This window comes from Brassica napus, chromosome C9 (assembly GCF_020379485.1).
Source record: "Brassica napus cultivar Da-Ae chromosome C9, Da-Ae, whole genome shotgun sequence".
NCBI lineage: Eukaryota > Viridiplantae > Streptophyta > Magnoliopsida > Brassicales > Brassicaceae > Brassica > Brassica napus.
In genome coordinates this window covers 22,396,645-22,457,592 of record NC_063452.1, presented here as the reverse complement: position 1 = coordinate 22,457,592, position 60,948 = coordinate 22,396,645, and the positions used below count along the sequence as shown (strand labels likewise).

The window sequence follows — 60,948 nt, the reverse complement described above, 5'->3', positions numbered from 1 at the left end:
ACCATAATTAATGTAGGTCTCTTAGGGAGGACTTTTTAGCGAATATAAGAGCCGTTTCTTAGTTTTTAACTAAAAAAAACTAAGAGATAAAAGCTAAGAGACGTCTCTTAAATAAGAGATATAAGACCATGATTAACCTTAGTCTCTTAACTGGGGTTCTTAGCTTCAGATAAGAGATAAAAGCTAAGAACCGTCTCTTAAATAAGAGATATAAAAGCCGTCTTTTAGCCTAAAAGTGTAAAAAAAAAAACAAAAAAATGTCAAATCATGAGTTAAGAGACCGGGGTTAATCATGCTCTAAGAGACGTTTCTTAGTTTATTTTAGTTAAAAGTTAAGAGATGTCTCTTATATTTGCTAAGAAACCCTCCTTAAGAGACATGCATTAATCATGCCCTAAAAAACCAAATAAGTACTACTGCATAGAAGTGGACACGGATCAAATACTACTATAATTTTTAGTATTTGTGATTTGTTTTATATTTAATGGATATTTTTTTATTTGCTTTGCTTCGGATATCAAAAAATTTTACAAATATCTCATCCATTTTGTTAAATACAAAAAAATCTTTTAAAAAACACTATACGAAACTGGTTTCAAAAAAATCTTTGTATATAATAAATAAAGGTAAAGATTATTAAAACTATATGTTCCATAATTATTTTAAACTACTTTGATTTTTTTATAAAACATAAAGTTCTTAGAAAATTTTTGTGTTATAAATATTTTATGTTCCTTTCTTAATTTTCTTTAAGTAACTTTTATACATAAAATTAATAATATTATATGTTAAAATAATAATTATATAAAATATATTTATAATTCTATATTTAATTGTAGACGTATATCTATTTTTATAAAAGTCAGAGAGGAACGGATATCTGAATCTAATTTTTTTAGTATTTGTGATTTGTTTCGTTAAAACATATGTTAATTTTTAATATTTTCTTTGTTTCTCAAATTTACGGATATCCGTATTTTTTAAATTGAATCGAATCGAATAATGAATTGTAAATTTTAATTTACAGATAAAATGCCCTGCCTTACCTCATATGTTAATATGGGACATCCATTGTAGAGGAAAACTTTTGTTGGTGAATATGTAAAGAGATTTAAAATTTAGTTGTCCAAAAATAATTATTCTTTTTCATATCTGTCATAAGACTTTAAGAAATTTAATTGTGAAAAAATGGTTTGGAGTTTATGTTCACATTAAGCATTTAAGAAACGAAGCCAAGTACTGTTTCCTTACTCGAGGACACTTCTGTAACTCTCTCCGTTTGGGAGGTAAAATACTTTTCGTCAACTCAAATTATAAAAGAAATTTCGTTTTGTTTTAATATTAAAAGTCATTCAAATCCCAAGCCTTTTAATCATTCACACTCAAACTATTCATTCAACCTTCGTTTTTTAAATTGTTTTGTTTATTATTAAATCATATTCTTTTTTTGTCAATATTAAATCATATTCTAAAACGCCATTTTTACTATATTTTATTTAGCAAAACATATTAAACAATATATAGTTTTCAAACTGTATAAATACAAGAAGACCCAAAAGTCTATACCAAATTTGGACCGACTGAAAAATCATAAACGTAAAAAGTTGGTCTTCTTTCTTTCTTTAAATTATCTTTCTTTCTTTTTTTGCTAAATCTCTTAGCTCTTCTCTTTGTTTTTTTTTTCTTCCAAACTTGTTTGGTGTGAAGTGAAGCTCTTTGTTCTTCATCATGTCTAATGAAACCAAAGATCTTAACAACCATCACTATACTTCATCGTATAATCATTACAACAACATCAACAGCCAAAATATGAGTCTCCCTTACGTTTCTGGTCCATGCACTTATAATGCAAACATGATCTCATCACAAATAGGTTCTGATCTACACTCGAGTTCTCAAGGAGCGTTCGGATTTGGTTTCGAGCCCTCGCCATCTTCCAGCGAGTTTTTTAATCCTTCGATCGATCAAGAAAATGGTTTTTATAATGCTTATAATTATAATACTAGTCTCAAGAGTCATGAAGTTGTCGGTGGTGGTGGTGCAATCGCTGAGAATGAAACTAGGGTTTCTGCATCTCCTTCTTCCGGTGAGGCCCATCATCATCACGGCGAAGATTCTGGCAAAAGCCTGTTGAAAAGAGAAGCTGACGATGGAGGAGATAAACAACGTTCTCAGAAAGTGTAAGTTTCTGTTTTTTGAAAAAGTTCATAATAGTTTTTAGTGGTTATTTTTGTTTTGTTCTTAGTAGTTAAACTCTTATATAGCCGAGCAAGATGGAAATATTTAGAGTTCATCATCACATGAATCATGATCAAACTTTTATTTTTTTTCTATCACTGAAAATGATTCGTTATTCTAATTAATCATCTTTTGCATACAAAAACAAAACTCTAGCTAATCAAACACCGAAGCTTTAATTCTTCGGAAATTTAAAATGCATTTCTTTTTTTTTCAGTTTGATGGCCAACCTTTTCTCGAACTTAAGTTTCTTTAACTAATAACTATAAATAAAATATATTTTAATTTACAATGTTTTATACGGAAAATACATATACAGAACAGAACTTGAATATCATAAATGAATATTTTGATTCCAAAATTGTTTATTCATTGATGAATTATCTTCCCCACTGCCCCCTAAAGAACCCTTTTAAACAGAAAGACGAGTACCATTTTTTGATAGACTACCACCTAATATTGTTGTAAAAACTTGTACGTCCAGCAATCATTTGGTGCTTAGCATTATTAACTATATATTGTTCAAAGTCAGTCGTATGGTACGATACAATACGGTCCATTATGACAAAGCATTAATTCAATTGCGTGATATTTATATGGTTCAGAGTTAAAACAAAGAAGAATCAAGAGAAGAAGATAAGAGAGCCACGAGTCTCGTTTATGACTAAGACCGAAGTTGATCATCTCGAAGACGGCTATCGTTGGAGGAAGTACGGCCAAAAGGCAGTCAAAAACAGTCCCTATCCGAGGTACTTTATTCAGCTGTTATATTTAATTATATAAATAACCAGGTACAATAAATTAATGAAAAAATGAATTTATTTTTTGAAACTTAAAAAAAAATGAAATGTTAATCTAGCTTTTAGTTCAGTTTTACCTTTTAAAATTCTTAAACCATAAATATTCGATCTAATATTCATGTTAAAAGAATTCTCATGTTTACTTTTTATTTAAAAAACAAAGACCAAATTTCATTTAAAATATTTTGAGTTTTTTTTTGTATCCATGTCCATTCAAGGTCTAAGAAAGATTTCATTGTGTGTTATGTTTAGTGGTTTTTTTTATTAATTTGCCTATCGTGTTTGCTTTTAGTTCTACAAATTTATTGTTGTTGTATTGTATTTTGTAAGAAAATTAATTTTTGTATTGTATTTTGTAACAAAATTAATTTTTCTTTTATATCTCTTAGAATATTGATACTGTTCACATTCACACACTTATTTCATAAATCATCTCAGGGGGTTATTGGTAAGTGAATTCTCACGAACTTTTAAAATAATTGAGATTCTATTGTTATTGGTTCTTGAATTTCAAAAATCTTAATAGAATTCATTGTTATTAGTTTAAAAAATTTCAAAATCCATTCAAATCTCTTGTTATTCAAAAAGTTTAGTTATTATTAATTCTCAAATTCTAACTAAATCTAGTGTTATTGGGAGATGAATTTTATTCATTTTTAATCATAAGATTCAACTTTCAAAATATTATATGTATCCATGTGATTTTCAAAATCCATATGACAAAAAAACTAGACAACAAAATAGTTATACTTACCAACTATCTATTGCACTTTAAATCCATATTATATGCCCAAAACTATAATTCATTATATTTTATATACTTTTACATTTTTGAATATATAATTATTTTTATATTGTTTTATCATTTTGAATATATAATTATATTTATAAATATAAAAAATAAAATAAATAGTTTACAAATCATTTTGAATTTTTTTAAAAAAAAATTGACAAAAAATGGAAAAATATTTGAAAACAAATTCGAAAAAATTATTTTAAGAATTATTAAAAATTTTGAATTTATAAAATAAGGTATAAAATAGTTTTTTGACTTTTTAATGAAACCTCTTTTGATCATTTTCCTCTTTAAGTGTTTTTCTGTGACAAAAACTTAAATATTTAAAAGAAACTATTTAAGAGAATTGCCCAATTTTGTATGTATCACTATTATTTTTTTTTTAATATGAAAGAAAAAATAAATAATCATGCAATATGATTTAGAAAAAAATAAAAATTATATATTTATTTTACAAAAATAATGATAGAAAATAGGTAATACAAATTCATGAAAATCTATACCAATCTAAAAAAGTTATGTTCAAATTCCTTAAGCCAATGTATATAAATTTTCACAATCCACATAATTTTTTTAAAATCTATGAACTCTTAAAATTTACTAACTCTATACAAATTCATCTCCCAATAATCTCCCTCATTTTTATTTTTAATCAAAATTTCAGGTTTTTTTAAATAAAACGATATTATGGTCAGCTCCAGTTCGTTGTGAAATTTTGCATGTATTTTTACCAGCCGCCAATGCTTTCTAGAATAATTATTTTCAATACCTTATAATATTTTCTTAAATTATAATAATGTACAGTATATGAGATATATATATATTCCATATAAAATGTTGACATTGTGTGAAAAGTCAGTCAATTTTGTTATAACAATATACAAAATATAACTTAATTTTGTAACCGACATTACAAGTCACATTCTAAAACAATTAGTATATGTCTTACGAAAACAGGAGTTACTATAGATGTACAACGCAGAAGTGCAACGTGAAGAAGAGAGTTGAGAGATCTTACCAAGATCCAACAGTCGTGATCACAACCTACGAGAGTCAACACGACCACCCGATCCCGACCACTCGCCGCACGGCAATGTTTTCTGGACCCGCCGCATCTGATTATAAATCTTCGTCTCTATCTCCAGGTTCCAATTTCATCAACACTCCAAGAAGCTTCTCACATGATGATCTCTTTCGTGTGCCATACTCAAGCATGAATGCAAACCCTAATTATCAGCAGCAACAAAACCATGAGTTTCAGCATGGTAGTGACTATGAGCTTCTGAAGGAGATGTTTCCTTCGGTTTTTTTCAAACAAGAACCTTGATGAAAAATTGTTTTGGGTGCAAATGTTAAAACTTTGAAGATGTAGTAGTACTATCATACTATCATACATAAACAATATCGGATGCATACTATAAGTGGTAGTTTTATTCTGCATGTATATTTTTCTGAGACTAGTATGATATAATGTAGAAATGTTATAGGCATGGATATATATGGAGTCTCTTTCGAGTTATTAAAATAAATTTCTTTGAGTGAATATATTAGTTATCCTTGAGGGGCATGTGAATCTCTATTTCTTTACTTGATACATATGCACTAATGAGGAAAGGGACATACTTATTTTCATATCTCTAAAGCAAACTAAACTTTTGATGATTTGAAATTAAACTAAACTTAGACAGAAAGATGTATATGTCGAACTTATCTATGCTTCATGTTTGACAACCTCACTTTATAATGTGAATTGCATTTCATACTTTTCAACATATATATCTCTAAACATATATAATATATATATATATATATATATATATTTATTTATATTTTTTTTTTATTTTTTTTTATTTTTTGCAACAATGACTATTCTATTATTCAGACTTGAGGTGTCCGGAATAACTATATCGGAATAGAACAAACAAAACAACAAAGCTCTCTACGAAAAGACCTCACAGTCCTAGATAAAGAGTCCGAAATTCCATTTTGCGCTCTTGGGATGTAAGAGATCTTGAAGTCCGGAAAACATATTTGCAGAGTCTTTATCGCCTCCAATTCTGTGACAAAACTTGGCCAAACATGAGGCTCCTTTATCGTCGCGATCAGATCTTTGCAATCCGTCCCAAAGTTCTGACATGTCGAGTGCTGAAGCATATTTTCCTTTCCCCTTGCAGTGCTTCCACTTTTGTATGTAAGGCAGTCTCCCGCCGACTATAGTTCCGCATCCCCATAAGTTGAATTTTTCCCAGGCTGTCGATCCAAACCTAGCCGCATCCGCTGAACGGAGCTGTGAAAGTCCATGAACCATCCATCATGCAGACATTGCTCAAGCTTAAGACTTGGGTTTCCTCATTACTATACTCTTGTGGACTTGGCGCTACCATTTCATTTGCATTAAATCAGACTTGACATTCACTTTCCGCGTATCGAACTCTCTAAAGGATCCATGTCTATCCTCCTAAAGAGTTTATCTTTCCGAACCTTCCAGATATATCAGATTATCCATGAATAAGGATCCATGTATAATTTAGGTTCAACAATGTTATTCTTTCTCCAAAAGAGTAATCCATATTGGCGTAAATACTTGGTAGCTAGCGAGAAGATACTAGGACTAGATGGTATCGCTGATAAAAACTATGCTTGTAGTGCTGAATAACATTCAAAAATCTCATAAGTAACAGTTTTTTCTGACCACATTTTAGACAATAATTATTGTATCTCATATATTGTACTCTTGTACATACCCATATGTATATGAATAATATGATGCCAAAGACATACGTATATAGACATGGTCGTGCCTGATAGGAAGCAGGTCAAGCATTGGCTTCGGGGCCGGTTATAGTAAATATTATTTTGGGGCCAATTTTTGCAAAGTTGTCTTTGGTCAAGTGGTTTAGTAAGATGTTTTAACTGACCAGGTCTTGCTTTCGAGCAAGCTTAGCACCGTTCTTGTATTTTCTTTGTTTTTATCAGTTATTTTAGGTTAAATTTTTATGTTAAAACAAATTAAGAGGCCAAAAAAAAATTCTATGCTTCTAACCTACAAAAAGTGAGGCACGGCTCTGTATATAGATTGATAATGGCACGGCTCTGTATATAGATTGATAATCCGGGTTAGTATACATGGCATAACCATATATTTGTTTTACATTTTTGGTCCTTTTTTTATAATATTGAAATTTGGTCCAACACTTTCTAATTGTGCAAAATATGGAGAGAGTGCAAAAAACATCTTAAAAGAATAATGTTCGAAAATTTGAAAACATAAAATGCAATTTTGACGCTAAAACTGTAATTCTTAAAATCAACAAATGCATAAATGTAAAGCTATTGAAATTTAATATAATTTACATCAGATGCTCATTTCACCACTAACAAGTACTACTACACACACAACAACATGTTATTGAAAAAACAAACACAAAATATATTAACATATCACCTACTACTACATAACACAATAAAAACACCAAATAATACTTTTAACAAATAAAGACGACCACATAATTACATCATCCAAAAAAATACGTGACAACAATAAAACAATATTTGGCGCGAAGCGCGAACACAACTCCTAGTGTATAATAAATCTTATCTTGACTATACCAAAAATACTTTTTTTCACTCAGTACACCACAGACGCACAAATCAAACTTTACATGTACATAGAGCCGGATTGGGAAATTTTAGACTTGAAGCCCATTTATTTATTTGGCCTCCAAAACATGAGAATTTAAAATTTCGTGAAGAGGAACTGAATAACACACTTTGTCTACTTCTAATATGAACATCGCCAACAGAATTACATAATCATTCCCGTTTAGAACTGCCCCCCAATACTAATATAATTTATTAAGGCCCAAACTTATGCTTGTCTATCTTATATAGTCAGGTACTGCCCTGGATGTACAACCGATATTTATTTCTATTGTACCAAATCACCCACTCAGCTCAACAAATAATTGAGTACTGCCCCTAGGGAATTCATTTAATTTCACGCGTCTCTTCATGTGACCGACTGGTTACATTGATATTAAACTAACCAATCTTCGGATACTCACAAGACAAGTGTTCTTTCAAGTTGTTAATTTTTTTTTGTTAAAATAAATAGTCAACAATTAAATAAGAATGAAGAATGAAGAATGAAGAATGAAGACTACTACAAAAACTTTATATAGACGAATACACTTATATTAGCCGGTTTAGATTGGTTTACTGTAAATGTAATTTAATCATGGTTTAGTCCGGTTTAGTACCTTACTTTATATACTTGTAAATGATACATTCTGTAACTAACGAGATTGAATAATATATCTTTTACATTTCTTTCTGATGATCTTCAACCTCTATTGGTATCAGAGCATTTTCTGCTTGTTTTCTCTGATTTCTATTCGATTCTCTAACAAATTCTTCATTATCGTCTCTGTTTCTTGAAAATCCAGCTGAATCTGAGCTTCGATTGAAGTTACGAATCAGAAAATCATCGCTATTGGTGATTCTTGATATCCGATCTCGATCTTCTGCAGTCTCTGATCTCGATCTCTACAATGACGATGCTTGGAAGGAGGATGAGGACTCGAAACACCGTTTCTGATACGGAAACTTCTGCGATGCGGAATTGATCGCATTTTTCCGCAAACGAAGACGATGATCTTGATGTCGAGATCAATCTGCCGCAGAATCTCGTAACTCGTCGTATGCAAACTCGTGGATCGAATAGCTCTAGTATGAAATCTATCGACAACACTCATAGTCCGTATTTTTTGCATTATGCCGATCATCCTGGATTGTGTATTGCGAATCAGAATTTAGATGGATTGAACTATAATAACTGGCATATCGCAATGAGGATGGTCTTGATGCTAAGAACAAGATAGGATTTGTCGATGGATCGTTAGTTAGACCAGCTGAGAGTGATCCATTGTTTAAGATCTGGAGTAGATGCAACATCATGGTTAAGTCGTGGTTACTTAATACAGTGAATCAGGAGATATATGATAACATCTTGTACTATGATGATGCTGTTGCGATGTGGAATGACTTGTACTCTAGGTTTCGAGTAAGTAATCTCCCAAGGAAGTATCGGTTAGAGCAGGCTACTGCGACCTTGAAGCAGGGATCCATGGATTTATCTGCCTACTATACTAAGAAGAAGACTCTTTGGGAGCAACTGTCTAACACAAGAATCACCACAGCAAGAAGATGCAACTGTGATCATGTTAAGGAGTTAATGGAGGAAGCCGAGACTAGTCGTATCATTCAGTTTCTCATGGGACTCAACGAGAATTTTGCCAATATTCGAGGGCCAATTCTGAACATGAAGCCTCGTCCCAGCCTTACTGAGATATACAGCATGCTTGACCAGGATGAAAGCCAGCGAATTGTAGGATCTGCTTAACGAGTGACAAATCATCATGTTGCTTTCCAAGTTCACGAGTCACTCAACCCGGAGAATAATCAAGTTCTTACTTTTCAAGGACCTTATCACAAGGTGAAGTGCTCTTTCTGCTCCAGACTTGGTCATACAGTTGACAAGTGTTACAAGAAGCATGGATATCCTCCTGGAATGTTCAAAGGAAAGAAACCTACTGCTATTGCCTCAACAAACATGGCACTTACATAGTCGGTTAATACGAATGAAGAAGTTTTCTGCGAACAACTCTCCAAAGACCAGCTCCAGTCTATGATCTCTTACTTGAGTTCTCAACTCCAATTTCCTAATGTCACATCCACAACTTAGAAAGATACTGCTTCGACTTCAGCTTATGCTCTTATAATTTCACAGATTACAGGAAGCCTTTCCGGTAACTTCATATCTCTTTACAACCATTCCTATCACGGCATGCTTATATCTTCCACTTCAAAAGAAACATATGTGTCTCTTAGAGCTTGGATTATATACTCAGGAGCTACGCAAATGTTATTCATGATAGGAACTTTTTTACTGATTACAAACCCTTAGACAAAACCTATGTCACCCTTCCTAATGGCTATACTGTTACTATAGTTGGGGTAAGATGCATTCATTTGACTGATTCTATTACGCTTTTCAATGTTCTTTTCATTCCGGATTTCAGATTTAATTTGTTAAGCGTGAGTGTTTTAACTAAACCATTGAATTCTGAAGTTTCTTTCACTACTAATGATTGCTTTATCCATGAACTTACTCAGGCATTGATGATTGGTCAAGGTAGTCAAGTTCACAACTTATATGTCTTGGATGTCAAAAATAGACATAGATCTTTATCTTTTCAAAGTATGTCGTCTGTTTCTGTTGTCGTGGATTCTCTTACTTGGCATAAGCATTTAGGTCATCCGTAAAAATCTAAAATTGATACATTGTCGAATGTTCTACATATTCCAAATTCAAAACTTAATAAAGATCATTCTGATTTGTGTCATGTTTGCCATTTATCGAAACAGAAACACTTACCTTTCAAATCTCGACAAAATATTAGCAAGAATGCTTTCGATTTGTTACATATAGATACTTGGGGTCCTTTTGCTGAACCTACTGTTGATAATTCGAAGTATTTCTTGACTATAGTTGATGATTTTAGTAGAGCCACTTGGGTTTTCTTGATGTGTGCAAAGTCTGATGCTATACAAATATTCCCTGATTTTGTTAAGATGGTAGCAAATCAATATAATGTGAATGTTAAGGCTGTTAGATCAGACAATGCAAATTAACTGAAATTCACTGAATTCTTTGCCGCTAGAGGAATCATTTCATATCATTCATGTCCTGAAACACCTGAACAAAATTCTGTAGTGGAAAGAATGCATCAACATATATTGAATGTTGCTAGAGCATTATTATTTTAGTCTAATGTACCTTTGCAATTTTAGGGTGATTGTGTTTTGACTGCGATTTTTCTTATAAATCGTTTACATTCTCCTGTTTTGGAACATAAATCACCTTTTGAAAAGCTAACTGGTAAACAACCCGATTATGAAAACCTAAAAACCTTTGGATGCTTAATTATGTTAGTACTTCAACTAAGAATAGGAATAAGTTTGATCCTAGAGCTAAGGCTTGTGTCTTCCTAGAATATCCTTTGGGGTACAAGGGTTATAAGCTTCTAGACATAGAGACACAATCTGTTTCTGTCTCTCGTCATGTGATTTTTCATGAGGATATCTTTCCCTTTGCATTATCATCTCTAAATGATAATGTCAAATCTTTCTTTCCTCATGCTTCCTCACCTGCTGTCCCTGATGATGTGTTCTCTAAACCAGCATCTTCCGATGCACATCTTCATAATGATGTGTCATCTTCTGACGTTCTTCCCTCTGGAAGTCGTTCAATTCGAAACAAGAAACAACCTTCTCATTTGCAGGACTACCTTTGTTCAAATGTTTCTTCTTCCTCTTCCACCCCTTATCCTATGGAAAACTACATTTCATATTCTGCTTTATCAGAATCGTTTCTTTCTTTTATAAATACCATCACAAAATCCAAAGATCCTCAAAAATATTCAGAAGCAATGCTAGATCAGTTATGGCGTGACACTATGAAGGAAGAGATTGACTCTCAAGAAAGGACCAAGACTTGGAGTGCTTGCATATTACCACCTGATAAGAAGCCCATTGGTTGTAAATGGCTTTATAAGACCAAATACCATGCAGATGGTACAGAAGAGAGGAAGAAGGGTCGTCTAGTTGGTAAAGGGTACACGCAAGAAGAAGGCGTAGACTATCAAGAAACCTTTTCCCATGTGGCTAAACTTAGCACTGTAAGGGTTCTCATTGATGTCGCAGCTAAGATGAATTGGTCTCTCACTCAGTTGGACATTTCCAATGCATTCTTGAATGGTGATCACGAGGAGGAGATTTACATGAAACTTCTCCATGGTTATGAAGAGCTAAAAAGTGTTTTAGTCCCTCCTAATGTTGTTTGTAGATTACATAAATCACTTTATGGTCTCAAGCAAGCATCTAGGCAGTGGTACTTGAAGTTATCTTCTACTATAATGAAGATGGGTTTCATGAAGTCTCGGGATGATCATACATTGTTTGTGAAGAATGTAGATGGAAGATATTTGGCAGTATTAGTGTATGTTGATGACATCTTAGTGGTGAGCAACAATGATGAAGCTGTAAAGGAGTATATTGGTGAATTGGAATCACATTTCAAACTCCGCAATCTTGGAGATGCAAAATATTTTCTTGGCTTGGAGATTGCTTGTTCTGCACGAGGCATTTCAGTTTGTCAAAGGAAATATATTCTTGAATGGCTTGATGATACATGCTTCCTTGGATGTAAACCATCATCTATTCCTCTTGACCCCACGGTTCGACTTTCAACATAAACTATTATACCAAAAGATGGGTCGAAGATCATACACGAGATGGGAGCTCTGTTATCTGAGCCTAAAGTCTACAGACGATTGATGGATATACTGATGTATCTTGCAATCACTCGAGCAGACATAGCTTATACTCTCACGAAGCTCTGTCAATATTCTGCTGCACCTAGAGATGCTCACTTGAAGGCTGCTCACAAGCTCCTTCGTTATCTGAAAGGTACTGCGGGACATGGTCTCTTTTATGATGTGTCTGGGTCATTTGATTTGCGTGGTTTTGCTAATGCGGATTGGGGATCGTGCCCTGACTCACGAAAATCTATTACTGGTTATGCTATGTTCCTTGGAGAGTCTTTGGTAACTTGGCGTTCGAAGAAGCAACGTACCATATCTTGAAGCACCGGGAAGCAGAGTTCAGAGCTTTGGCTGATGCATCTTGTGAGATTGAATGGCTTCTTCGGTCCAGGTACCTGTCTCGTTGCCTACACACTTATATGGTGACAACACAGCCTCTCTCCACATCGTAAACAACTCCGTATATCACGAGAGGACTAAACATGTTGATCATGATTGTTACACCATTCGTGATCGCATTGACAATGGCATGATCAAGACAATGCATGTACGTACACATAATCAAATTGCAGACGTGCTGACGAAGGCATTGTATCCAGCACCATTTCGGATTCTCATTTCCAAGATGGGTGTTTTGGACATCTACACACCTTCATCTTGAGGGGGAAAGGGGGGGGGGTATTAGCCGGTTTAGATTGGTTTACTGTAAATGTAATTTAATCATGGTTTAGTCCGGTTTAGTACCTTATTTTATATACTTGTAAATGATACATTATGTAACTAATGAGATCGAATAATATCATCTTTTACATTTCTTTCCGATGATATTCCACCTCTGTTAACTTACGATTAGATAAACACCAACTATTGAGAGATTAATTTTAAAACCTATTAAAGTATATTTAAATAACCAAAATAATTATACAAATAAATATTCTCTTATTATTAATGATTAGACAACCTCTCTCTGCTGACTTTTCCTGCATTTTTGCTCTGTTCTTCTTCTTCGTTTCTCCTCCCGATCACTCTTTTTTTCTTCCTGAAGTAAACTCTCTTGGGCATAACATAGTCCGTTCAACAAAGCCAAGACCAATGATGTCAGATTCGGAAAGCATACGACATTAAAGCGATAGTTTTCAATTTAGTTTTGTTTAATATACTCTCTATATTTTTGTTTTGTAAGCATTAAGCAAAAAATTTGTGTGGCCCGTTTATAAATGTATAGTGATGTTAAAGTATCAATCAAATATTTGGTTGGTATATATCATATGATTTCACAATTTTCATGGTACCATCGTTTATTCATTCCTTGTTGTTCTCTTCTGCAAGGTAACATCTACAACTGTCGGTAAATAATATTATAAAGATTGGACATATAAGTTTTGTTAATGTATTTTAAATATATTAATTAAAGATAAAAAGCATTTTTAGTAATTTTATTAATCTGTTGAAAAATGTTAAAAGTAAGATAACAATCTTGTGGAAGAGAAAATAGTAATCCAAACAGATGTGGGATACGGCTGATCAACTTCTCTACTTGGGAAAATTTGAATAAACTGTGAAGTGGCTTCCTTCCAATTAAATCAAGCGTCTAACACTTGCGCAAATGCAATCAACTCATCAGAGATTTTTACAATTTCATACAATAGTTGTTAGGCCCTTTATTCAAGCTCAATATATTAAGAGAAAAAAAGGAAAACATAAACATAGTACGACACTCGCACAACAAAGCTCGTCTTCGACTTTGATTAAACCATTACTGTTACACTTCTAAATCACCATTGCGATCTGGAACTGGGATCGTCTTCCCTCTGAGTTTCATCAAATGCGTAAGAACCTCATTCATATCGGGCCTATCCTCAGGTCTGGAGCTGGTACAGTACAAACAAAGCTTCAACAAATCTTCAACAGCCTCTTCCTGCTTCCTAGTAACAATAGATAACCCAATCTCCGAATCAAGAACCCTAATCATCCCTTCCACTCCATCTCCAATCGCTTCCTCCACCAATTGACGCAGACTCACCCCTTGTGATTCTTCATCGATCACCGAAGTCGGTCTCCGTTTCGTCATCAGCTCCATCATCACAATCCCGAAGCTGAACACGTCCGCTTTCGTCGTCACTTTCCTCATATAAGCAAACTCTGTTCATTGAAGAAAGAAAATAGTGAGTGAATCAATGGAACCGGCCCTGGCCCAATAAAGCATGGGCTTCCTATCTTCATTTGATTAACTTTTTACCGGTCGTTTTGAAATTTGTCTAGTCTAGTGGTTTACGGTTCTCTATATTGTTCAAGAGGAGCTAGGTTCGAAGCTTCCCTTAAGCCACGTATGTTTTGACTTATAAAATATTGTTTGGATATTGAATTTTACCTGGAGCTAAGTACCCAATCGTCCCCTCGAAGGCTAATGTAGAAGCTGTAACGCTTCCATCTTCACGTAACCCTAGAATCCTCGCAGTCCCGAAATCGCTGACGTGAGCGACTCGATCTCCGTCGAGGAGTATATTCGCCGGCTTCAGATCGCAGTGAACGATCGGGAATCCGAATCCAGAATGAAGGTAATCGATTCCGCTAGCGATATCAACGCACAGATCGATTCTCTCGGTGAAGCCTCTGATCTGTTCACCGGAGCCGTGAATCGCGTCCTCTAAGCTTCCTTTCTCCATGTACGGAAGCACCAATGCCTTCATCTTCCCGCTCTCCCAAGCGAACCCTAGGATCTTCACTAGGTTTCGATGCTTCAGCTGGCTTAGCGTTTTGGCTTCTGTGTAGAACCATTTATCTGATTCTGCGGAGAATTGCTTTAGGTTTAGGACTTTTACTGCGATCGCTGTGTTATCTTGGAGATGACCTTTGTAGACTGTGCTTAAGCTGCTTGAGCCGATGATGTTGGCGCTGTTGAATGAGTCTGTTGCTTGTTCAAGCTCTTTTGGGTTGAATCTCTTTAGCTTCAGAGCTGAATCCAAATCCGGCATTGGAGATTCTGATGAGGCTTCAGTCTTTTTCTCCTTTTTTCTGCAGCAGATGAGAATCAGGACAACGAGTATGAGAAGAAGAACTGCAGCTGATACAAGAACAATCACGATGATTGCAGTTCTTTCGGAGAAGTGGCTTGACTTCTTCTTGGTTATCATACATGGCTTGAGAGGCTTCTTGCTGCCGCAGAGCTCTTTGTTTCCCATCAGATCATCTGCGTTGATGTCTTTGAACACACCGGACTCAGGGACGTGGCCTTTGAGGTGGTTTGAAGCTAGTTTGAGATGTTTCAGCGTCGAAATATTGGCGAGGCTCTCTGGGATTTCGCCTGTGAGATTGTTATAAGAGAGATCCAGAGAGACTAAATGCGTCATGTTCCCGAAGCTTTGAGGGATTCCACCAGAGAGACTGTTCCTTGAAAGGTTCAAGCTTTTGATCATGTCCATGCCGCCTTGTTGGAAAACTTCATCTGGAATCTGACCTGAGAGATTGTTCCGTGAAAAATCCAAGAACAACACGTTTTTGCAGGCTGGTAAAGATCTTGGAATAGACCCAGAGAAGAGATTGTTTGAAAAGTCGATCTCTTGAACCATTTCTAGCTTTCCAAGCTCATTAGGGATGGTTCCTGACAATAAATTGTTTGAGAAGTTGAGGGTAAGCTGCAAGTTTCTCATCGACGATATCAGCTCTTCAGGGATGGTTCCGGTGAGAAGATTGTCGGAGATATCCAATGTGTTGAGATGCGAAAGTGTCTTAAGGCTTGCAGGGATAGACCCGCTGAACTTGTTTCCATGAAGACCCAAGTAGGTAAGAGATTCAAGATTTGCGAGCAAGATAGGAATTGGACCTGAGAACTTGTTGTTGGACAGATAGAGCTCTGAGAGTTGCTTCATACCAAATATTTCTTCAGGAATTGGACCTTCGAGGTCATTTGTATCCAGCTGAAGCCCCTGAAGTAGAGGCAGATTTGATATCTCACTTGGGATTCTTCCCGTGAAATGATTAGTGTTGAGTTGCAAGAGACTCAGTTCTCTCAGATTCCCTATCTCTCGAGGAATTGGTCCAGTGAGTGAGTTAGAAAATAGCTGCAAAATCCGTAGCTTCTGAAGCTTCCCGATGAATGGCTTGAGCGTTCCTGTGAGGTTGTTCCGTGCCAGATTAAGAGTTTCCATGTATGAACAATTAAATATATCATCTGGAATGTCGCCTGCAAACCGATTCGGCCCAAGAGAAAGAAATGTAAGATTCATACGTCCTAAACCCCTAGGAATCTCGCCAGTCATCTGGTTATGAGACAGGTCCAGGAGTTTAAGACTGGTGCAGTTACTTATGCTAGAAGGTATTGACCCGGTAAGAAGATTGTCGTGTGCAGAAAGGTTTCGAAGGTTTGTAAGAAGCCCCAGATTCGCCGGGAGCTCACCGGAAATCAAATTGAATCCCATTGTTATCACTGTCAAGTTCTTCATGTTTGTGATTGACTGTGGAAACTCTCCTGTTAATTTGTTGGAGTGAAGCGTAAGAACTTTAACTGACGTAAGGAAACCAATCTCTTCCGGTATTGGGCCAACCAACTGGTTTTCCGACAGTCCCAAATTGGTTAACCTCGTTAACCGAAACAATGAGGATGGAATTGACGAATTCAGCTTGTTCTTGTATAACCGGAGTGCCTCCAGCTGTACCAAATTCCCTAATTCAGCTGGTATTGCCCCGGTTAACTGGTTACTATACAGCTCAAGTTGGTTCAAGCTCGTGCAGTTTCCGATCTCAGCTGGTATCTCTCCTTCCAACAAGTTTTCAGCTAAAACTAGAGCTTGTAAGTTCGAGAGATTTCCTATCTCTCTCGGAATTTTACCGGTTAACTGGTTACTATCCAGGCTAAAATCCGTTAGATTAACCAAAGTACCAATTGATACTGGAATAGAACCACTAAACCGGTTCAAGCCTGCTATAAAGATTTGGAGATGAACCAAATCTCCTAAGCATTCTGGCATCGTTCCGGTTAAGTTGTTGTTTTCAAATCCTACTAATTCCAAAGATATAGTTTTGCAGATCGCTTCAGGAACATCACCGGTCAACAAGTTATCCCTCAGGTCAAGATACACAATATTCTTAAGCCTCCAAATCTCAGACGGAATTGAACCAGAGAAATAATTCAAGTAAAGAATGAGCTGGTTAAGCTCTGTTAAGTTTCCTATTTCTGACGGTATTTCGCCGGAGAAACTATTAGAAGTGAGATCAAGAACCTGGAGATAGGTGAGATTTGCTATGGCTGGAGACAGGACACCTTGAAGTTGCTTCTCCATCAAGGAAACAGAGACAACGTGACCGGTACGATCGCAGGTGATTCCGGTCCAATTGCAGTGTTGTACCAGACCGGTGGTGGTCCAGTCAGACAATATCCCTAAAGGGTCTTCGGAAATACCTTTCTTGAAGGATATTAAAGCTTCAGTCTCTGGTTTAAACTTCTGTTTCGCAAGTGATGAGCAAGAGAATACGAAGAAGAGAGTTAAGATCAAATTTGTCTTTGAGAGTGAAGTCATGGTTTAGATGAGTTGAAAATGGCGAGAAAATATTATGACTTATGATATGAGATAATAGTCTATATATAGTATATACACACTTAAAGTCGTGGGATTGTACATATGAACATACTGTCAAGACGATATTAAATTTAAGGATCATATCACGGATGTGAAAAGGCCAAAACGCAATATATATTCGGCCTAGTCGCATTATAATATATAGTTCATGATAATTCGGCCAAATTGCATATAAAGCCACTAAATGCATTCCCACTCTGCCAGTCATACACATTCTTAAAATGTACTATATCTTCATTCATTTAATCTCGCTAATAAATCAATATTCTTCTGTATACAAACGTTATATTCAACTTTATATATTTTACTGCTAAAATGAAAACAATTGTATTTTGCTTGGTCGTTTAACTAAACATACATACGAAAATATTCAGTATATATATATTTGAAACTTGACATAGCTTTTTATAATATGTAGTGTATTTTACTCAATTTATATAATAAGCGCGCGTCAACGCTTAGTCGCTTATATGAAAAAAGAATGTGAACTGAATTTGGCAACTGAGAAAGACCAGCCTTTTTGGTCTAAAGAGTAGCATCATTGAAACTTAAAACCATTGTGCGCAACATAGTGTTTGACTAGTGAGTACTTTAAAAACAAAACAATTATCGTCATTTTTGTTTCTACAGAAATATATATATCCGGTTTTTAAGTATATATATAATGTAATGCATTAACACGTCTTCTGAGTTCTGACTTGAAGAATCAAAAACCTAGTAGGCTGTATTAATAAGATATCTATATACAAGTAGTGTTTTTTTGGAATGATATTCAAGTTTTGTTTTCTTATGAGCAATTTAATATGTCAAGCATTTTAATTTATCTTTTTGCAACCCGGAAAAGAAAGGGAAAACAAAATTCTTCTCTCAAAGTTTTGTTATAATCTGAATTTTCTTATCGACATTTGTTTTCGGATAGATATGTACAACGATATTCTCTGATAATATACTTCTATTTATATATACATATTGAGTTATAAAAATAGCCAGTTACAATTGGTAACCATGTTTTAAAAAGAATTACGGTGAATTGTTCGTTTCTCCAATTTTACACCAGTTAGGTTGAATTTTTAGTCAAATTATTAGTAGGTAGGTAATTAGGCCTGAAATTTTTATCCGAGATCTGGATTCGATCCGAGATTCGATCCGGATCCGATCCGAAAATCTGGATATCCAGAGGGGCCGAATCCGGATCCGGATAGTAAAATGTTGGATCTGTCAAAGCTGGATCCGGATCCGGATATCTTGATTTTTTAGTCCGGATATTCGGATCCATAAGTTTTATTAATAACTATTTCAAAAATAGTAATATCTATATATAAAGACTAACTTTATGTAATATATTTTCATTTTTATGATAGTATATGTAAATTTTATGTAAATTTTGTAATATTATATATAGAAATAATTAAAAACATTAAATATTTTTTATTTTTAAATTATTGTTAATATTTTATATATATTAATATTATTTTATTTATTTATTTTAAGGATCCAAATCTAAATCCGGATATCCGCCGGATATTACAATTTTTTGAAAGATATCCGACACCCGGATATCCGAGATATCCGAGAACCCCGGATCCGGATAAGGATAGTAAAATTATGGATCTGCCGGATAAAGATCCGGATCCGGATACCTTAAAATTGCCCGGATATCCGATCCGTCCCAGGCCTAGGTAGTTTCCACTATATTCTTCTAAATTCTTTATGGAAGAATGAATTTATAAAGAAAAAAATCTTCTCCAATTTTGACGAAGAACAAAATTAACAGACATTTATATTTGTTGTTTATTCAATTCCTTGACTGGATTTTTGTTTATTTTTCCATTTATCTAAATACCACCAATTGCTTCAAGTTGTACTTCTTTCATATATACTTTCATCGCACAACTTTTTTTACCTATTCTTTCTTTCTTTTTTTGTTACATTTTAATATATCTTGCGTTGTTTAGTTATGGATAAAAATATAGTATTTTATTTTGTTTAGATATGTTATTGTTATTTTTGTCCCATGTAAAGGCCAAAATTATATATATATATATATATATATATATATATATATATATATATATATATATATCTTTCAGTTGACACATTCACAATATATATGTTATTTTAAAACGAATTCAATTAATGGTCTCATATGGATCAAGGATTCATTCAAATACAATATGATGATATAGTCGATTTGGACAACCTGTATCCGGATACTATGCTTACTTGACATTGACCCATTACCAATACCACGTCTACATTCTACCGGATACTATGTTAATACTTACTTGACTTGCGGCGAAGTCAACAACGTCCATTGGAAAAAAAAAGATAAACAAAGGAGTCAAGAAAAAATATGACAGCTGTGGGATTTGAACCCACGCCCTTTCGGACCAGAGCCTAAATCTGGCGCCTTAGACCACTCGGCCAAACTGTCATTTGCTGAACGTCTTCATAATATATTATATATTTCTTTGTTGTGGAAATGGAGTTATCTTCCCAATTTGTTAACATCTCTTTATGCAACTCTCTTCTGTGTCTGAAACTGAGAGTGATACATCTGAATACTATATCAACAAATACATAAGTATTCCGGAAGTTTGAATCATTTAATAGTATTGCGTTAAAGTGATATTTTGAGATAAATATTGTTACATAGATTAAAAAATGGATGTGGAAGCTGATCAAAAGCTGATCCCCGTCAAGGCCATCGTACCTTATTAAAAGCTGATTTAGAAGCTCTACTCTCTTATACAGAGCATGGTTTAGCTCTAAGGAATCTTGGAGACTAACTCGAACAGCCCAGCCAACGGTCGACTGGTACATAGGTATCAGGTTTCAATTCAACACCCCAAAATACTACCCCTTCATGGTTTGGAATAGTTATCAAGAATAGGCTTCCAACAGATAACAGAATCTCCCACTAGAACATTGCAACGGCAACAGAGGTATATGGAGAAACGTTACTCAAAAGTTATTGTATGTGCAATACACTAGTGAATGGGATGAGGTCACTCGTCTTATCAATGATCAATCAAGGCAAAAAGTACATTTGTTCCTCCTCAGATACATGTTTCAGGAACAATTTGGTATGAAAGGAATGGGAGGCGGCATGGTGAGAAACCGCATTCAGTGCTGGTTAAACAAATCGACAAGTTGGTCATAAATCGCATCTCCAGTATAAGAATGATGGATGATCGAAAGTATACTAAAGCGATGGCGTTATGGTTTTCCTTTCGATAATTTTCTTGTTGGAATCAAAGTCTTAAGTTTTAAATTCTAAAAACTCTCAAACAGAGTCACAAACCTTGTACAAAAGTTTTTGCCCAGAATAAGATGTCTATATTAATATTAAAATTATATATTATGATTCTGTATAACATAAGATATACTTTAAGCGATAGTTAGATAGAACTAAAGGTATGATTGTTCTCAGGGGCGAAGCCATAGACTTTTTATAATGGGTTCACTAATATTAAAATTTAATATATGGTGTTTGTAAGTTTAAGAAGAAGTTTTGGAAAATAATTTTTTTATATTTCGCCTATCACGTTGTAGTAGTTATGGACTTAGGAGTAACAAATAAAATCGAAAAAACGGTGGATCAATAACATATTATAAGCAAAACAATAATTGTGCGAAATAAAAAAAATATAGCTCCTTTAAATTCAGAAAACATAGTTGCATAATAAAAGAAATTGAAGGTTATTTGACCCTCTAAATTGTAAAGGTTGTTCCAGATCCGACCAACACGTGAGACTTGCTGGTGGTTCATTCTTGGAAGTTTCTTCTCATCTTCAAAGTCGTCTAATGCAGAGCTCTCATGGCGGCGAAGGTGGTGACACTCACATGCTTATATTGCTTGCTCGAAAAGACTAATACACTAAGCCGAGACGATTTACAGTGATTAAGTCTCCTTGAAACAGAGATCACCTCATCGAGCAGTAACAAAACCGAGTACGACATATTTATCTAGAAATAGATTTTCAACCTCCTCTTTCAGCAATGAGAGGCGGTTCTCAAGAATGTGAGTGCTCTTCTAAATGCATGAAAGCAGGTATGGAGAAAATGGTTCTTTCATTAACACTTGGCATGTACTAAAGTTTCATCGCTTTGTCGTCTCTACGGATCTGTCGACTTAGTGGCCATAGATCATATGGGTTACCGTTTTTAACAGAAACGTATAGATGAATAAAAAATCTTTATTGATGCTATGATTATATTGAGAGGATTGATAAATCAAGTAATCAAACTTAATAAGCTGAAGGTTTATCACGTAAAAATGTTCGTCGAGAAAAGTATAGATGGTATGAAGTTCTTTTAAAGGAATATTAGTGTGAACACATTAAATTCACAGTTTTGGTGAGAAACGTTCTCTGCGTGACACCTAAGCGTTTTACTAAATAAAAGCTTCTCGTAAAACCACGTCACCACATCACATTCATTGCCAATAAACTTTTAATATAAACTTTAAAAGTGCTTCTCCTTTAATATATAAGAGATTATTCATCTCCTTTTTTCATGCATTCTTCTATCAAACTTGTTTCATCTTTCCTTTGTATTAATTTTCCTGATAAATAGGATACGAATCTCGTTTGTCTCGACCCTTCCTCAGAAAGTTATGGCCCTTAAGTTAGGTGATGAACCATTTTCTTCGGTTTTCTATAATCCCAAAGTCTATTAGAAAATGGCAGATCTTTCTCCATAGAGTTTATTCGTTTTCTTAGCTTCGCGTTAAAGTAAAGATTCGATCATTTTCTTACCCCACCCTTTATATCAAGGAATTATCATACTTTTCACGAACTCTTAGCTTTTGCAATAAATAAGGATTTGATCATTTCATTTTCTTACTTATATGTATTAGCTTTTGCAATAAATAAGGATTTGATCATTTCATTTTCTTACTTATTTGTATTGGTGGATTCTAATTTGTTTTGCATAACATAAAGGGAAACTTCTGGATTTCTCCCGCGTGATCCTTCTCAGGGACGATGAAGTATTGTACAAAGAGTGGTCTTGTGAGGTTCTCTGTATTCCTTGTAGAGGATAACGAGTTGGAAGAGGAGCTTTTGAGTCCTCTAGAAATCAAATTGTACAGAGAGAATAATTAGGTTATGATTTCATTTAACCTAAATTTTGATCAATTAAATCTAAAAGCCTTTATTTAAGATATTTAAAATAAAATACATTTAAGTAAAAAATGAAATAAAAGTAGGATAGGATTATTTTCCAAGATAAAAAAAATTAGAAATATTACGAATCGAAAAACTAACTAATGCCCTAAATTTTCCTATAAAAATATATGAATAACTTAAATACCAATAAGAAATAGGATAATCATACGATATATAAATATATAGCTCAATAGATAAACATTATAGATAAACTCTATTATAGAGGTGAATTTGCTCTAATGTATGCCTCTATAATAGAGTTCTTCTATTTATAGGAGAAAATATAGAGATTTGCTATTTTCATCTCTAAATATAGAGGTAAAAATTTGGATTTCTCTATATTTTCTTTTAAAATAGAGGAACTTTATTATAAAAGCATACATTAGAGCAAATCCACCTCTATAATAGAGATCTGTATTTTAGAAAAAAATATAGATATATACATCGGAGATGCTCTTGTATCAACAAAACTTCTTTGGAAAGAGCCAGAGTGCCTCACGTCAGGACACCTAAGTTGATCATTCGAAACTGGAATCTGAAAACGCGCTTGGGATCAACGACTGTTAATTACCAAAACACCCTCTACTTCGACTTGTATAAAACTCCTTTCTTCGTCTCCGAAGACTTCTATAACAAGAAACCATAAACAAAACGTAATAACCTAATTTCTTCTGTCTTTACAATTCGATTTCGAGAATCTCAAAACTAAAAGATGATGGGAAAGGGGAGCTTTTCGATATTCAAGACGAGGAAAGAAAGGACGAGGTTGAAATTTTTAGGACTTGGAGGGCTAAAGTGGAAGAGATTGAATCTTTTTTGAATCTTAAGCTGTCGTTTCTCGACAGTTTGAGATTCAGAATCATGTCTATCATCGAAGCAATGGTTGTGGTTTCTAAGCTTGCTTTTTTCTTTCTTTGTTGCGGTTGCACATTCTAACATGTCAGTATATTTTTTTGGGTAAACTGTAATTCTTTTCTTTTGTATTCTTAGTTTATATAATGTAAATTTGATTCTAAGTATTTCAATTGAATACCGAAATTTTCTTCTACGTACGTTTCTGCTATTATGATTTTTACCCTGTTAATGACTCAAATTTTCACTTTTTCCATCTTGGTATCTACATAAGCATTGTGTAAAGGTAGGTAATAATCTGTTATGCTTAATGTTAGGGATGTTAACTACGGGGTTAGGGTCCAACCCTCTTTTGTTTATTATAAGCCTAACCCTATTTTAACCCAACCCTATTTTAACCTTATTATAATCAAGGGTTAGGGTTGGTACCAGGGTTAGGCCATTTAACTGAAAAAAATTATTTCATTTATTTTTGTTCTTAAATTTTAAAGATAAAATTAGAAAAATTAAGGTATGATATGATTCTTTCCTTCAATTTGTTGAGCTTCAAAATCAAGTTTTCCTGTCAAAATCGCAAAATTGAGTTTTTGTCCCACAACTAAGAATAAAGTTTTTCCGTCAAAAACAAAAATTGTGTTTTTTCCGCCAAAACCAAATTTGAGTTTTTCCACCAAAACCACAAAATCGAGTTTTCTCGCCCAAATCGGAAAATCAAGTTTCGCCAAAACTGCAAAATCGAGTTTCCCGCCAAAACTACAAAATCAAGTTTTCTCGCCAAAACCAAAAAACAAGTTTTTCCGCCAAAATCACAAACCCGAGTTTTTCCGTCAAACCGAAAAATTGATTTTTTCTCGCCAAAACCGGAAAATGAGTTTTCCCGCCAAAAACTAAAAATCGAGTTTTCCCGCCAAAACCACAAACCCAAGTTTTCCCACCAAAATCGCATACCCGAGTTTTTCCCGCCAAAAACGAAAGATCGATTTTCCCGCCAAAAACGAAAGATCGATTTTCCCACCATAACTTAAAATTGAGTTTTTTGGTTTTGGCGGGAAATTTGATTTTGTGGTTTTGGCGGAACAAAATATTTTTCACTTTTTGACGGAAAAAACTTGGTTTTGTGGTTTTGGCTTCAAAACTCAATTTTCCTGTTTTGGCGGGAAAACTTGATTTTGTGGTTTTGGCTAGAATACTCGATTTTTAGTTTTTGGCTGGAAAAACTCAGTTTTCATAACTCAGTTTTCGTTTTTGGCGGGAAAACTTGATTCTTAGTTGTGACTCGATTTTTAGTTTTTGGCGGGAAAACTCGATTTTCTGTTTTAGCTAAAACTTGATTTTGCGTTTTGGCAGAAAATTTTGATTTTTTTTTTGTTGAAATTTTGACGGAAAAAATATAATTTGCATTATCTAACAAATTTTAAATTTCAGTATATATTTAAATATTGTATAATAATTTTGTGAATCAAAATTAAAAGGTTAAAATTTAATCCTTAGACCTATTAAGGCCAACCCTTTTTAAACCCTGTTACATAAATAAGGGTTAGGGTTACAAATAGTTTCACAGGGTTAGGATTAACCTTCTGGGGTTGAGTCCATATTAACATCCCTACTTAATGTGTTCTCTATTTTCTAAATAAGCAAGAAATCACATACTAGTACTAAACTTTGTAATGTGCTGTGGAATCATTTTATTTAATGTTGGAAATTTTTATGTTTTCGACTTTTCGTCCAGGTTCGCAAGTCCAAGCACAAGTACGTACGTATATACAAAAAGAAACGTGTCAATGTATTTTTATGTTCTAGAGATTTGACCTAATCTATACTATTACCCGTGTTCGGGAACGCGCTAGGCGCTAGTCAGACAGTTGGATTGGGCCTAGCGCCTAAAGAAAAAATCAAGGATTAATTGGAAATTATACAGGGCATAATTTTTAGATTGTTTACTACGTTATAAAACATGTTAATATTTAATTGTGTATAACATTAATACATTTTCATGTTTAAGATCGTATAAAACACACAAATAGAATATATAAACTTAGTATAGTGTAATTTTCATCAAAATTATGAATATAAATGATATTTATAAAATTTTAGATCAAATATATAAATAAAAATACTATTAAAAATAAAAAATAATAAAATAATAAAAAATAGATTAGGCGGCTGGGCGGTCTAGGCGGAGAAAATCGGATATCCAATTTTCTTAACCGATTTGACATAAATCGAGGCGGAAGAGTGACGCGTAGCGCCCAGACAGCCGCCTAGACGGCCGATTTTTAGAACATGGACTATTACCAAATATTCTTTTTGTAACTGTAATATTACCAGATATTCCTGCAGCTAAAGTTTGCATCAATACTATTAAATTAGAAACATGATCTCTGTTAATAAAAGATTGTGTCCAATTATTATTTCAACAAAACATACCTTTTAAATATAACTGCAATTAAATTTAATTTCTGAATCTAACCACCACATGCCTAATAATCGGGTAACCGCCGCATTAACTACCATGACCAATTTGATTAAAAATATATCGATGCATATATTCATGCAAACAACAATTAATATATCACGCCAGTTACAAAAGAAACATTTATGTCAATATATATTTTTTAATAGTAAGTGACTATAAATCCATATACCAAAGAAACAAAAACATTAGAAAAATTAACTTTGTTTTAATTAAATTTATGCGAGTATATATTGACATTCCAAACACATATTCCATATATATTGACATTCCAAACACATATCAATTGTAACTATAATTTTTTTTTCTTTTTTAAATTAATTGTTCTTTAAGAATAAAGTACAAAATTAATGTATGAAATGACCATGACACAATTATATAGTTATGTAACATCACATATTCAATACAATTATCAAAACCTCTTACTAATAATTTTTAAAATATTATACACAAACATATAAATTAAATTTCTTTAACATATAAAAAAAATTACAAAAAATGTTACATATTTACATTAAAAAAATTATAAACCAACATTATACATGCTGGTCAAGATCTAGAACCGACAAATATGATTACAAAGAAACGGGCATACGGACAATATGATTACAAAGAAACGGGCATACAGACAATATGATTACAAAGAACGAAGCGTATGCCGTCAACTTTTAAATGACTATTGTTTTATAAAGTAGATTTTGATTAAGATTTATACACAAATATTATTACAAAGAAAAACACAAATATAATTATGAAAAAAACACAAATATAAAAATTAAATTTCTAAAAAAAAATTAAAACAAAAATATATCCGCCTTTTGAAGGGCGGATCAAAATCTAGTCAATAGTATTAATTTAGAATCATTGTTAACTTTTATCCGTATAACTTGACATATTACTATTTTTGCCATTGGACCTATATTTAAAAAAGAAAACTGATTTTATAACTCCATACTAATTAATTAATTGACTAACCATGTTCTCTTTGTCTATAACAAAAACAGTATTGTTTTTTTTTTCTTTTGAAAGCAACAGTTACGTAACTTCGCCACATTGTCGATTCATTAATTTACCTTTTATACATAATTTCTAAGAATTGATTAAACATATAGTTGGAGAACAGAAACAGAGTACCATTTCCAACGATTGGTTAATGTAGAATCAGGAGTGTGATGGTTGTTTCTGATATAGCCATGTGTTAGTGACAAATGACAATCGTATTCTTAATAGGTTTGCTTATTGCCTTGAGTTCAACTGTTCCTAAGGAGTGTCATGGTGGTTACTGAAAATCAATGGCAAATTTGATGTGCGAAGAGAAGACGTATTCTGAAACTTACAGTGGTGGTGCGGCGATAACCTAATTTCAGCACGTGCAGTTTTATTATAAATTATTATTTTGGCTTTGATAACGTTTGGACTTATCATGGATTCATGGTTATAATGAATTACCTTCAAAACTGTTAGAAATAGTGATTAGTCATCAAAAGATACATGTCTTTGTCTTGATAGCTAAGTCATCTTTGTCGGATCAACACTTGTCTTACATATGTATCATAGGTGTTGTCTTGAGTCTGTTTATGACTCGTATATATATAGCTTGTGCTGTAACACAAAAAGAAATAATAATGAGACAACTCTCTTCTCACTTACATCTCTCTCTCTCTCGTTGTCTTCCACTCACACCAAACATATACATAAATAATTATAATAATAGATTTAAATATACACATATACATAGGTATATGTCTCTTAAGATAATATTCAACACGTTATCAGCACGAGGCTCTGACCAACTGAAGCTTATCAATCAGAAAGTTCTCTTAAACCAGCCGAGGTAATGTTTAAATTTATGTATTTCAATATACTTAATTTATTTAAATTTTATTATTATTTCGGAGTGAGAGGCTGGACCTTCTCCGTTCATTTATCGTGATAATAGGCTATGCCTTTCCTGACTGATCGTTATGGTAGGATATGCCTTCACGATCAGAGATCACGTGGTAGGTGTTGCCTCCGTGAATAAAAAAAAAAGGTCAAAAATGGTAGACTAAGTCTCTTCGGACCTTGAAATAAGTAAAAGTCAAAATGGTAGACCATGTCTCCTCGGACTTTGAAAAATGATCAATGTGGTAGTCTAAGACTCCTCAGATCATGTGGTAGGCTAAGCCTCCAATTTTATTTATTGCTCTTTAAATTTCTACAATTTAATTTATGCATTTATTTTATGCTTTTAATTTATGCATTTAAATTTTCGTCTTTATATATTATTATTCTATGGATACGGTTATCATGTTAAATTTGACAAAGCTCAAAATAAATTCCCTTGATATTACGAGAAATAATTATAACACTTGGGTAGTGGGTGCAAAGATGCACCTGAGAGAAAATTAGCTTTGAGAAATCATCGATAAGTTGAAACGATATCAGATGAGAAAAAGAAAAACCATGATATTTTACCCCACTTCAATGATGGTTTATAAGATGAGGTGTATCATGAGAAAAGATTTAGAAGATCTTTGATAGTTAAATCCTTGAAAGAAAGGATCGGAGTTGATGTAAATCCTCCGAGTAAACTGAAAAAAAAATGAAATCATGATACTAAACCATCAAGTCGGTCATACTAGAAAAGGACGAGGGTGTAGATGCGGTTAAAACCGCTATCATGGTCGTGGAAGAGGACGAGGAATAAGATTTCGTCCCTATGAGAATAATGAGAACTTCCACGAAAATGAAAGTGGTCGGGTGATAAAAGGCAAACAAAAAAAGTTTGCTATAGATACGGCCAGAAAGAAAATTGGGTACGTAGTTGTCGTACGCCAAATATTTATCCGATCTATATAGAGATTCGTAAAGTAAAAGAGAAAGGAAGTGAAATAAACTTCATCTCTTATGAACCCGTACCATCTTTTCATAGCTTGAATACTCATCTTGATGATTCAGATTTTCTGGTTGGTCCAGAAAATGAAAATAAAATATCGATGTGATATGAAAATTATCTTCCTGAATAATATTTTGAGATTCAGAATGGAGATATATATACCTGGCATATATTGGGTCGTCGTACATGACTACTAAAGGTAACAAATATTTATCCTCTCTCAAAATAAGTAAGTATAATATCTGTTACTATAAAAATTATTATTGGCTCTAGAGGAGCTTATGATGAAAAGACATGCATAAGAAAAAGATGGCAAAACTATAAATAAGTGGTAAACCTGAAGTTTACTGATATATAGCCATCTCCAATAATGTTATCGACATTATTGTGAAATGTTGAAAAACCAGAAGTTTTTCACATATAGCATGTCAAGAAAATAAAGGAAAGCATCATGGGTGATATGAATCATCAAACAAGTTCATAATATGTGATTTCTTTAAGCATGCCCCAAATTAAGATCTCACTCTAAAGGATTTAAAACATAATTCATCCCAAATGGGAAAACTGAATATGTTATTGGTTATAGAGTGGGATTCAGTACGAGATTTTAGACATGGAGTGTCATCATCTCGAGGGAGAGAATTAAAGAATCCTAGTGAGTGGAACATTGAGAAATTATGTTCACACTTGAAAAAGAACTTGATAAAGTAAATTCAAGTAAGATGATCCCCATGATCGGGTGTAATGCAGTTGTGCATGTAATAAAGACATATACAATCCAGAGGGATAAAGTATATGGATACTTAGAAATATGCTCGCAAGTTTGCTAGAAGCATATGATAAGCTGATGGAATGAGATATGTGAAATGAATTACAATGAAAAGTAGAATAATCCATTTACAAAATGCCTGCCAGACATTTTGATGAAATAATGAAATCTCATATTCCAGCTGAAAATGCTCCAATAATAAAATGTGTCCTAAAAGGACGATATATGAGTCTATGTCACGCTAGAGACGTGATAGACCACTTTGGTTCCAAAGAGTCCTCGAAAAGGAGTAAAAATATGAATAGAGGATGAATCTCATGATGAGACCGTTGATATGGTTAATATTACAGTCAGGTACCTGGGTAAATCATCGATGATGATAAAGAGATCTCGATTAACCATATCAGTACGGATAAAAAGATGGAACCAAAGAGAAAATAGATTGTCGACGATAAAATGAAAAAGTGCTATATAAATAAGGATTATGAATCTACCTCTATGTATGAGGGTAGAGTGAATTGATTGGCCATCAATTCGATATAAAGCTCGTTAGAAAAACGAGAGATTTTTGGACCAAAAGTCCAAGGTATAGTTCTCCAGAGAATGAAATAAAAGATGACCTTGAGGTATGAAAAACGGCTTGTTTCGAGGTCACTGGAAAAAAATTTAAAATAGATGCAATATATTGAAATGTCTGGCAGGACAAAAATGACTTGAGTTGCATCTTGATATTTAGTAGTCCCTTGAGAGTTAAAGATGCTCCCGGGAATGTATCGAACTCTGGAAGAGTTAGAACAAGCCGTATATAAGGTATCTTGAACCGGTAACTGGTGATATGTTTACGGCACGATTTACCGATTGCCATTTTAATGAGGATGAATTTCTAGCGTTGAGGGAGGAATTTGAGAAATTCCTAAAGAGATTACATGGTGTACATAGTTGTTGTTACACCTTGATCCCCCTATGGATCAAAGAGAGCTGGAAGTTCAGAAAATTGTGCATTTGCAAACCAGTTACCAGATGTATTCACAGATACGATATGATATACCCGCTGAAAATGTTCCATCAAGAGTTGATGTTCCTAAAGAACAAAGTGATGGTAACAAAATAAATGAACCTAGGGTTCAGTTAAAGAGGGGGAGACTAGCGGGTTCTAGAGATAAAAATCCCCGAAAGAAATTGGTTGAGAAAAGTTGCAAGGTTCCTGAAGAACCTGATACTGAAAAATGTCTGAAAGAAGACATAAGTGGAAAGGTTCAAAGAGAACCTGATACTGAAAGATGTCTGAAAGAAGGCATAAATGGTAAGGTTCCAAAAGAACCTGATATTATAAGATGTCTGAAAGAAGGCATAAGTGGAAAAGTTCCAGAAGAACCTGATACTGAAAAATGTCTGAAAGAAGGCATAGATGAAAAGGGTCAAGATGAACCAAATAAAGATGATCCAGATGACGAAAATGGAACATAAAAGTATGAGATTTACATCAACTACGCCCTTGATGAAAAGTAATAGAAAAAAGATGTTGATGGAATGTTCTCATTTTCTGTGTCCAAAGATATCGATCATGAAAATGATGATCCCGAGCCAAGGTCCATTTTGGAATGTTAAAAGACATGATTGGGAGGAGTGGCAGAAGGCCATTCGAATTGAATTATTCTCCCTAAATAAAAGAAATGTCTTTGGACCTATAGTCATAACGCCTGAGAATATAAATCTTGTTGGGTATAAGTGGGTATTCGTGAGATAAGTAACACGATATAAAGCCTGATTAGTTGCCCAAGGATTTTCTCAGAGACCGGGAATTGATTTTGAGAAAACGTATTCCCGGGTAATGGATGCAGTTACGTTTAGATTTTTGATGAGCCCAACGGCATCTAAAAATCTTGAAATGCATCTTATGGACGTTGTGACTGCATATTTGTATGGATCGTTGGATAATGATATATATATGAAACTCCCTGAGGGATTGAAAATGCCAGGGGCATTAAAAGAAAAATCCAGGGAGATTTGTTCGGTCAAGTTACAGCGATCACTTTACAGATTAAAGCAATCTGGACGCATGTGGTACAATCGCTTAAGTGAATATCTTTTGAGTAAAGGATATGTGAATAATGCGATATGTCCATGCGTTTTTATAAAGAAATCGTCATCTAGCTTTGTGATCATTGCTGTATATGTAGATGACCTGAACATAATTGGAACTCAAAAAGAGGTTGATGATGCTCGAACTCATATGAAAGAGGAGTTCGAAATGAAAGATCTCAGCAAGACAAAGTTTTGTCTTGGGCTCCAGATAGAGCATCTCCGAGAAGGAATATTTATGCATCAATCAAATTATACGAAAAGGTTATTGAAACGCTTTTATATGGATAAAGCGACTCCTTTGAGTACTCCAATGGTTGGTAGAACTCTCGATGTTGAGAGAGATCCTTTTAGGCCCTGCGAAGATAGCGAGAAGATATTAGGTCCTGAAGTACCTTATATGAGTGCTATCGGTGGGCTTTTGTATCTTGCAAACTGTACTAGGCCTGATATTGCCTTTGCTACTAATCTACTAGCAAGATATAGTTCTGCTCCTACTCGCAGGCACTGGGACGGAATAAAGCATGTATTTCGTTACCTCCAAGGTACAGTTGATTTAGGGTTAATTTATTTTAGAAAATCCGAGTTTGGTATGGTTGGTGTTGCAGATGCAGGATACTTATCAGATCCTCATAAAGCTCGATCGCAAACCGGCTATATTTTTACGATTGGTGGAACCGCAATCTCTTGGCGGTCCCAGAAACAAACTCTGGTTCCGACATTTCCAAATCATGCAGAAACTATTGCGCTTTACGAAGCATGTCAAGAATGTGTGTGGCTTCGATCAATGAGTCAACACATACAAGAAGCAAGCGGAATAGTCAATGAGAAAGAGCCGACGAAAATATTTGAAGACAATTCAGCTTGTGTTGCTCAACTTAAAGAAGGCTATATCAAGAGCGACATAACAAAGCACATCCCTCCAAGATTTTTCACGTACATAAGGGAGCTCGAGAAAAATAAAGAAGTGGACATCGAATATGTACAATCATGCAACAATCCAGCTGACTTGTTCACCAAAGCTCTTCCGACTACAACATTCCGAAAACACGTCTACGGTATCAGAATGCGGCATTTGCGTGACCTGTATGACGAAGCTAGGTCCACTACTTTCAGGGGGAGATTACGACAGTGTACTCTTTTTTCCTTGTCATGGTTTTTGTCCCAATGGGTTTTTCCATGACCAGGTTTTTAACGAGGCACTACGTAATACAAGATGACTAATCAAGGGGGAGTGTTAGAAATAGTGATTAGTCATCAAAAGACACATGTCTTTGTCTTGATAGCTAAGTCATCCTTGTCGAATCAACATTTGTCTTACATATGTATCATAGGTGTTGTCTTGAGTCGGTTTATGACTCGTATATATATAGCTTGTGCTGTAACACAAGAAGAAATAATAATGAGATAACTCTCTTCTCACTTACATCTCTCTCTCGTTGTCTTCCACTCACACCAAACATATACATAAATAATTATAATAATAGATTTAAATATACACATATACATAGGTATATGTCTCTTAAGCTAATATTCAACAAAAACCACTTTGTAAAGCCTTTTGGACTTAAGTAATGAATCAAGAGTTGACAAAAAAAATGAATCAAACATATGACAAAAAATATTTTCTCTAAATAGTCAAACAAATCTAGATATTATCATATTAACAAAAAATGTATATACATTATTGAAAAATTAAAAAAATTGTCATATCTTAAATATTATTTTATTTTTTGGTCAATTATTATAAATATATAGATATTCTGCTAATAACTCTCGAACATCAAAGTTTGAATATATAAATAAGATTGGTCACCAAAATATTACAATACTAACAATTCTTAAATTAAAAACAAACTATCATAATATAATAATTTTACTTTATAAATAAATTAAAATATAAAATAATAAATATATTATTGGGTCTGTATATCATATAATAAACAAACTATCAGAAAAAAATTAAACAAAAAATATACATGCCCTTTGAAATGACGGATCAGAATTTAGTTCTATCTTAAAAAGATTAGGCGATGACACTGTTAGTTAAATATATATGGATAATATGCGTTTGGTATAGCAGCTATCTGCAGAATAGAAGTGCAACATTAACAATTCATATTAGTCCAAGGTTAAAACGTTTTTTATGTGGTAAAATTAGAATGTTTATCGTGATTCTTGAATGTCGAGGAAAGAATAAAGGTTCATAATTACAGTATGATGGGAATTAGTTGGGTTTCTAATTTTTTTTTGACATCAGTTGGGTTTCTAATTATATTTGACATTTAAGTTAACTTAAATCAAGTTATAGTTATCATGTGATGATTCCAACAAACTCGAATCCAGTAGTTCTTGGTCTATAGATAAAATTGGATCAGTCGTTTCTGGCCACATCTTATTTTAGTACAAGTTGAGTCAATGCAATGTAGGATTGACAAAGTCGATGACGAGTTATATTTGGTTGGGGTTTTTTGGACTGTCTAGAATGTCTATATATCATTGTAGGCATGGACACAAGTCGAGTACTTGGCATTTTTGGTATATTTGGTATTCGACTTAGTTTATACGGATATTAAAATTTTGGGCTTGTTAAAATTAAGTACTTGAGGTTTCAAGTACTTGCTAAAAAAAACCAACTTGCAAGTTACTTGTCTTGTTTTATTACTTGTTACTTGTAATTACTTTCAAGTTACTTGATAATTATTGATAAATTATTTGATAATCTGCTGGAATATAAAATTAATTAACTTTATTATATATAAAGAATATATCATTGTTTTCCTATGTTTTAGTTAATTCAAGAAATATAATATATAAAAAAATTCAAAATGCTTATATGAATATATCACTTATATTTAATCCATTTATAAAAATTGAAATATAAACTAGTTATTTTACTATGATTTAGAAAAATGTTTCTTTGTTCATTAACAAGAACGAGTAACAAGCTAAATAACGCCAAGTAGTTACTTTTGTTTTAATACTTGATACTTGTCTTGTATGTGTAAGTAATTAAATTAGAATATTTGATACTCAACTTGGTCAGATCATATACTCGATTTTACGGTTCAAGTACCAATAGGGGTGAATCTAGACTTAAATTTCACTGGGTGCATAAAACTTGTAAACCAAATTAATGGGTGCAATAATAATAAATTTCCAGTATATCTAATAATTTCCTCTCATTTACCTTGTAAAATAATCAAAAGTAAAAATTTAGTGAGTGCATAGGCACCCATAGTCTACTACTTGGTTTCGCCCCTTATACCGATCAAGTAGAGAGTACCGAGAAAGTAATAAGTAAGTGTACCGCTAAATTATATATGTACATTGTCTAGAGGACTAAAATCTTTCCTTGTCTCCTATATATGCCCAAGGTCCTCTTTCAGTTACAGTCTAGACTGAAAATTAGCACTATTCTTTTGCGATAAACAGTCAGACAATAAGATGATTCAAAAGTGTTTAACAAAAATAGTTGCCATCACCAGTTATAATCATATTCTCGATTGTTTTTATCATGTTTCCTTTTATATCCATGCTTACATTTTTGCTCTCCAAATTAACGCTTAACGTAATTTTTAATCAAAACTCACTTGTTGAAGGTAAACTTAACGTCGACGAAGTAAGTACGGAGTTTTATTCAGTAAAAACCTGAAAAATAATCTAATGATAGATGATCTATCAACAAATATGTTTTGCACTGTATAAATAAAGATAAAGACGGAGAAAATTCACTTGATAATTTGCAGAACCAATAAAATGTTCGAAATAAACATACATGCCACTGGACGAAGATGGGATCCATAGTGCTAAGGTCCCTCCTCAAAGCTAAAGAGATTGTAAATAACACAAGTACTCAAGATATTTGCTGGTAGATAAGTCTACCTTTTTCTGGGTTTTTCATTAGCTTAAATAAGAAAACAAATGGAGTCATGACTCCTTGCAATACGTGAATGAGGGAAAGTGGAAGTACTCAACTTCCTACAAAACAGGAATGCAACAAAGTGGAGAACTATCTCCTCAAGACTAGGTCTTTTACTGAATAAGAAATAACCAAATGAAATACTCCTTCCTTAGTCCACGTATCTTCTTGTTGGTACCATTGCTCTAGTTGACTTACGTAGGACCATCTTGTCAACTATGTTCTCAACTCCACCGTGTGCTATCCTATCAACACTCCCGCGGTCAAAAAGAACCTTGTCCTCAAGGTTCGAGACAATGAAGGGAAAGCTCGCCACCAGTTGATCATATTCCTCCCAAGTTGCTTCCTCAATTGGCATGTTCTTCCACTTAATCAATGCTTCCTGAACCTCCTTAGGACCATGTTGAACTCGGCGCGCAGACAATACTTCCGCTGGTTCCAAGTGAAAAAGTCCATCAGCTCACAGCGGAGGTAACTCTACCGACGACGGCTCATCGTCACCCAAACGCTTCTTCAACAATGAAACATGAAAGACAGGATGTATCTTGGCTCCCTCTGGTAACTTAAGGCGATAGGCTACCTGACCAATATGTTTTTCAATCTGAAAAGGACCAAAGTACCTGTTGGATAACTTCTACGAAGATCGCCTGAAAACTGTTTTCTGCCGGTACGGTTGCAGACGCAAGAACACCCACTCCCCTTCTGTGAACTCGACATCTCTTCTCTTACGGGCAGCTATCTGTTTCATGCGGTTATTGGCTGATGCAAGGTGCTGAAAGTTCAGAGACTACCAGTTACAGGAACAAAAACGCATGATACCAAGAACGCTTTCTTGTATATTAGAAATCTGTTAAACAATCTTCGTAGATCTGTTTAATCCGAATTACTCTCAGTCACACACGACTAGAGACGGACCAATTTCTAATCTCACGAAACAGAAACACGAGCTGCACACAAGGTCACTCGTATTTCTTCAGCTCTCAAGAACAAACCTCTTGCTCTAGCTTTTTCAATCTTAAACGGCTAACCTCGATCTACCCAAAGTAATCAGGTTAAATACCCTTAACATAATATTTTATCTTTCCTAATATTGTGATAAGCCCAAATCTTCCAGATCTCCTTTGCTTCACGCCAAAGTAATATCCTGGAACCAATGAGACACTGACACGTCATCGTCTCATAACTGACTTGTAACCGGGAGTTACACATCCATCAACTCGTGTACCACCTCCTCCGTTTCACGATCCGAGAGGCTCGTTTTCCTGAGCTTACATTCTCCCCCTTTTTATCTGAATGTGACAACCTAAGCATCCTGCACTGGAAACAACCACACAGCACAAATATCCAAGACCATGGAGATAACTAGAAAACTTAAACCACTAATCATGAGCTGAAAAACACATTCTTAAATAAGTTGCGAATACGGTTCATAAAAAGCATAGCCGATACACATAGTCTAAGTCTTAGATGCCACAAGATAGATAACATCAACATCACACTTTCTAAAGAAATTTAGATGTGACACAGTCGTTATTCAGAGACGCCTCAATCCTCTTCCTCGTCTTCATCATCTCCATCCTCCTCCTCGTCTTCATCAAACGCAGGATGAGGGACATATTGCACATAATCTCCCCCTGCTTAGGTGCACATTAAGCGAAAAATATATTTGTTAGACAAGGAGCAGGTAAAGATATAAAAACTGTACAACTCAATTACTCCTCAGGCGAACTCAAATGGCTTTGAGACCAGCAATGGTACGATTGATGTCTTCTTCAAGACTGGCAGCACTTGAATCTGCTCCAGACCCTCGACCGGCCTTAATGTCCTTGACGACCAATTTTGGAGTTCCCGTGAATTCATCATTTAGAGTGTCACGAGGTATAGTACGCTGAAAGAGAATGACCTGCTGAATCAAGGTAGGAAACATGATGCAACGAGTCTTCTCTGTCGTAGTGTTTCCTGCCATCGCCATAATTTAATCGTAGACTAGTTTTCCAAAGTCGAATCCATCATTATGATGGAGCATGTAGACAAACCTGAGACGCTTCTGATTCATAGATGTGTAGTTCATGGTAGGAATCCAATTCGAGCAGACGAGTTTGTACAGAACCTGATTTGTAGCGGTGAGATACTTCGAACTCATATTCTCCCATCGTCTTATTCTGCCGTCAGTGAGAAAACCACAAACTTCATCAATGCTTTCATCCATCCAGTTGGGATCTTCTTCAAATCCAGGAATGCAGTACAGAGAATTAATCAGACTCGGAGAGAAATCAACAAGAGAGCCTCTGACATACACAGCTACACCATCGTCTCGTTCCTCAGCCTCAGGGAGATTAGCAATGAATTCTCTTACCACATTCGGCTGATAGGGATCGATATCAGTGAGTGTGTGAATCAAACCTGCTCCAGTCACAATTCTTCTGACATCAGAGAGATTATCGTCCGTTAGAGAGATACACTGCCGAGGAATGAACTTCCGGCCACGGAGGTCTTTGTACCGCTCAGTCGCCACCATTGAGAAGAACTTTCCGGTCATTGGCATTCTTTGTGGTCGCATAAGCTCTGGATAAAACTGAGCTTTAGTTTGATAAACATTCCGACTCTCCGCATATCTCTGTTCTTTGGAGAGATTTTCAGGAGTATCAGCTGCAACTGGAGCTTCATCGGGGTTGTCGTCAGAGGATTCCTCATCAGAGAGAGACACAGCTTCCAGCTCAATGTGCTCCGGCGGGCGCAGTATCACCGGCTAAGACACGATGGCGAAGCCGCTTTCGTGAGGATGGACACGATCCCGAAGGGATGTCAGAAGTGTTCATCGGAGCTGTCTCGGAGGCACATGGCGGATCGGACTCAATATTCTTCAGCTTTGAGAGCCGCGAGCTTCTTCTTGCTGGTTGCATGTCTCTAGAGAGAGAGATCGATCGAGTGTGCCGGCAAGGGAGAGAGAGTGTGACACTTGAGTTCGGCTGAATCATTCAAGCCACAAGTACCAACCCTAAGCACACTCACAAGGCCCGTTAGAAAACACAAAAATAGGCCCAAGACAAACGACCCCGAACTAACGAATGAAGGACTCAAAATCAAATCGTTGCATTTTTTTATTAAGTTTTAAAGCTACCATGTACAAACATAACTTATGTTTGTAAGAGAGAGAGTTTGTGTGATTGATAATCACGACCTTGTGAGCAATACATCGTGCAAAAGAAATCGTATCTTGAACAAACCGCCAGAAGACATACTCAAGGATGCCTTTAGCGTCAAGAAGAGAGCTACAGAGATTGCTTCCCACTCGTACTAGGTCACCATGAGGTTTTAATAGAGATCAGAGAGACCAACCCAAATCTGTAGCTATTTCTCAGCCGAGTAGCTGACACAGACATGATTCTACTGCACAAATCACTCACACCTTAGCTCCAATAGCACAGTCATATGTATGGTCTGGAAACACAGCGTAGACATCTTGTGGGTCTGTCTCTCCAACTCGACAGACAGAGTAAACAATTTTTTTTTCTCTTTTATCAGAGTTTGTTTATCAACTCAAGTGAGTGAGACAATTGTCAATAATAGAGACAAAGTGGGGCAACACCTCGCTCCAGGCTGAGCTATCTCGAAGAGTTGACATCAACCCTGCCCAGTCCGGACAGTGATCGAAATCAGAGTCTGAATGTTGTGTCATCCAACTCCAAAACGAGTATCCATCATTCCAAGCCTTTCCTTTTTTTTTTCTTTGCATTTGCATGAGATACGATATTCTCCTTCTGCCTATTTTCACTCAGTCTCTGCTGTGTTTCCTCATTCAATCCAGACAGTGATCAATGCTTAGACCAAAAATGTTGCAGCATCCTGGTCCAAGATGAGTGTCTTTCACCAGCGAATCAAGTGACTGTACTATTTAGAAGATATGTGGAGTAAGCTGCACAATCGAACTTGTTGGCTCAAGGTTTTGGGGTTGTGGTGACATATCGACAAGCAGTAACACATATATACAGCAGCTCTCCTCTTCTAACAGGACTTATTCAGAGATTCACAATCCCTAAGGCCTTTCGAAGGCCTAGGAACGTGTTATAGTCCAGAGGTTTGGTGAATAGATCAGCCAATTGTCTTTCAGTTGGTACATGCTCCAGGATCACGATTTTCATCTCAACCAACTCTCTCACAAAGTGATGTCGAATGTCAACATGTTTGGTACGTGAATGCTGAACCAGATTTTTAGACAAGTTTATAGCACTCATATTATCACAATGAACTAGCATAGGGTCAGAGATGATACCATAATCCGCGAGCATTTGGCGCATCCACAGTAATTGAGTGCAACAACTCCCCAGGGTGATATACTCAGCCTCGGCGGTTGATAGAGAGACACAGTTCTGCTTCTTGCTATGCCAGGCTACCAAGTTGTTTCCAAGGAAGAAACATCCACCAGATGTGCTATGTCTGTCGTCCAAGCACCCTGCCCAGTCAGCATCACATAAACCTACAAGATTCACATTAGTTTCAAAGGTATAATGTAGACCAAAATCCAACGTACCTTTCACATATTTGATAATGCGTTTGACAGCATTCATATGTGATTCCTTTGGAGAGGCTTGATATCGTGCACAAATACCTACGCTTAGACATAGATCAGGTTGACTCGCAGTAAGGTACATCAGACTGCTTATGATGGCTCTATAGAGCTTTTCATCGACCGGTTTCCCATCAGCATCTCGCGACAGCTTTGTAGTTGTGCTCATCGGAGTACTGGCTGTCTTACTCGTCTGCATCCCAAATATCTTAATAAGATTTTTTGCATATGTGCTTTGTGATACTGTGATTCCATCATCAAGCTGTTTGACTTGCAGTCCAAGAAAATAGCTTAGCTCACCCACCATACTCATTTCGAACTCCTTGGTCATAGTTCTAACAAACTCATCAACCATGGACTGAGAGATTCCTCCGAATATGATATCATCAACATAGACTTGGATTATAAGTATGACTTTTCCATTCTCACTAATAAACAAAGTTTTATCAACTCCTCCTCTTTGAAACCCAACTTGAGTCAGGAACTCAGTCAGTCGGTCATACCAGGCTCGGGGAGCCTGTTTAAGTCCATACAGTGCCTTTTTGAGTTTGTAGACATGATCAGGGAAGTGAGGATCCTCGAACCCCTTAGGCTGTGTGACATAGACTTCTTCCTGTAACACATCATTCAGGAATGCACTTTTCACATCCATTTGATAGAGCTTAATATTCAGATTGCATGCCATTCCGAACAAAAGTCTGATCGACTCTAGTCATGCAACTGGGGCAAATGTCTCATCAAAGTCCACACCTTCGATTTGTGTGTAGCCTTGTCCCACAAGTCTGGATTTGTTTCTGACCACGTTCCCATTTTCATCAGTCTTATTCTTGTGGATCCATTTAGTGCCAATGATGTTGACACCATCAGGTCGTGGAACTAGTTCCCATACCTGTAACCGATTAAACTGCTCAAGCTCCAGATGCATAGACTTTGTCCAAAACTCATCATTTAGTGCTTCCTGAAGTGTTTTAGGTTCAATCAAAGATACAAAGCACTCGAGTTCGTTCATCTCAACTATGAAGCACACAAGCTTAACCATTTCCTAGAAGTCAATCTCCTTCTTCCTTGTAATTCTCTCGTCAAACACTCGACCAATCACATCAGCAGCAGAGTGATTCTTATGCACTTTAGCTTTATCCAGATCAACATGTTGTTCCCTGGTCTGATCATCCTCTCCTTCTGACTCGTCTTTGATTTTTACCTCAGAGGATGACGAAGCTGGTTGTGTGACACACTCAATTTTCTGAGTTACTCGTGCTTGATAGAATCTGATATTGTCATCAAACACAACATTTACACTATCTCCAATGAACTTGGTGCGTTGATTGAATACTCTGTATGCTGAACTGTTTGTTGAATATCCTAGAAACATCCCAACGTCACTCTTTGCATCAAAATTCCCGAGATGTTCTTTATCATTCAAGATGTAGCACAAACAACCAAAGACGTGCATAAGACTAAGGTTTGGCGTCTTTCCCTTGAACACTTCATATGGAGTAGTTTTTGTGTTAGGCTTAACATACACGCGATTTATCACATAACACGCAGTGGCTATAGCCTCTGCCCAAAAACCGGATGGTACACTATTACCACAAAGCATAGCTCTAGCCATCTCCTGCAGTGTCCTGTTTTTTCTTTCCACTACTCCATTTTGTTGAGGAGTTCTGGGAGCTGCATACTTATGTTGGATTCCTTGAATGTGACATAATTTATCAAATTCTTCATTTTAAAACTCACCTCCATGACCACTCTTGATCTGCACTATGCCGCATTTTTCCTGTTTGAGTTGCAAAGCCAGAATTCAGAAACTTTCCAATGCATCAGATTTGTTCCTCAGGAAGTCTATCCAAGTGTATCTGGAGAAGTCATCTACAAGAACAAAGATGTATCTTTTTCCAGCAATGCTGTCTAGCGTGATTGGTCCCATAAGATCCATATGCACCAGCTCCAGTATCCCCTTGAATCTGATCTCAGAAATCTGCCTGTGCTGAACCTTAACCTGTTTTCCCTGACAGCAACCTCCACACACAGTGTCAGTTTGTTTCTCCAGTTCTGGAACTCCCTTGACAACCTCAGCATTGACCAGTCGGGTCAGACCATTAGAATTCATGTGTCCGAGTTTTGTGTGCCAAAGATCCAACTTAGATTCTTTAGCCGAGTAGCACAAATGTGATGGCTTCCACATATAATAGTTGTTTCCAGATCGCACACCGCATAGAACCACATTCCCTTTAGCATCGACAGCTCGACATTCTTTGCTGTTGAAGATAACCTCCAATCCCTCATCACACAGTTGGCTGACACTGATGAGGTTTGCCTTAAGACCATCCACATAGAAGACATTAATGAGTCTAGGTAAGACAGCCTTGTCCAGTTCACCCACACCTCGTATCTTTCCTTGACCACCATCACCGAAGGTTACTTTGCCTCCTTTGATAAACTCTAGCTTCTCAAAGAAATCTTGATTTCCTGTCATATGTTTTGAGCAGCCACTGTCAAAGTACCAAGGAGTATCAAGCTGTAGGTTGGAATCAGAACTTGTGTATGCAACGTTGCTCACTAACTCAGTTTTGGTAGACAAGGTTGCAAAGTTGCAGATGATAGGTTGTTCTGCATCAGTGCGTAGTTCATTCTTCTCAATGTGTGAGACAGTCGAGACTCTCTGCTTGTAGTTCGGGTACAGATCTCACTTAGCTATCCAAACATGACCATACAAGGATGGTTCCATAAAGCAAAGATTCATTCTCCAGGCTCGTTGATACTGATTTCTTCGGAAGTAGCAGAATCTGACGCTATGACCACGCTTTCCACAGAAGTGACATCCATTTCCTCGTTGCATAGTAGTAGTCTTCTTCATGTTTCCACTTTTATGATTATCAGTCTGAACCTTTGTTGATACTTGGATTTCTTTTTCTTTCGAACTACCTTTCACAAATACAGTTTCTTCAGCATATTTGGATGCAGAGCCTTGAAAACCCAATCCCCAACTGCTGCTAGGACACTGACCAATGGTGAGAAGATGATCCAGAGTTGTTGTGCCAGTAGTGAGAGTTCTTACTCTCTTGAGATTTTCAGCGAGTTGATTTTCAAGTAATTTGCTCTTGTCCATCTCCTTGATCAGTAGATCATTCAGATGACTTACCTTCAGCTCAAACTGCTTCTGCACCCTTTCCTGTTCTGTCATCGCTCTCTTTAGGGACAGCATCTCTTGGTCTGAGTTCTTTAAGATTGATAATTCAGCAACTTGATTCAAAGATTTCTCAAATTCCAAGATATTCACCTGAGCTTTTAGCATGGCCTTATCTTTCAGTAGTTGTAGGTTCTCATGGCTGAGTTCAGCAAATTTGTCAAACAGAGACTTGTATTCTGTTTCAAGGTCGTTGCTGAGATCATCTTCATCCTCTTCCACGACTGAATCCAACTTTGGTTCTTCTTCCTTGCAGACGAGTGCCATAAAGTTTAGATGTAGCTCATTTCCATCGCTGTCACTCTCTGAGTCTGTATCACTGAAACACATGAGTGACTTGTCCTTTTTCAGATTATTAGGACATTCACTTCGAGTGTGACCAAAACCCTTGCAGTCAATGCACTTCAGCTCTTTTCGTTTAGCTAGCGGACACTCATTGCGATAATGCCCATAGCCTTCACACTCATGACACTGCAACTCCTTCTTCTTCGAGTTCTTCGAGTCTTGCCTAGTGTACTGAGAGCTGTTTCGATCTGAGTCATTCCTCTGAAACCGTGAGTTGGATCGATTCCCTCCTTTCTCCATTCGCTTGATAAACTTGTTGAAGTTTCGAGCCATTAGTCCCAAGTTCTCTTCAATCTTTGTGACTCGATCCTGCTCTTTAGAGTCAGCTACAAAAGCGATGCTCTTTTGAGAGTTTGCAGTTTGATTAGTTTTCTCCAGATCATGAACTTTTAAGATACCAGACAGCTGATCAAACTTCATCTCATCAGTATTAACGGCTATATCCAGTACAGCCTTGTAAGCTTCGAATCGTGGAGGTAGGCATCTTAACAGTTTTTTCACCAAATCCTTCTCATCATATTTCTTTCCAAGAACTTATGCTTCGCTAGCAAGTTCACTGATCTTTGAAATGAATCCGTCAATTGGTTCATCATCCGTCATGCGAAGGTTTTCAAACTTTGAGGCTAAGTGATCGATCCTTGTTCTCCGCACGCTAGTATTCCCTTCAAAGTGATTGGTCAAAATATTCCATAACTCTTTAGCAGATTCACAACCTTGGATGATTTTGAACTGGTCCAGATCCACCGAAGAGAAGATTGCAGTGAGGGCTTTAGAGTTGAACTTCGATGCTGCCTTCTCTTGATTAGTCCACCTATCCTTTGGCTTTGGGGCCAAGGTTTTGTCATCGGTCATCATTGTAGGGACAGACCAACCTTCCTCTACTGCGGTCCGTGCATCCTCATCAATTCCTCTGATCAACTGTCGCATCCTTGTCTTCCAATGACCGAAGTTGCAACTGTCCAGCATGATAGGTTTATGAATCCCGAATAGTTCCTTCATGGTGTCCATGAAATCCACAGGATCTCAACATGTTAGTAGTATATGATACCACAGAAGTTTCCCGCTCTGATACCAAATGAAAGTTCAGAGACTACCAGTTACAGTAACAAAAACGCAGGATACCAAGAACGCTTTCTTGTATATTGGAAATCTGTTAAACAATCTTCCTAGATCTGTTTAATCCGAATTACTCTCAGTCACACACGACTAGAGACGAACCAATTTCTAATCTCACGAAACAGAAACACGAGCTGCACACAAGGTCACTCGTATTTCTTCAGCTCTGAAGAACAAACCTCTTGCTCTAGCTTTTTCAATCTTAAACGGCTAACCTCGATCTACCCAAAGTAATCAGGTTAAATACCCTTAACATAATATTCTATCTTTCCTAATATTGTGATAAGCCCAAATCTTCCAGATCTCCTTTGCTTCACGCCAAAGTAATATCGTGGAACCAATGAGACAATGACACGTCATCGTCTCATAACTGACTTGTAACCGCGAGTTACACATCCATCAACTCGTGTACCACCTCCTCTGTTTCACGATCCGACATGCTCCTTTTCCTGAGCTTACAGGTGCAACTTCAGGTCTGTGAGGAGCTCGTCACGAGCTTACAGCTTTTCATCAATTTCTTCTACTAAAGAAGATCCGAGCTCATACCGTGGCATCAGTGGAGGTTTGCGAGCATACAAAGCTTCAAAAGGGCTAATCCCCGTAGAGACATGGAAGGTGGTATTGTACCAGTACTCAGCCCAAGGTAAGAAGACACTCCACTGCTTTGGTCGGCTCTGCACAAAGCACCGCAAGTACTGTTCAATACAGTGATTGACCACCTCTGTCTGTCCGTCGGACTGGGGGTGATAGGCTGTTGATCTTCGCAGTTTGGTGCCAGACAATTTCGACAACTCCGACCAGAAATTACTGAGAAATATAGCATCGCGATCACTGACGATTGATCTTGGAATTCCGTGAAGGCGAACCACCATGTCCACGAAGTGCTTAGCAACTTGAGATGTCGTATATGGGTGAGTAAGAGGCAAAATATGTGCAGCCTTACTGGGGCGATCCACCACAACTAAGATCGATGAGTGTCCATTGGAACGAGGCAAGCCATCCACGAAATCAAGTGATATATCTTCCCAGACTTGATCAGGCACTGGCAGTGGCTGCAAGAGTCCAGCAGGAGACATGGTCTGCGTTTTAGCTCGCTGGCAAGTATCACAGCTTGATACATACTCCAAAACAACCCTATGCATCGATGGCCAGTAGAACTGTCGAGATAAGCGCTTGAAGGTTCTGAGAATCCCGGAATGACCTCCCATCGCTTTTTTGTGATGCTCATAGAGAAGTTGTTTGACAAGATGAGATGTTGGTGGAATGACTATGCGATTGTTGTAACACAACAATCCATGTTTCCAAGCGTATGGCTTTCCTGGATTTGCTGTTGCTGCCTTTCCAATACAAAGCAAGTAAGGATCTGTTTGTGCTAGTTGGTGTAGTTCCTCCCATATCGTGACTGAAGGAGCATAAAGGGTGTTGAGGACAGGACTATCTGGTCGTCGTGACAATGCATCTGTTGCAGCGTTAGCTTTTCCCGGCTTGTAAACAATCTCATAATCATAGCCCACCAGCTTCCCCATCCATTTTTGTTGTTCGGGGGTGAGGATACGTTGCTCAAGAAGATAACGAAGGCTGCGTTGATCGGTCTGAATGAAGAATCTGCGGCCAAGGATGTATGGTCTCCAGGTACGAATGGCCACAATGATAGCTAGCATTTCCCGAGCATAAGTTGACCAACTCTTCTTTGCCACACCCAATGATCTGCTCATGAAAGCAATGGGTTGATCATTTTGAGAGAGAATAGCCCCAATACCTTCGCCTGAGGCATCGGTCTGAATGAAAAATGATTGTGTAAAGTCCGGTAAGGCCAGAGTCGGTGTTGTTGTCATAGCTGCCTTAAGTGCACAGAAAGCTTGCTCCGCTTCGGAATCCCAAGTAAATTGGCCTCTTCGCAGTCTGTTTGTCAAGGGACGAGCAATAATCCCATAATCTTTGACGAACTTGCGGTAGTAGCTGGTTAAGCCCAAGAATCCACGAAGCTATATGATGTTTGTCGGAGGAGACCAGTCGAGCATGGCTTGAACCTTCGATTGATCCACCTTGACTCCTTGGCGAGATATAATATGCCCCAAGTATTCCAATTCTTCTCTGCCAAAGTCACATTTTTTGAATTTCACAGCAAGCTTGTGTTCACGCAAGAGTCGAAATACCTCATGTACATGCCGTAAATGGGACTCCCAATCTGAGCTGTAGATTAGAATGTCGTCGAAGAAGACGAGAACTGATTTGCGCATCAATGGCCGAAAGATAGAGTTCATGAGCGCCTGGAAAGTAGATGGTGTGTTGCACAAGCCAAACGGCATGACCAGATACTTATAGTGTCTGTTGTGTGTCTGAAAGGTTGTCTTAGAGATGTTGTGCGAACCTGATGATACCCAACAGTAAGATCGAGCTTGGTGAAGTACGCAGTTCCATGCAGCTCGTCCAACATATCGTCGACTGTCGGGATTGGGAAACGATCCTTGATGGTTGCAGCGTTAAGAGCACGGTAGTCAGTACAAAAGCGCCAGGTTCCGTCCTTTTTCTTGACTAGAAGAACCAGCGACGAGAATGGACTGGAGCTATTGCAGACGATTCCTGATTTCAGCATGTCTTCCACTTGTCTATCGATCTCTTGTTTCTGGAAGTGTGCATATCGGTACGGCCGGACCTTCACAGGATCAGTTCCTTCCTTAAGAGTGATTGTGTGCTCAATCTCGCAGTGTGGTGGTAGCCCAGTTGGGGCCTGAAACAAATCGTCGAAGTCGTGAATCAATGCTTTCAGGTCATCGGCTACTTGAGAAATCTGCGTCTCGGTGTCGGAGAGACAGAGAGCATACAGAAGGTGGCCTTGACGGGCTTCCTTAATGATTTCTTGTGGCCCAATTGCGTGAATGGTTGCAGCTTGGACCCCTTGGAGAAGATGGGTTTGGCCTTCCCACATGATTTGTATAGATTGGGCCTTCCAATCGCAAATAGTTGGGCCTAAGGTCTCCAACCACTTAACTCCTAAAACAATGTTGAGGCCTGCTAAGGGAAGGACATGTAGGGTTATCGTGAAAGACGCCGTCCCAATCCTCATCGTACTGCTTCATATCGCTGGTGACACTTCAGCGGAGTTCCGTTGGCCACCCGAACCGTGAAAGGCGTTGTATGCGTCGCTGATAAGTGTAATCGCTGTTCTGCCTTGTCGCTGATGAAGCTATGTGTGGAGCCACTGCCGACAAGAGCTAGCAAATGTTGCTGTTCGATCTTAGTGTGGAGGCGAAGAGTTGATGGTGTATCCCATCCTGTCAAAGCGTGTAATGAGATATCAGGTTGCTGCTCTTCCTCATTTTGATCCTCATCACTGTTATCACCATCTTGTGCACTCTCCACGATGAACAACTGGGGTTGCTTACACTTGTGACCCAGAGCGAATTTGTCATCATAGCTAAAGCACAATCCCAAACTTCGTTTCCTCTTCATCTCCTCCCACGTCAATTTTCGCGGCTCTGTTGGTGATTTCTCACTTCTGCGGACCTGATTATTTCAAGCCGATGAACTGGATGGATATTGTCGGGGATTATTCCAACGTTTATCCTTCTGTAGTTGATCGTCCCGCAATCGTGCGAGATTGATGATCTCTGTCAAGGTTTTGGGCTTGAATATGCGTATAGCATTGGAGATGTTGGTGTCGAGACGTCCCATGAATGCACCAACAAGAGCTTTCTCCATCCAGCCTTTCACCTTATTCTGGAGTCGTTCAAACTCTCTCTGGTACTCCAACAGTGATCCTTTTTGGCGTATATGCGAAAGCACTTCGTCGAAGTTTTCGCCGTCCATTGGTCCAAACCGGGTCCACAACTCCGTCTCAAACGTCGCCCATGAACCTGGGATGGATCGGTTCCCCGTGCTTTGGAAATCGCCTGCCACCACTTATTGGCCTCGTCGGTGAGATGATATGAGGCAAAGCTCACGCGTTTCTCCAGCGGCATCTCATGGTACGCAAAGTATTGTTTCGCCTTGCTTATCCATTCAGTGGGATCTCCACCACTGAACTTAGGGAATTCCAGCTTCACACGGTGCGGATTATGTCGAACCGGAGCGAAGGGATTCACCATTTCCTCCTGAGGAGTGGTTTGTGGTCGTATGTCAGGCTCTCTGCTCTGACGTGGTGCATTGGAGCCACCTTCATGACTATTGGTGACCATCTCTCGCATTCGTCCTAGAGTTTCCTCTAGAGTTCGTTGGAATGAGCTCTCAATCCCTCGGATTCTGTCATCGATCCCGACGGTAAGCTTCTGGAACTCATCCTGCATCATTCCCAGTCCTGCTTCCAGGTCACTGAGTCTCTCCTTGTTGGTCATGGTCGTACCTCTTAGATTTTAAACCACAACCGAAATTTTTTTTTTGTGAATTTTTTGGTGATTGTAGATGGAATGGTGGTGGAAAAAAATGAAATGGTGATGAAAAGGAAATCTGTTCTTGATGGACGTTGATTCACGTGAATGAATGTCGTCGCAAGAACAAACGGGCTTTGATACCAAATTGCTAAGGTCACTCCTCAAAGCTAAAGAGATTGTAAATAACACAAGTACTCAAGATATTTGTTGGTAGATAAGTTTACCTTTTCCTGGATTTTTATTAGCTTAAATAAGAAAACAAATGGAGTCATGACTCTTTACAATACGTGAATGAGGGAAAGTGGAAGTACTCAACTTCCTACAAAACAGGAATGCAACAAAGTGGAGAACTATCTCCTCGAGACTAGGTCTTTTATTGAATAAGAAATAACCAAATGAAATACTCCTTCCTTAGTCCACGTATCTTCTTGTTGGTACCTTTGCTCTAGTTGACTTAAGTAGGACCATCTTGTCAACTCTGTTCTCAACTCCACCGTGTTGTCACGGACTGATTTCTTCACTGCAATCAGATCGTGCGGCCTTAGCAACTTTCACCCTTGTGGTTGGCTAAGTCAGCCTTTCGGACAACTCGCTCAGCACTTAGAGAGAGAGTATGGACGATTTTAGAGAGAGAGTTTGTAGAAGTGTTTTCTTATTAAAACTTGGTGTCTTTACAAGTGAGGGGTGATCCCCTTTATATACACTTTCTCTTCCTCAACGAACGGTTCAGATCAAACCGATCTAACGGTTGTGAAACTTCTTCTCAAGTGTTCCACAACCTTCTACACTTTTCTACACTTCTCTACACGTCTCCATACCTAAGATATTTTACAAAAGACTTAGAGCTTAAGAAAATACTTAGTGGAGTGGGCTTGATTCACCTTTGGCCCGACCCGATCTTTGGTTGTCTTCATGGACGTTTTGGGTTAAAACGGGCCGTGACATCCTCCCCCACCTAAGCCGGTGACGCCCTCGTCACCGTGTATGCCTTCAGCATGTCCCGGAATTGCCACAAGTCTTCTTCCGGTTCCCATGTTGCTTCTGCCTCTGGAAGTCCCTTCCACTTGATGAGAAAATGGGTCTGTCTCGGGACTCCCCGCTTCCTTACCTCCTTGGACGCCAGAACCTCTTCGATCTCCTTGTCATAAGACTTAGTCACCACGGGTGGTGCTCGAGTCGAAACCCTTCGGGTTTGGTCGTCCTCATCAGCATGGTACGGTTTCAGCATGCTAACATGAAAGACCGGATGGATCTTAAGTGTATCCGGTAGGTCGAGTCGGTAGGAAACCTTTCCCACCTTCCCAACTATCTCGAACGGTCCTTCGTACTTCCGGATTAAGCCCTTATGCAGGCTCCGGAATGCCTTGAACTGTTGTGGAAGTAATTTCACAAGTACCAGGTCACCCACTGAGTACTCCGAAGGCACTCTCTTCTCATCTGCCCATTTCTTCATCCGTTTTCGGGATTTCTCCAAACATGCTCGGGCAAGGTCAGCATGTTCTTCCCACTGTTTAGCCATTATGAACGCTCCGGGACTCTTCCCTTCAATCCTTGGCGTGGCCAAGGTGTGCGGAGTCAATGGCTGCTGTCCTGTTGCAAGCTCGAACGGGCTCCGTCCTATCGCCTCACTGCGTTGAAGATTGTAAGAGAACTGAGCTATGTCCAGCAACTTCGCCCAGTCCCGTTGGTTGGCGCTTACAAAGTGACGGAGATAACTTTCAAGTAAGGCATTCACCCTTTCGGTCTGCCCATCAGATTGCGGGTGAAAGCTGGTTGAGAAGCTCAGTTCCGTCCCAAGTATTTTGAACAGTTCTGTCCATAAGCGCCCAGTGAACCGGGGATCTCGGTCGCTTACAATGTTCCGAGGCAGTCCCCAAAGTTTTACCACGTTCTTGAAGAACGCCCTTGCTGCCTCTTCCGCAGTGCAGTCCCGATCACAAGCCACAAACGTCCCATATTTAGAGAATCGATCCACAATCACCAGGATGGATCCAAACCCTTCGGACTTAGGTAACGCACTGATGAAATCAAGCGAGACCGAGTCCCATGGTCGCTCCGGGATGGGTAGTGGCTGTAACAATCCCGCGGGCTGCTTGTTTTCCGACTTGTCTTGTTGGCAGACTAGACAAGTTTTCACATAAAGCTCCACGGTATCCCTCATCCGTGGCCAATAGTATCCAGCTTCGACAAGTGCCATCGTTCTTTTCTGTCCCGGATGGCCCGCCCATCGCGTATCGTGGCACTCCCGAATGATATCTCGTCGAAGACTTTCCCACTTAGGCACATAAAGTCTTCGACCTTTGGTGTAGAGTAACCCATCTTCTACCCAAAATCGATGCACCTTCCCCTCGTTGGATAGCTTCACCAGCTCCCTAGCGACTGGATCACGTTCCAGCCCCTCTCGGATTCGAGCCATAATGGTCCCCTCGACTTGGCTCATCACTGCCAGCTCTGCCTTCCGACTTAGTGCATCGGCCACCACGTTCACCTTTCCTGGCTTATACTCCAAAGTGTAATCGAACTCAGCCAGGAAGTCTTGCCATCTTGCTTGTTTTGGGGACAACTTCTTCTGGGTCTGGAAGTAACTCGTCGCCACGTTGTCCGTCTTGACCGAGAAATGTGCCCCAAGAAGATAGTGTCTCCAAACTCGCATACAGTGGACTATCGCAGTCATCTCTTTCTCTTGAACCGTGTACCGCCGTTCAGTCTCATTAAGCTTACGGCTTTCAAAGGCAATTGGATGTCCATTTTGCATCAGCACTCCCCCGATGGCAAAGTCGGAGGCATCCGTGTGTAACTCGAAAGGGAGGCTGAAGTCAGGTAAGGCAAGGACAGGTTCTTGGCTTACCGCGGTCTTTAGTCCCTCGAAGGCTTCTTGGCACGGTTCGGACCAGTCCCATGTCTTCCCTTTCTTGAGAAGGTCCGTCAGTGGTGCCGCCTTTCTTGAATACCCCTCGATGAACCGACGATAGTAGTTGACCAGACCAAGGAAAGATCGCAACTCCGTTACCTTGGTCGGGGCCTCCCACTCCATAATTGCTTTGACCTTCGGTTCATCCATCTTCAGCTTTCCATGGCCGATAACATGGCCAAGGAACTGAACTTCTTCGGTGGCGAAAGTACACTTCTCTCGCTTCACAAACAACTCGTTCTCGCGGAGAACCCGAAATACGGTCTGCAAGTGCTCCACATGCTCCTCCATCGAGTTGCTGTAGATAACGATATCGTCCAAGTATGCCACCACGAACCGATCCAAGTAGGACTGTAGGATCTGGTTCATCAGGGTGCAAAATGTGGCGGGGGCGTTCGTAAGACCGAATGGCATTACCAGCCACTCGAACGACCCATACCGCGTTATGCACGCAGTCTTCGGCTCGTCCCCTTCCGCTATCCGGACTTGGTAGTAACCCTTCTGCAAGTCCATCTTCGTATAGACTTTTGCCCCACCAAGCCTATCGAATAGATCAGCAATCAGCGGAATGGGATAACGGTTCTTGATCGTTACCTTGTTAAGGGCCCGGTAGTCCACGCACATCCTCAATGAGCCATCATGCTTCTTTTGGAACAGAACCGGGGCCCCATAAGGTGCCTTCGACGGTCTCAGCTTCCCCGTCGATAATAACTCATCGAGTTGTTTCCGTAACTCTTCCAGTTCGGATGGAGCCATTCTATAAGGCGCCATAGATGGTGGTTTGGCTCCTGGCTCCAACTCGATCTGGTGGTCCACCGCCCTCCTCGGTGGTAGCTTCTCTGGCAACTTTGCCGGCATAACGTCTTTGTTCTCCTCAAGGACGGTTTTGATGATTTGAGGGATGTCCTCAACGTTATTGGGCTCATCCTCCACCTTCATCATGGCCAAAAACGTGGGTTCACCCTTCTTCACCCCCTTGGTGAGCTGCATCGCCGATAGTTGCCTCGTCTCATCGATTTTCTGTTCTAAGGCCGGAATCATGCACGGTGATCCCTTCTCGAGGATGCATACCGAGCTCAACGCAGGCATGGGTATGGCTGAGACTTGTCTCATGAAGTCCATTCCCAAGACTACTTTGAAGTCATCCATGGGAATGACTGAGAAGTTCACCGGGCCGCTCCAGCTTCCCAGCTTCATCCCGACCCTCGAGCTACCCCATTGACGGGTTGAGCCTTTGCGTTCACCGTCTTCATCCAACCATCCTTCTTGGACCACTTGACACCAAGTCTCACAGCTTCGTCTATCGCCATGAAGTTGTGAGTGGCGCCCGTGTCCACCATCACTCGGGTCGGCTTATCGTTGACCCGAGCTTCAACGTACATGAGCCCTTTACCCGTCGGCTTCACTACCGGGTTAGACTTCAGGGCGTTGAGAAGTTGCAACGACCCCATCTTCCCTGGTTCCTCTTCTGGAGTCTCGGTGTCCCGACACTCCATGATAGCCGATAACGACCCCAACTTCGGGCAGTCCTTCATCGCATGTGGCCCCTTGCACACAAAGCATCCTCCCTTCGGAACGAAGGACTTTTTCCTTGCCTCGAAGTCTTCCCGACGAGCACCCTTCTCAAAACTCCTTAAGTTGGATGGTCGGGCAGTATCCCGTTTTGCTCCCCCACCTTTGGCCACGACCTGCTCCTTCTTCTTCGAGGACTCGGACGGACCAGAGGTACGGAAGTCAACTAGCGACTCGGCCACCGCGATGGCTTCGTCCACCGTCTTGACTCCCCGACGCTGCAACTCTTGCTTGGCCCAAGATTGCAGTCCATCAGTGAAGTAGAACACAAGATCCTCCGTGGTCATGTTCGGAATCTGAAGCATGAGCGTTGTGAATTCCTTCACATAGTCCCGGATCGAGCCACGCTGTCGAAGTTCCCTCAACTTCTTGCGAGCCTCATACACGACGTTCTCCGGGTAGAACTGCCGCTTCAACTCTTTCTTGAAATCATCCCAAGTATCGATCCGGCATGTTCCTTGCTCGATCTCGGAATGTTTCCTTCGCCACCATAGCATGGCTGTGTCCGACAGGTAGGACGTCACAGCCTTCACCTTCGCATTCTCAGCCACCACGTTGAGATTGTCGAAGTATATCTCCATCTGCCAAAGGAAATTCTCGACCTCCTTGGCGTCCCGTACACCGTTGAACCGGTTTGGTTTCGGAAGTTCAACCTTACCAAAATTGGTTCCGCCAACGGCTTCAGCGTTTGCGCTTGCCCTCTTGACCAGCGTGATGTCTTCCTCCATCGCAGTAAAGCGTGCCTTCATCCCCTCGATGTCATCACGCAAAGCCTGCATGGATCCCGTCACCAGCTCCTCGAGCCGAATGAACCGAGAGTCCAAGTCGGCAGCATTTTGCTTAACTTCCTCAAGCCCACCGAACACAACACTCTCCAGCTCAGTGACGGTATGCTCGACCCTCTCGAGCTTCTCACCCATCTCGCCCACAGCCACACCCAGAGCCTCACGAGAAACACTCTTTTCCCGCTGGGTGCCAGCACGTGTGGCTGTGGACTCCCTTCCACGCCGGACTGTGAGCTCCCTTCTTTTTGTTTATCTCCCTTAGCCATTTTCTCCACTCGGCCAGAGTTTCCCCTTGTCTGGATCGTACCTCGGCTCTGATACCAACTGTCACGGACTGATTTCTTCACTGCAATCAGATCGTGCGGCCTTAGCAACTTTCACCCTTGTGGTTGGCTAAGTCAGCCTTTCGGACAATTCGCTCAGCACTTAGAGAGAGAGTATGGACGATTTTAGAGAAAGAGTTTGTAGAAGTGTTTTCTTATTAAAACTTGGTGTCTTTACAAGTGAGGGGTGATCCCCTTTATATACACTTTCTCTTCCTCAACGAACGGTTCAGATCAAACCGATCTAACGGTTGTGAAACTTCTTCTCAAGTGTTCCACAACCTTCTATACTTTTCTACACTTCTCTACACTTCTCCATACCTAAGATATTTTACAAAAGACGTAGAGCTTAAGAAAATACTTAGTGGAGTGGGCTTGATTCACCTTTGGCCCGACCCGATCTTTAGTTGTCTTCATGGACGTTTTGGGTTAAAACGGGCCGTGACAGTGTGCTATCCTATCACATAGGCTGATGTAGGACATGAAAATCTGCGGACCGTAGTGACCTAAGTGTTACATAACGTTTATAGCATTACATATGGCAAACATATTATATAAAAATAAATAAAAATGTAGTATTAAATATATTCGCATGTTAACAAAAATGCGAGAATAAAAGTTGCGTTGATGAAACATTCGTTAGTATTGACAATTTGAACATTATTCCATTCGTCAGTTAATTGTCGTTGTAGATTATAATTTTTCGTTTCAAAATAGGTGTCATTTTATAATTTTAATACAAAATTATTAATAATATTTTTTAATTTATTTTTCAACTGGTTGAAATATAGTTAGGTGTATAAATAATTTATTTTTATTTTGTAAATATGCAAAATTAAATATTTTTATTAATTTACGTGCATTAACCTAAAACTATAAATAAAATGAAACGGAATGAATATCATTCAAACAAGTAGGTGTAACGCGTTAGAAGACTAGAACATTTTGTACGAGAGATAAGATTTTGAAAAAGAAGAACATAGGTGTTGAACAACTAATACTGACTATCCACTCACACAATTCATTGTTGAATTGACCATTTGAGGCTAATGCATCCACGTTAGTAACTGTTCGCCTACCTTACCATCTCTATTAAATTTTATTTCGAGTTTTATATCTGGTTACTTGTCAATTTGTTTATATTTTAAAAACTTTAATAACTATAAGTGTTTTCAATCCAAAATAAAATAGTCTGATTTGTGTTATGAACCGATTTGTGAATGCCATAACCAAATAGATATATTTTCTTTTTACTTAGACGGTTTATTTTTCTTTGTATGCTTAGGATTTCATTTTTCTAATCACTTTAGAATTTGTATATTTTCCATTTATCTACGACGGTCTATTGTAATTCTCTATATATATAAATGGTTCCATAATTATGAGAAATAGACAATTTATTTCTCCCATTAATTTACAACACGTAATCAGCACGAAGCTCCCAAATTCCATGAGTTCTAAAATCGACCAGAAACCATATTTTCCTTTTCTTTCTCGTTTTGAAATCTTGATCATCATAAACCCTAAATTTTCTTTCTCTCTCGGCGGTTACCCTCTCATCCGATAAAGCCATCCGATACGACCAGTCAATCCGGCGATCAGGCGATCCCGATAACACATCCGATAGACGATCCGACTGACGATCCCGACTGTTCTTCAGGACCCGACGATCCAATCCGGCACGTACCAGCTCGCGAAGTTCTTCTCGATTCTCGGTGGTCCGTTCAACCCTTTTGGAGGTTAAGGTAAACATCTAAACCCTAAAACCTTAAAACTCCAAATCGGATTCTAATAATCCGATAAACCCTAATTCATGTTCCTACATGATTAAAACCCCAAACCGGATTTTACAAGTTAAAATCCGATAAACCATAACCCTATATCTATAAACCCTAAATAATATAAGTATCAGAATTAATTATACTATAATTATCAAATCACATATTAAAATCCTAATCGAATATTTTTGAAATCAAAACTGTTTTCGGTTTTGATCATTGAGGTTTTAAATCTGATTGAATCTGATGCTATGTTGCTAGAATTATTTGACCGTTAAGTTGCTAGATTTATTATTCTCATCCTGCTAGTTTAATTATTCTCATCCTGCTAGTTTAATAATTCTGATCTGTTTAAGTCTTGATTAAATCCGACCTGCTTGTTTTTATTAATGCTTTAATCGCAGTTAGGATTGATAGATTTATTTTCTCATCCTGCTTGGTTAATTGTTCATCTGATTTAAAATTGTTTAAACCGACCAGCCTGTTAAAACATTGATTGAATCTGATAGGTTGCTAGCTTGCTTTGCTTATATAATCCGATAGGTTGATAGATTGATTGAGATTTACTTGTTTAAAATCCGAATGATCTTATTGCATGATTCTTGAGGTTTAATATCATCTGCTAGGATTGATAGTTTTGTAATCTGATCTGTTTTAATTAGAAACCCTAAATAATCCATATGATAGGTTATATTGATCTGATTTGGATGTCTTTGAGAATAGAGAATCCGTATGCTAGGTTGATAGATTCATGATAAAATCTAATGTCTTGAGGTTTAAGATTGTATGCTAAGTTCGGTTTTATTGATTGATCTAATTAGAAATCATGAAACCCTAATTCTAGTCCTAACCTTAATCCGCATATCTGAAACTTGAAACCCTAAATTCATTATGCTTATGAGTTCTATTAATTTGATTGATCTGATTATATTTTTTTGAGGTTTGATAAATTTGGATACTAGATAGATTATTTACACACGGTTTATGCTAAATACCAATATGCCTTGAAACTGATTCATTGAAATTCATTCTTGAAATCTATATTCTAGTATTGCTAAAATCAGCCTTGAAACTGATTGAGTGATTAATGAATCTTTTTACTAGTCTTGCTAAAATCCATTGATTGTTAAATCCTAATTACATGATTAATTGAATCCATTTTTGTTAGTCTTGATAAACAATAATATTATGAGCACATAGAAATAGTATTGCTGAGACTTGCTAGAAATTGACAGATTGATTAAATGCCTTTAAGATTGATATTTTCATTGTCCTCACAAGATTGAAATCCGAATTGATTGTTTTTAAGAGTAAGGCCGCATGAAAATTATACCTAAATATTGAGTGATATATGATTTGAGATATCGAAAATCAACTTGGATTTTGCTGCCCTAAATCTCTCTGGGGATAATTATTTACGGTGGGCATTGGATACAAAGATTATCCTAAAGTCAAAAAGACTTGGTGAATGTATCATAGAAGGCAATAATGCCAATGAGAAAGATTGATACATGGAAATATTAATTATTCGCCATCATCTTATTGAGAATCTCAAAGATCAGTATTTGACAATTGAGAATCCTCTAGACCTTTGGACAGAATTCAAATCGAGATATGATCACCAAAGAAATGTGTTATTACCAAAAGCTATGGAGGAATCTCAGAATTCAGGACTACAAATCCGTGGATGAGTCTATTGCTAGCTGATAAGAAACAATGAATTGAGACCTCTTGGATCAACCCCATTACCTGAAGCCAATAAGGCCGCAAAGGAAAAGAAAGAATCCAAAGAATCTAACCACGTCCAGGATGATAGACCACACTGCCATGGCCGTGGAGGATAGAAAGGACGTGGCCATGGCCACTATTATACATTTGGCCGTGGGAACCACTATGGCAAAGGCCCTGGGTATCAACCTAATTTGAGCCATGGTCGAGGCAGAGACCGTGGTATATCCTTTAAACCACAAATTAAACCACAAAGCTCGACCAAATCAGTGTGCCATAGATGTGGAATGGGGAACCATTGGGCTAATTAAGATATGTAGGACAACCAAACATCTTTGTGACCTCTATCAAGAGAGTCTGAAAGGGAAGAATCTTGAAGCCCACTTGGTATATAAAGATGGTAAAGATGATTTTTGATCATGAAAGAGATGATCCTACGGAATATGAAACTTCTGATTACCTAAAAGAATAATGTTGATTTCGACTTCTGTTTGTTTTGCTTTTATACTTGCTTTGTTTTATCACTTTGAATTTATTTTATTGCTTTGTTTGCTCTGAACTTAGTAAAAGGAATGAATGATTTTTCAAATATATAAGTTTATAAGAAATATAGTTGCGGGTATATCCATTCTCATGATAGGCTACTGCCAGACTAAAGAGATCTAATCATTTATATTCACTCATAGAAGCCCATTGAGTTTAAAAGATATAATAGTGGTTTCCATATTGAAACAATGGGCAAAGGAAATAAAAAGTTCCTTTTAGATATATAAAATCTGCCCAAGACCATAGAAAAATGGTCGAGACTATACCTGCATTCTCTACTGGCCTTTACTATGTCAAGATCAGGATGATAGAGGCTAAATGCCTGCGAAAAATATTCACTTTATGGTATAACCGGATTGGCCATCCTGGTTCAAACATAATGTGAAATTGATATACAAATGGGCACACATTGAAAGGAAGAAATAGTTATCCCAGAGAATCTCACGTGTATAGCATGTAGACAAGAGAAACTCATTGATAGGCCATCACCAGTCAAAGACACTAAGTAAATAATAAACTGGTAAATACATGTCTCAAGCATTTAAATGATTATGGTATGTCCATGGGGGTAAGTGTGGACAATTCCGTGATACATGTCCATACCAAGAACGGCTTGGCCGAAATCTTTTATTAAACGCATACAACAGATTGCTAGACCATTACTTATGAGGTCAAAACTCCCAGTCACAGCTTGGGCCACACGAAATTTACATGCATCTAAGTTAATACGCATCAGACCATTTAGTGAGCATAGATATTCCCCATCGATTAGATAAACGGGTCAAGAGCCAGACATATCCCATCGTAAGACATTTGGATGTGTCGTCTATATACAAATTACTCCACCACAAAGAACTAAGATGGGACCTCAAAGGAGGATGGGGATATATGTTGGATATGATTCTCCCACGATTATTAAGTACCTTAAGCCAAATATGGGTGATCAGTTTGAGGCCATGTATACGAATTAGGCGGAGAAAGTAATAAGCTGGTAAAAGAGTAAAAGAGATTACATGGAATCAACCATCATTGTCTTGGCAAGATCCTCGGACTAAAGAATGTGAATTAGACGTCCAAAAGATAATCATTTACAAAAGCTAGCTAATCAATTGCCAGACTCATTTGCTGATCCGAAAGAGAGTGACTAAGTCATATATACCAGCTTATAAAGCACAAATTCGAAATGAAGTCCAAGAAGGACATAATCAAGTTGCTACAGAGTCTAGACAACGTTTGAAACGTGGTAGACCGATAGGTTCCAAAGATAAGAATCCTCGGAAACAAAAGAAAGGTGTAGAGAATGATAAACAAATCCGAGGTCGAGGAAACCATCCTAGACATGAAAACAAAGCCGGCCGGCTCTAAGGTACCAAACACTGAGGGTTGGGACGCCAAGCTTCAGGGTACTAATGGTCCTGATAATAATGAATTTGTAATCGATTATCTCATGTCTGGAACATAATGGAACACATAAGAATGTCGACACATAGATGATATATTTATACACAAGGTAGCACTTGAACTAATGGATATAAACGAGGATCACGAACCCACGTCAATATAAGAGTGCGCACTCGTAAGATCAGATTGGATTAAATAGAAACGTGGAGTTAGACTATTTAAAGAAGAGAGGCGTATTTGGTCATATAATATAGACACCATATGATATAAACCAGTGGATATAAATGAGTCTTTGTGAGTAAGAGAAATGAATATGAGAAATCGTGAGATATAAAGCACGGCTTATTGCACAGGGATTCTCACAATAGACCAGGAATA

The 60,948-nt window shown here is 37.6% G+C and overlaps 5 protein-coding genes, 1 non-coding gene and 1 pseudogene across 6 annotated transcripts; 3 read left to right on the top strand and 4 right to left on the bottom strand.

Moving 5' to 3' along the window:
- Positions 1-847: 847 nt before the first annotated feature.
- On the top strand, positions 848-5,375 carry LOC106367627 (WRKY transcription factor 8-like). The gene is made up of 3 exons (XM_013807434.3): positions 848-2,180; positions 2,844-2,987; positions 4,792-5,375. The coding sequence occupies exons 1-3, from the start codon at positions 1,729-1,731 to the stop codon at positions 5,159-5,161; spliced, it is 966 nt and encodes a 321-aa protein (XP_013662888.1). The 5' UTR covers positions 848-1,728; the 3' UTR covers positions 5,162-5,375.
- Positions 5,376-8,788: 3,413 nt separating this feature from the next.
- On the top strand, positions 8,789-9,235 carry LOC106363398. The gene has a single exon (XM_013803144.1). It carries the CDS (start codon positions 8,789-8,791, stop codon positions 9,233-9,235), a length of 447 nt encoding a protein of 148 aa, XP_013658598.1.
- A 4,535-nt stretch (positions 9,236-13,770) lies between these two features.
- Positions 13,771-17,734, bottom strand: LOC106367628 (LRR receptor-like serine/threonine-protein kinase FLS2). Its single transcript, XM_048767586.1, has 2 exons — positions 14,590-17,734; positions 13,771-14,360 (listed from the first exon to the last, which is right to left on the bottom strand). Exons 1-2 carry the CDS (start codon positions 17,732-17,734, stop codon positions 13,981-13,983), a joined length of 3,525 nt encoding a protein of 1,174 aa, XP_048623543.1. The 3' UTR covers positions 13,771-13,980.
- Positions 17,735-20,148: 2,414 nt separating this feature from the next.
- Positions 20,149-20,228, bottom strand: TRNAL-UAG. The gene has a single exon. It is a non-coding gene; the product is annotated as a tRNA-Leu (tRNA).
- A 3,050-nt stretch (positions 20,229-23,278) lies between these two features.
- On the top strand, positions 23,279-26,148 carry LOC125592979 (annotated as a pseudogene).
- An 11,768-nt stretch (positions 26,149-37,916) lies between these two features.
- On the bottom strand, positions 37,917-38,480 carry LOC106373521. Its single transcript, XM_013813682.2, has one exon. It carries the CDS (start codon positions 38,478-38,480, stop codon positions 37,917-37,919), a length of 564 nt encoding a protein of 187 aa, XP_013669136.2.
- A 3,829-nt stretch (positions 38,481-42,309) lies between these two features.
- Positions 42,310-45,039, bottom strand: LOC106363400. The gene is made up of 3 exons (XM_013803146.2): positions 44,657-45,039; positions 43,213-44,524; positions 42,310-43,170 (listed from the first exon to the last, which is right to left on the bottom strand). The coding sequence occupies exons 1-3, from the start codon at positions 45,037-45,039 to the stop codon at positions 42,310-42,312; spliced, it is 2,556 nt and encodes an 851-aa protein (XP_013658600.2).
- Positions 45,040-60,948: the final 15,909 nt, after the last annotated feature.

Bases quoted from the DNA above. Each gene is read 5' to 3' on its own strand.
- LOC106367627 (XM_013807434.3), top strand. From the start codon at position 1,729: ATGTCTAATGAAACCAAAGATCTTAACAACCATCACTATACTTCATCG. The intron at 2,181-2,843 runs GTAAGTTTCTGT...TATATGGTTCAG, and splicing joins AAACAACGTTCTCAGAAAGT to AGTTAAAACAAAGAAGAATC. The intron at 2,988-4,791 runs GTACTTTATTCA...TTACGAAAACAG, and splicing joins AAAAACAGTCCCTATCCGAG to GAGTTACTATAGATGTACAA.
- LOC106363398 (XM_013803144.1), top strand. From the start codon at position 8,789: ATGGTTAAGTCGTGGTTACTTAATACAGTGAATCAGGAGATATATGAT.
- LOC106367628 (XM_048767586.1), bottom strand. From the start codon at position 17,734: ATGACTTCACTCTCAAAGACAAATTTGATCTTAACTCTCTTCTTCGTA. The intron at 14,361-14,589 runs GTAAAATTCAAT...TTCAATGAACAG, and splicing joins GATTGGGTACTTAGCTCCAG to AGTTTGCTTATATGAGGAAA.
- LOC106373521 (XM_013813682.2), bottom strand. From the start codon at position 38,480: ATGACCGGAAAGTTCTTCTCAATGGTGGCGACTGAGCGGTACAAAGAC.
- LOC106363400 (XM_013803146.2), bottom strand. From the start codon at position 45,039: ATGAAGGAACTATTCGGGATTCATAAACCTATCATGCTGGACAGTTGC. The intron at 44,525-44,656 runs GTTTGAAAACCT...AAAACTGTTAAG, and splicing joins ATCGATCACTTAGCCTCAAA to ATGCCTACCTCCACGATTCG. The intron at 43,171-43,212 runs GTTTGGATAGCT...AACTACAAGCAG, and splicing joins AACCATCCTTGTATGGTCAT to AGAGTCTCGACTGTCTCACA.